This window comes from Callithrix jacchus, chromosome 13 (assembly GCF_049354715.1).
Source record: "Callithrix jacchus isolate 240 chromosome 13, calJac240_pri, whole genome shotgun sequence".
Lineage (NCBI taxonomy): Eukaryota > Metazoa > Chordata > Mammalia > Primates > Cebidae > Callithrix > Callithrix jacchus.
Window position 1 is genome coordinate 3,164,251 of NC_133514.1, and position 72,089 is coordinate 3,236,339.

The window sequence follows — 72,089 nt, forward strand, 5'->3', positions numbered from 1 at the left end:
ATCTTTACATATTTACAAATTAGTATTTGGTATATGTTCTTTTGTGTGGAGAGGTATAAACAGTATATTTGAACTTAACATTTCCAGTTATCATGTGGCCTACTGTTAAATATATCCATACTGTTTCAACTACTTTAATGCTGTGAGACAAATGAGCTATTAAAACACGAGCGAAAGTGTTTGTGACCGCGCCGCACCTGTGGGTCCCCAGCCACCGCTCCCCCCACCCATCCTGATGGCACTGCTCAGTGTCACTCCTTTCTCAGCACCACGATCTCTCCCCAGAAACAAGCCTGGATCTGCAAGAGAAGCTATACTCAGCTGTCATGACACGCAGTCAACGTCAGGCAGAAGGGACACCATTTTACAACAGGCTGCATAGACCATGAGAGGGAATTAAGGCCCATGGTAGTGCTCCCACCTCAGCACTTGTGGCTGCTGACAGGAAGCATTTTCCTCCTTCCCTCACCTGGTGACTGACTGTCCTAAACCATGGCCTCTCCCAGGCGGCAGGTCCTGAGGAGAAGGAGGCTTCTTCCTCAGGGTTGAAGCCCCAGGGCATGAGTGAGGAATCCACTGTGGTTCCCACACACATTCTTGGTTTGGCAGGAGCTGGGCATCCCCTGGCGGAAGACCTGGGGAAATCTCGGAAAATCAGTGTTCAAATTATCTCAGGCTGTGATTTTAGAAATTTCAACTGAAATCGAGCCCACCATCCCATGCCTTGATGGAACAGATGGAGTTTGTTTTTTATTTTTTAAACACAGTCTTGCTTTGTTGCCCAGGCTGGAGTGCACTGGCATGATCTCAGCTCACTGCAACCTCCACCTACCAGGTTTAAGTGATCCTTCTGCCTCAGCCCCCTAGTAGCTGGGATTACAGGCACATGCAACCATTTCCTGCAAATTTTTGTATTTTTAGTAGAGCTGGGGTTTCGCCATGTTGGCCAGGCTGGTCTCAAAACTCCTGATCTCAGGTAAACCACCAACCTCAGCCTCCCAAAGTGCTGGGATTACAGGTGTGAACCACCATGCCTGGCCAGAACAGAGATTTTAAAAACTAAAAAAGTTGTCCAGTAGGCAAAAGTCAGTTGCATTTCTTCATATCAGCAATAACGAATGGAAATAATTAGAACTGGAAATACTAAAATGCCATTTACATAGCACCCCTAAAGTTGAATCCATTAAGTATGAATGTAACAAAATGTATGCAAATATGCATTCAGAAAACCATGAATCACAGTTGAGAGAAACCAAAAGAAATATAAATAAGTAAAGAGATGTTCTTTAACCCCTAACCCTAACCCCTAACCCCAACCCTAACCCTAACACTAACCCTACTCTGATTACCCTTATCTCTAAAGCTAACCTTATGGTAACCCTCAACCATAATTTCTAACTTTACTTCTACCCACTCTAATTCCAACCTTAATCTAAACCTGCTCAAACCTAATCCTAAACCTCACTACCCTTTCACCCTAAGTCTTCACTGTAATCCTGACCTCTCAATCTAACCCTGGTTACTCACCTGATCTCTCTCTCTCTCTAATGTCTTACTATGCAGCTCCCAACCACCAACCTGAATCTCCTACTTGAAGCCCTTATGCCATAATCTTCAACTGGTAAACTCTGAACCCTTCAACCCATATCTCTTGATTTTATAATATCCTGACACACTAACTCTGTAAATACTAACTGTAGTCTATACACAGTCTCGTCCTGATCTATCCTACTCAGTGCTATGCCACTTCAAAAACTGATCTATAACTTCAGAAATATAGATTTAATAATCTTCAACAAAATAATAGCACATTAAAACCAACAGCATTTTGAAAGGATCAGACACCATGAACACGATTTTTTTTTCCCAGTAAATCAATGGTGGTTCCACACACTAATACCATTCATGTAACACATGTTGTTAGAATGAATGGAAAACATCCCATAATTTTCTCAGCTGTTAAAGAAAGGGCTTTCAATAAAGCTGGAATTACAGCCATATGCTACCATGCCCAGCTAAATTTATATTTTTAGTAGAGACAGGTTTTCACCATGTTAACCAAGCTAGTCTCCAGTTCCTAACATCAGGTGATCTGTCTGCCTTGGCCTCTAAAAGTGCTGGGATTACAGGTGTGAGCCACTGTCTCTGGCCAAAAAATCCATTTTATACATATACACTTGCGATGAATAATCTGAAAACAAATTATAAAAATTTCACTTTAAATAATACCAATGGCAATAATATGCTTAGAAATAAATGTAATCAAAGGGTAAGACTTAAAAGGGGAAAATTATAAGACATTGCTTAAAAAAGTTAAACAAAGCCCAAATAAAAGTAAAAACATATCATGTTCATGGATTTGAAGCCCATACTTGTTAAGTTTGCCAAACTACACAAAGCAATCTACAGATTCAATGTTATTCCTATGAAAATCCCAAAGACCTTGGGACAGAAATGGGAAAGCTGATCCTAACGTTTATATGGAATTTCAAGGAATCCTGAAAAGCCAAACAAATTCTGAAAAATAACCCCAAATCTGGAGGTTAGCCAGGCACAGGTGTGGGCACCTGTAACCCCAGCTACTTGGGAGGTTGAAGCAAAAGAATTGCCTGAACACAGGAGGCAGAGGTTGCAGTGAGCTGAGATCACGCCATTGCACTCCAGCCTGAATGACAGAGCGAGACACTGTCTTAAAAAACAAAAAACAAAAAACGGAAAATATACAGATAGCAAATAATTACAAAAAGAATGTTCAACATCATGTCTCATTAGGAAACTGCAAATTAAAATAATGCTGAGATGGGGAGAAATGTCAGATATAGGTGAAGGGGAGGAAGGCAGCAAATCACACTGCCACATGTGTACCTATGCAACTATCTTGCGTGTTCTTCACATGTACCCCCAAACCTAAAATGCAATAAAAAAATTGAAAAAAAAAATAATGCTGAGATACCACTGCACACCTAGTAGAACTGTAAGACTCTAAGAAAAGCTCAACAATAACAATTGGAGGTTGAAGAACAATAGGTATTGTCATTCACTGTTAGTAGAATGCATTAATTGTACAGCCACTTTGGGAGATAGTTTGGCAGTTTTTCCCAAAGATAAACAAGGCTTACCTACAATCCAACAAATGCGCCCCTAAAATGTGTATGTTTAGACAGATACTTTGATCGCACCATTCCTCTGCCCTATTGTATATGTAAAAATGCAGATGCACTAAGCCAGACTAAATTGTGTATTCAGTGGAAGGGTGATCAAGGATTCAAAAGAATGCAACCTTTTGTCTCTTATCTACTTCTGATCTGGAAGCATCCACACTTCCTGCTTTTAGTTGTTCCGCCTTACTGGATCAAACAACTGTACATCTTACACATATTGATTGGTGTCTCATATCTGTAAAATGTAAAAAAGCTCTACCCTGACCACCTTGGGCACAGGTTGTCAGGACCTCCTGAGGCTGTGTCATGTGCACCATCATTAACTTTGGCAACATAAGTCTTCCAAATTGCGACCTGTCTCAGATATTTTGGGATCACAATCCACAATCATCTCGGTGTGAAAGTTAACTACAGCATTCAGTAGAGACGTACTATACAGGTTTGTAGCCTGGAAGCATTAGGCTACACCATATAACTTACATGTGGAGTGGGCTACACCATATAGGCTTTATAAGGCCATTCTGAGGTGTTTGCAGAAAAATGAAATCAATAACGACAAATTTCTCAGAAAATTTCCACCTCATTAGGAGATGCTTGAGTGTATTTTAAATGGTTGAAGCCAAGGAGGAAAAAAAAAAGAAACTCAACACCTGTTGTTGTTTAATAACAAGGCTTAACAGAGTTAACATATTTCATCTAATCTAAGACGCCAATGATTAAGACATCATTTTATGCACCACCACAAATAGGTTGCCAATGAAACCAACTTTCTGAATAACAACAAAAATGTGAATTTACTTCTAGTGATGCCAGGAAAGTAAAGTGAAAGTGAATTATGGTGTTGACATGTTAAAGCAAAAAAAGGAGAAGGCCATTAGACTGAGGTCTTCCCTAAGCAAATGGAGACCAAACTTGGAGGCATTTAGACTTAAAAAAAATTAAACCAACCACAGTCAATGACAAAATGCGCAGCCGCCAGTTGGCTGTATAACTAGGGACACTGAGGGAACCATCCGCTCAACAGGTGGTCCCCCAGATGGAGCCAATGAGAAACCTCACTTAGCTGCCACCGCTAAGAGCTCGAAGCCCCAAGCCCTGTTTTCTGTTCTGGTGCTTCAGCCGTGATTCATGGATCGTTTCTTTCCTCAAACAAACACCGTTTAAGTTTACTCTTCCTGAATTTCTTCTAACCCCTAAACCCTAACCCCTGACCCTCACCCTAAACCCTAATCCCGACTATAGGTTAGTTTCCGTGTTTGCACTGATAGGTCAGTGTTGGTTATTAACACGCTGTATTGGCGGCGTAGGTAGCGCAGACTTTATAGTAACATCTGGTACTGAGGCCTTGCAGTCGCATCCCACGAGTACTGTGGGTGTCGCCGTCACAGTTCGGATGTCACATCTGCCTTAGGAACGCTCTATCTGTGTTCTGAGGCTGTGGTGTGGACCTCATACTGCAGCCCCCTGGCCTAGGCTGGGAAGAAGCTGGGAGCGCAGAATTCAGAGGGGCTTTTGGTGTCCAGTTTTCCACACCGAGACCTTCTTACTTAAGTCTCTGACCCTCAGCAGCCAGGGCTGCAAAGAGGAAGGATTTTACTCACAGTGGACGCGGGGTCCCCGAGGTCTGTGCTAAGAACACTGCTCTGCCATTACATTGCCCTCGGGTCTGTGCTGGGAAGAACGCAGCTCCGCCCTCGCGATGGCCCCGCCACCCTGCCCCGGAGTCTGTGCTGAGGAAAATGCAGGTCCGCCCTTGCAGCGGCCCCCAAGGTCTGGATTGAGGAGACGCAACTCTGCAGACCGCCGCGACGCCACGCACGCCGGCGTGCTTGGGCGCCCCCTGCTGGCTGCCAGGCACTGCAGGTCCCTCTTGCTGACGGTGCTGTGCCCACGCTCCTGCTGGCAGGTAGGGCCACTACAGGGCCCTCTTACAGTGTGGTGACCGGCATCTCCTGCTGGCTACCAGGGCACTGCAGGGCCCTCTTGCTCAGTGTCACTTCCTCTAAGGACCCTCCCTGGAAATCTGTCCAGTAGAAGGGCCCCCACATTGCTCTTTACACCTCTGTCCCTCGAGGTGCTGCTGTCCTAACTGTTGGTCTTCACTGATGTTCCAAAGTCATGGCCTCTCCAAGGGTGGGTCCTCAGGAGGACAAAGCTCTGATTCTAACCCTAACCTTAACCTTGTCCTTAGACTTTGACCTGACCCTAAACCCTAATCTCTTCCTTGGTCCCTCATTCTGACCCTTACTTCGACCCTGACTTTGATCTTGATTGTTAACTTTATGATCTATCTCTAATCTTACCATCTAGAACTAAATAACTGTACCCAAAAGCACTTTTGAATTATATAACTTCTTTTCCTTGAATTTTCTAAGGACATCCTAAAGGAGATGTCATTATGTATTTTGCAGTCCTTCTGAGTGCTATGGTTTCAGATAAGAAGCTCTAATACTTTGCAAGCCATGAAAAGTTCGCAGAATAATAGTACTGAGTTGTTAGAAATGCATGCTGGCATTTACGATAGTCATTGGTGTGTTCTTCAAGTATTTTCAGTTCATTTTTTATGAATGCACTCTGACTGTTCCAGGCCACCTAATTAAATTTTTGCATGGCCACATGACTTCTTCTTTTTTTTTTTTTTTTTTTGCCAGTGAAGATGAGAAAAAAATAACGTGACTTTTTCAGGTGAAATCTCCAGGAAACAGAGTTCTATGGATCATGCTTTTTCTCTTTTCTATAGCAATGGAGATCTTACTGATGGAACCTCCCTCAGCCTGGATTCCTGTGTTAGGATGATATAGCACAGGCCTACCTCTCAACTGCCCCATGATGAGATGTAAATAAATGAGAAAGAAGATTTTTGAGTCACTGAAATTTGGAGGTTGTCTGTCACAGTGGTTTAACATAGCCCTCGATGACTGATGCAGGCCTGAATAATGAATCAGAACTGGATCTGGACACATGTGCGGAGCGCTCCAGGCTGAGTAAAATTCAAGCCTTGTCTCAAAGATAACAGTGAGCACGACATGTTATTGGGGTGGGTGTGGGATAAATAAGGTATAGCAGGTGAGAATGAGAAACTCAACTTTAAAAGACAGTGCTAATTTGGGCTGTGGAGAGATTCAAATGCCCTGCTTAGCATTTGAGAATATAATGGTTGAGCAAACTAACTAAGAACCCTAAATGAAGGCTTGGGATAAATATTTGATGGTATCTAATATATCAAATTTTTCATCCTAGAATGGGCAGTTTTTGACCCCATTCTAGGGAAACATCCAAAAGAAGAAAGACTTGCAATTCTCCAACAACCCACACTGAGAGACTTTCCTGCACTTCTGACGTGTGGCTAACACTCCTCACCTTTCATTCTGTCATCAGTGTTTTGGGGAAACACTTTTAACTATGACTTACAGGTTATTAAGTGCCCTTATAATTCTCTCCAGAAGTGGAAAAGACTAATGATGATGGTGTCTGAGCTCACAGTGGCAAGTGGGCCTTTGTGCTCAGCAGCCATGTGGCTCATCTGCTGGGTGCTTACTACATACGCTGTTCTACAACACTGCTTAACACGAGGGGAGAATCTCCTGATTCAGGGTTTAATTACTCACCTACTTCTTTTTCTGCCCTCTTGGGCTCCTAAAATGAAAAGAACCCTGGGGTAATAAAATAAGTCAAAGGGTTGCCAACAACATCACGGCAAAATAACGATTCCTGAAAAATCCCTGGCCTTCCATGACAGCCTTGACTGGGTTAAGTCTCAATGTGCTGATAGTGGACATGGGAGCGTGAAGGTGGTGAAAACGTTCTTATTAAAGGACTTCCACCCAGATTGCAAGAAAAGAGAGAGGAATGGAGATGGAAGCATGAGTCTCTACAATAAAAGCAGATGTTTTGAGATCAGTTATATTTATTCTGACAAAAATTAGAAACAGAAACCAAAGTTTAGCCAGAGGCACATGTGGCACAGACAGATCTAAACATTTCTCCCTTATATTAATACAGATACCAAAATTACAAATAAATATATTCCAAATAAAACAAGTATCTACAAAATTTAATGAATAAACCCTGGGGTCTATAGTAGTATTTAAAGGCGATCTCATAAACAGGTTTGGTTTTTGAAGGTTAGAACTGATGGTGTAAAGAATTCATTTTGTTCTAGAGAGAGAAAGAAAGGAATTTCTTGGGTTCCTTCAGGAATGCATCTGACTTTGCTTCATCTTTGTATGTTTGAACTATGCATGTGGCAGAAGAAAACATGAGGATTTAACAGAGTTAAGGTGTGAAAAATCACTGGTTTCTCGAAGATGCCTGGGATTCTTCTGCTGGAAAAATAAGTTTGTTGAGAAAAAAATCAGTTGGAGGAGGTTGTTATTGAAGTGAAGCAGAATTGTTTTTACTGCTAGTACCCCACAACTTACCCACTCTGTAGTGTGGAAACAAATTATTCATGCACAAGGTCCTCTTACTGTTCCTGGAATCCAGTGCAAATAGAACAGATTAGCTTTTCTCCCTCAGAACACAACCACTAAAAACGTCCTACCTCAGGTGAGATAGTGCATAGTTATTTTCAAAAGACACTGAAAAATGATGGATATAAATGTTTGCTACAAAATTAATACATGCTAGAAACAGAAGCATCTGGGTCGCAGCTTTATTACAGCTACCTGTGTTCCCCTGTCACTGAGATTTTTTTAAAAGGCCAATAAAATCATTCATAGCGTGGGACAGGGGAAGTTGAAGGATGAAAAAGCCAGGCACAAAAGGATTACAGAATTTCAGTCCCTAAGGAGGCAGCTTCATGCATTGCATGTTGCTGTGTGCAAGGTGAAGGCTTTCCTCCCTTCCTGACATTCTGATGCTCTATCTCTGCCTCTCAAGACATTCTGATGCTCTATCTCTGTCCCATCTCTCATGACAAATTTCTTCTTCATTCTTCATGATGCAGCTCCTTTACTCCTTCCTTAAGGATGTCTATCTGGCTCTATTTTGGGTGACATGTTCCTTCTGCATCTCCCAGAGCCATCCTGTGTATGTTAGCTACTGCATTTCTTTGCATCTCTGTTTTGTATATCACCCAATCTGCAGAAGCTTGCATGAGTCATTGCATGCAGGTGCGGCTGCACATGACAACTTCGGATTCCATCAGCATTGTCCCCACTAACCACGAGGCTTAGATATTTGTCCAGTATGCCCAGGGTTGTGGGGTGGTATCAGTAACCAGCTGGTGAGCATCCTCTCTTACATCAGACACCAAATCTGTAGATCTATGCCATTCATAAGTATTTGGAGTTTAAAATTAGCATAAAGATTTTCCTTAAAATAAGGAAAAATGGCTTGAGTAGGCTTTTGGAATATATGATGTTTCCACTGGTTTATTTCTGTGTTCAGTATCCACACATGAATCTAAACATGAGCCTGCTCTTAGTAGCTGTGTGACCCTGGGGAAGTCACTCAATCTCTCTCAGCTAAATTTTGTCGTAATGAGAAGAGAGTTGTGATTTGTATTTAGGGAATAATAACAAACAAAATGCACTTGGCTTGCTGGAACCTGGTATGTAGTAGATCCTCATGAAATACTAGTTCTGTTGATAAAACTAGAATGAAAGGAGCTTTCAAAGTCAGTAACAACCTCCTGCAGTGAAGGACGTAGATGAGAAGCTGCTGCTGCAGCCTGAGCTCCTGGAGGCCCGTTTTGTCCGTGAATTAGCAGGAATGCACTACCTTTCTATGAGGAGACACTGCCCACAGAAACCAAGGCCATTCTTCGAAGACAAACACGTTTTAATAGCCTTTACATTATGGAATATTGTAATTGATTATTAATAGTGTAAAATTATTTGCATTGCTATGTTGTGGATTCTGTAGACCTTTACACCGAGCTGTTCTGAAGGTGGTCTGGGAGTGGCATCCAGTGGTGACTGACACGCTCTGATCTGGGGCAGAACAGCACATGCCCCTGCGGTTCGCTGAATTTAAGTGCATCGCCACCTTTTTTCAGGAGTGTTTTCCTGTCTTCTAGACTTTTGCCCACTTAAGCAATGGTTTTGCAGTATTTATCAAAATATTACTTTGGAAGACACTGGTTTACATAGTTCATTTTCAAGTTTTCTTAAACTACCAGGTCCACAGCTAATGCCAGTGGCTCCAAAGATGAGAAGGTAAAAAGATATTTCTTTTACTTTCTCGGAAAACAAAAATAACGACCACATTTTAAACTTCACTGTCTCGTGCTATTCACTGGAAAATTAAAAGTGAACACTCTTCCCTTCCAGCCCAATCACAGCTAATAAATAACCAAGATCTCCTGCAGGTGTCTTTGTCTTGGATGTGTGAGCCTGGAGTTGCTGGCTGGCACTGGACAGCAGGAAGAAGAGCTGGTCCCATTTCTCGGTGCTCTCCCCATTCTGTGGAAGAGCACAGACACATGGAAAAGCCTGGGTCCTGGCCTGGCACTGGCTGAGAAGCTATTTGATGTGAGGCTCATAGTGGACTTCTGAGTTGAAAAGAGAGTATGGGTCATCCAGCCCCACTTACTCCTTTCACAAAGAATGAAAATGGGGCTCTCTGCCAGACATGAGAGTACACATTAAAAGGCTGTGCAAGCTCACCACACTTGTATCCACTCAGCACACACTGATTGAGTGCCGAATGTCTCCAGCATGAGAGGGGCTCTAGTTCCCAGTGTCCCACCCTCCACAGATGACAGCAGCACCTCAAGGGACAGAGGTGCAAAGAGCAATGTGGGGGCCCTTCTACTGGAGAGGTGTCTAGGGAGGGTCCTTAGAGGAAGTGACACCTGAGCTCTTCTCTGAAGAGTGAAGCTGAATTACTTGACGCTTAGAATGAAGAGGTGTCCAGAAAAGTGGAGCCTGTGAGCGAAAAGCCTGAGCATAACTTGTCCAGAGAAGGGTAACAAGTTCCATGTTGTTTTTATGACAAATCTGAACAGAAGTCACCAAATGAAAGAGCAGGATCCTGGAGCCAGGGCCTTGGATTTCACCCACCGGCGATGGGAATGTTCACTGGGAATTTTGCGGGCAAAACACGAAAGTGTTTCCTCTTAGCTCCAATTCGTTCTGTCTCTTTCTGTCCCTCTCTCTCCCTTATCTTTAATTTTTCTATTATCATAAGAAAACACGGATGTCTCAGATGTGGGGATTAGCCGACTGCCTCTTTCTGGATGACTTCAGGGGAGCACTTTGGCCTCTGTGAGCTTATTTACAATAATTCACGAATCTCACAAAAATAAAAATTTAAAAAGTCATGGTAGCAGGGGTTAGAAAATCTCCTAGAATTTCTTCTGATACTTTGAATTTTGATTTATATGTTTAATCTTCATCTTCTGAAAAGCCACCAGTTGCACACTGAGGATGATAAAGGGCCTCTGCTTCTGTGGTTGTGGTTTCAAGTGTCAGTAGTTTTGCAGCAATAGCATGTGGGTTTTAGGCTGATGATGCTGAACAGTGGACAGTTCTCTCACCTGCCTGGCCCCACTGCCCGCCCGTCCATACACTGGGTCACAGCTGAGCTCTCCAGACACCTCGCAGGATCTCAGCTTCTGAACTGTCAGGTGTCACCTAGGTGAAGGCTTGGTCTCATAGCCTTTGTGGCTTTCTCCAAGAAGGTTGGGTTTTTGACGTAACCCCGTATTTGTGTGACATGCGTGTGAATGTGCTCCCTGTGGCAGCACTGAAGAAGGACTGGGTCATTGCAGATGCCGAAAGGCAAATGCAGTGCGCATTTTTCCATCTCTAGTCTTGCATTATTCTTACCCATCAGCCCGTTTGAAAAAGGGGAAAAAAAAAGCCTCCTGTTAGAATTAAACCACCTCTGGAGATAATGGGTACTTTTTAAATCTTTCATTATTTTCAGTCACATTTGGTCCCAGTGCCGCCAGGATCCACTAGGGGGAAGAGACGTCGCGTGTTTGTGCGGCGCTCGCTGAGCGGGAAGGAAAACAGGCGGCCCCGCCTCCAGCGGCGGCCCAAGGCCAGGAAACCTCGGCTCCGCGTCCGCGCCGTCTACGCTGTGCTCGCACACAGGAGGCATCTGCCAGTTTCTCAGTTAAAGAGACAGAAACAAAACGTGTCTTCACTACTTTTTGAATTTACCGTGTTATCTAGTTTTTTAACTTAATCGAATGAATAAACTCCTTATGTATCTTGACACAAATATTTCAAACAAAAATAGTGTTTCGCCAAAAGCTAATTTTTTCGATACGCGAATTTCACTTTTTTCTATCTTTTAGCGATTTTAACGTAATGAAATTGACTTTTCATGCCTCTAAAAGACTTTTTAAAGTATTTCTCCATTTTGAAAAAAAAATGGCAAAATATCTTCTACTGTACATAGAAGTTAATTGGCTGAGGGTAAAAGAAGATTTAAGAACGACCTTTAACCCCTGACACTCTGCCAAAGGCTGCAGTAAGTTACGTGCCCTGTCGTGGGTTCCCACCCGTGATGGGAGCCGCAGTCTGCAGGCCACGCACTCCCGCTCCTAGAAAAAAGGCCCGTGAGAAAGAGCTCCGTCAGGCTCAGAAAACGTGGGAAACGCTCAGCCCCACGAAGCACCGGCATCCAAATCCTCGCAGCGCGCAGCTCTGGCATCAGGTTCCTGTGAGTACAGACCCGAGATGGATTTCCGGACGGAGGCCGCTGCTGGAGGGACGACGTGACCGCGGACGCTCGTGCTGCTCCCACCCGCCATCCCGCTGGGAGCTGCAGCGATTCACCCCAGCTGGGTGCGCTCTGCGTGTCCCCTGTCAAGGGGCTCCTCAGCTTCCCTTGGTTTTTCCTTTTTAACTCTGTTTTCCTCTCCAGTGGGGGCTGCATCTCACCTTAGAAGAAAACATTTTCCAACTGGGGGCTGTCTGGGTAGCGGGTCCAGGGAAGGTCTCCGCTCTCTGGAGTGAGGGCCAGCCAAGTAACTCCAGCCAGGTCTCCCTGAGTGGGGCTGGATCTGCCCCGTTCTCCTCCCATCCTCGTGCTGACCGTGGAAATCCATCTATGCCCTATGCAGAGTCCTGCGTCTCAGACTGTGAAATGGCAAAAGCAGAATTTAAAACAGATGATTACACTCACTCTAGGAGGCAAAGAAACTTCTGAGGTAGACACTTGGTAACCAAGCGATTGTGTGTAACTTCTCAGAACACCAGGGTGTTTTTAATTGTCTTACTGATTATTTTCTGTTTAACAGGCTGGCTGAGAGCCAGAGAGAAAGCTGCTGGGAATTGAGGGGCATCAGGCAACCTCAGTTCCAACATTTCCATATAAACGATGACGCAAGATGAGCTGGTGGCAGGAGTCCCTGGAAATTCTCACAATCTCAGCTTCTAACTTCTATAAAGTATTATGTCATTTATGATCTCTTTAACAAATCATTTTTTTTCTAACTACAAAACTATATATTCTCCTTGGAGGGTCTTTGGTAAATATGAATTAAAGAAAGAAAAATTATTCATAATTTGGTACTCAAATTTTGATAATTATATTCCTGCATTTTTAACTAAACATGGAAATTTTAGATTATACTGTACATAAAATGTAGTATATATTTTTTCATCCAGTACTACATTATAAATATTTTACATGGAACAAACTATATATACAAATCAGCTATTTCCACACCTGGATGCTGATTTAACCCTCCTTATACTGTTAGCCATTTGACTGATTTCTACTTTATCCTATGAATGACACTTCAACCAGTTATTATTCTTATATATAGCTCATTCACTCACTCATCATTTTGAGCATTTATTTATAATTTAATTGCATATTACCTGAATGATTTCTGGTTATGTGTTTATATGCTTATTCCAAATATAGTGCTAAGATTAGCGTTAGAGACAGGAAAATACTCACGGGTTTTGAAACTAGGAGCCAAACCCAAGTCCGCCGTCCAGCTCTGCACACACTCTCCCAGCCTTAGTTTTCTACACAGAAAGAGAAGGCTATGCTGTGTGATTGCGCATCGCTGTGAAGTCAAAGGAGACACCGATTGCACACGCAGCGGTGAACAGACAGCGGGAGGCTGGGCCCTACCAGCTCTAAGGACAATCACCATCAGACGCCCTACAATCCTACTCTCGGGGTGCTCATGTGCCATATGTCATGTGTCACTTGGTGAACACATACGTGTTGATTATAAATTACTCCCATGCTGTTTTCTTTGTTTTTACTTGTTCAGAAATCTGTTAAAAAAAAAAAAAAAAGGAAAAAAAGATATAATTATGAAATTTAAAGTTAATTAAAGGGGGGATGTTTTCATTATTTCTGAAATTTAACCCCCCAAATCCAGATTTTAAAGCGAGGAAATGTCTTATGGCCCAACACTTGACATCAATACTTTTTGGATGTTAGGGGGCAGAGGAGGGTAGTGAAAGTGATGGAATCAGAGCTCTGATGGCTGCACACTGTCACCCTGCAAATCCAATTCTGGTCCAGCCTTCCTTCCTCACTGGGGCTGCTCTATCCTTCTCGGCACATTTGAACTGCTCCCCTGTGGGCCATTCCCATTGGCTTTACTTCCTAGTCTGAATTCCATGGGACCTGCAGTTAAGAGGAGAGGGGAGCCACTTCGGGACTGGAGAAAGTTCACCTCATGGATATGCCTGCCTCCTTCCTCTGCAGTGAGCAGTCTCTGGGGTCCCTGGATGTTCGGTTTCTTTCCAGCCATGTGTTACTGACTGTTCAGGTGGCAAATGGCCCATGACCTTTATGGTATTTAAGGGAAAAAAATTAAAAGTTTTTTTTAAAAACTTTTATTTTAGGTTTGGGGGTACATGGGAGGGTTTGCTATATAGGTAAACACGTGTCACATGGGTTTGTTGTACATATTATTTCATCATCCAGATATTGATTCCAATACCCAATAGTTATCTTTTCTGCTCCTCTCCCTCCTCCCACCCTCCCATCTCAAGTAGACCCCAGTGTCTGCTATTCCCTTCTTTCTGTTCACAGGTTCTTATCATTTAGCTCCCACTTATACGTGAGAACATGTGGTATTTGGTTTTCTGTTCCTGCACTAGTTTGCTAAATATAATACCCTTCAGCTTCATCCACATTAATGCAAAAGACATAATCTCGTTCTTTTTTATGGATGCATAACATTCTATAGCATGTATGTACCACATTTTCATTGTGATTAATGGGCATCTGGGTTGTTTCTATGTCTCTGCTATTGTGAATAGTGCTGCAGTAAATATTTACATGCACGTATCTTCATGGTAGAATGATTTACATTCATCTGGGTATACACCCAATAATGAAATTGCTAGGTCAAACGGTAGTTCTGCTTTTAGGTCTTTGAGGAATCACTATACTGCTTTCCACCATGGTTGAACTAACTTACACTCCCACCAATAGTGTATAATTGTTCACTTTTCTCCATAACATTGCCAGCATCGTTTTTTGTTTTTTTTTTTTTACTTTTTAGTAATAGCCATTCTGATTGGTGTGAGATAGTATCTCACTGTGGTTTTGATGAGCATTTCTCTAGTGATCAATGAGATAGAGCTTTTTTCATATGCTTGTTTGCGATATGTTTGTCTTCTTTTGAGAAGTGTCTCTTCATGACCTGGAGCCATTTTTTGATGGGGTTATTTTTCTCTTGTAAATTTAAGTTCCTTATAGATGCTGGATATTAGACCTTTGTCAGATGCAAAGTTTGTACATATTTTCTCCCATTCTGTAAGCCGCCTGTTTACTCTGTTGATAGTTTCTTTTGCTGTGCAGAAGCTCGTTAATTAGATACCACTTGTCAATTTTTGATTGCATTATAATTGCTTTTGTTGTCTTTGTCACAAAATCTTTGCCTGCCCATAGCCAGGATGGTATTGCCTGGGCTGTCTTCCAGGGTTATTATATTTTGGGATTTTACACTTAAGTCTTTAATCAATCCTGAGTTGATTTTTGTGTATGTAAGAAAGGGGTCCAGCCTCAATCTTCAGCACATGGCTAGCCAGTTATCTCAGCACCATTTATTCAATAGGGAGTCTTTTCCCCATTGCTTGTTATTGTCAGAAGAGCTGTGTTTTTAAGTCTTTGCCCAACATACCTTTAACTATTGACTACATCTCTTCCCCAATCAACAGGCTCCAGGAAATGGGACAGGATTCTGGGAAATAAATAGCTGACCCTGAGACAACACAGGTGAACACAGGCAAGCTGCTGCATAATAAGTAACCAAAATGGGAGTCTTTCATTAAATATTAAACAATGACAGGCTGAGGATGTGAGCATGTTACCATCGCAGGTTGGAAGAGCTAACTATGGCTAAATAGTAGAGCCTCAGATTTTAGCTCTGGAAGACCCATGGGTTTTAATCCATGCTGGGAGAAGCTCAAGGTTACTCTGGAGAAACACATAGTTTGGGGCAGCTGGAGACTGAGGGGTGGGCTCTCATTCCCTGGCTTCTTCAATAATTCTGATCTAATTTATAAATCAATTACAGGAAAAGGATTCAAACAACTCAACCATATTCCCTATTATTTGGTCAAAGCCATCCGCCCTCAGGTTTCTTGCCGCTGCAGCTGTGGCTTCCACTCTCCGCCTGCTCTCCTGCTTAGGCTGGGGTGGCCAAAGTCCTCTTGCTGGGGAGAGAGGTTAGGGAGGGAACCGTTTTTTGACTTTTTTAGGGTGTGGTTCAGTTGTAAACAGTGTAAGTTTTAGAATTTGTGTTACTGTGATGGTGATGACCTACTCAAAATATTTCCCATTTACCTTGCAATAACAAGAGGATATATTTTACAAAATTGAAGGTTTTGGATCCTACTTATTTACTTTATTAAGAATAGTGAAATCTGAACAGAGAAGGGTTCTAACTTTGCATCAGAGTCAAAAGTGAAAATGAAAGGAACTGACCCATGAAGGAACCGGTGTGAGCTGTTTGCTTCATTCCTGCCGGTCCTGGTTGATGTTCAGCTCTGGCCCTGAATCCCACTTTCAAATGTAGTGGCTCCCTCACCTAGGAAGGCCCTCCCCACACTGGCTCCCTCTGCTCACCCAACTGTACTTGCTTTTCTTAATCCCCTGCGAACACCGTTTTCTAGATTGGGTGTGTTTTCTGTAATAAACAGGTATTGTTGCACACTTACTGAGGACTTTTTGGATGCCATGCTAAGCATTTCAGAGTCATGAGCTCATTGTACACTTTATAACACTCCTGTGAATTTATATTCCCATATGAATTGGCCTGAGGAAGTGGCGTGCTGGAGTGATTAAGTAATTAAATGACAGCGCAGTTAATTACTGAGGGGATTTGGGTTTGGACCTGGATCTGACTCAAACACTTAAGTCTATAACCACAAGTGTTGCCATATCATTTACATCAGGATTTAGAATCCCTGCTGGCAGGCTGGGAAGATGCATTGTAACCAGATGAGAGGTAATCACCACATTTACTGAGTTGTGAGAACCACCATACTGCCTTTCATAGAGTGCCAGGCCCTCCTGTGTTTGCCTCGGTGTCTCCAGCTTGAATTGCCTCACCCCTGGCTCTCAGCAGTGCTGCACCTCTCTCCTGCATGGATCACCTGTTCCTGGAGTTCATTTCTCCCATTCCTCAGGTTGCCACTTCACTGTAGCTTCCTGAGAAAAGGTAAAGCTTTGATGCTGTGTCCCAAAGTGCCTGTGCTCTATTCTCACACTGGGTTGATGGTTTAGTTGGGTTTAATATATATACATATATATATATACAATACATATACATATATATAAAATCTCAGAATGTGAAGGCTAAATTTCATTTTCCTACCATTTTGGTTCTTGATTCTTTGTAGGTGATTTTTTAAATTATTATCATTATAAGTTCGGGGGTATAAGTGCAGAATGTGCAGGTTTGTTACATAGGTATATCCGTTCCATGGTGGTTTGCTGCACCCATCAACCTGTGATCTACATTAGGTATTTCTCCTTATGCTATCCCTCCCCTATCCCCCATCACCAACAGGCCCTGGTGTGTGATGTTCCCCTCCTTGTATCCATGTGTTCTCATTGTCTCACTCCCACTAATGAGAACATGTGGTGTTTGGTTTTCTATTCTTGTGTTAGTTTGCTAAGAATGATGGTTTCCAGCTTTATCCATGTCCTTGCAAAGGACATGAACTGATCCTTTTTTATGGTTGCATATTATTCCATGGTGTATAAGTGCTACATTTTCTTTATCCAGTCTATCATTCATGGCCATTTGGGTTGGCTCCAAGTATTTGTTATTGTGAACAATGCTGCAATATACATACTTGTGCATGTGTCTTTATAGTAGAATGATTTATAATCCTTTGGGTATATACCCAGTAATGAGATTCGTGGGTCAAATGGTATTTCTATTTCTAGATCCTTGAGGACTCATCACAGTGTCTTCCACATGGTTGGACTAATTCACTCAATTTTGTATCCTGAGACTTCGCTAAAGTTGTTTATCAGATTAAGGAGATTTGGGGCTGAACAACGAAGTTTTCTAAATATACAGTCATAAAATCTGCAAACAATTTGACTTCTTCCCTTCCTAATTGAATACCCTTTCTTTCTCTTGCCTGATTGCTCTGGCTAGAACTTTCAATACTATGTTGAATAGGAGTGGGGAGAGAGGGCATCCTTGTCTTGTGCCAGCTTTCAAAGGGAATGCTTCCAGCTTTTGCCATTCAGTATGATATTGGCTGTGGGTTTGTCATAAATAGCTCTTATTATGTTAAGATACGTTCCATCAATACTAGTTTATTGACAGTTTTTAACATGAACGTCTGTTGAATTTTGTCAAAGGCCTTTTCTGCATCTATTGAGATAATCATGTGAATTTTGTCATTGGTTCTGTTTATGTGATGGATTACATTTACTGATGTTGCGCCAGCCTTGCATCCTGGGATGAAGCAGACTTGATCGTGGTGGAAGAGCTTTTTGATGTGCTGCTGGATTCGGTTTGACAGTATTTTATCAAGGACTTTTGCATTGATATTCATCAGGGATATTGGCCTGAATTTTTCTTTTTTTATTGTGTCTCTGCCAGGTTTTGGTATTAGGATGATGCTGGCCTCATAAAATGAGTTAGGAAAAATTCTCTTTATCCGTTGTTGGAATCATTTCAGGAGAAATGGTACCAGCTCCTCTTTGCACCTCTGGTAGAATTCGGTTGCGAATCCATCTGGTCCTGGACTTTTGTTTTGTTGTTTGTAGGGTATTAATTGCTGCCTCAATTTCAGAACTCGTTATTGGTCTATTCAGGGATTTGACTTCTTCCTGGTTCGGTCTTGGGAGGGTGTATGTGTCCAAGAATTTGTCCATTTCTTCTAGATCATCTAGTTTATTTGCATAGAGGTGTTTATAGTATTCTCTGATGGTAGTTTGTATTTCTGTGGGATTGGTGGTGATATCCCCTTACCATTTTTTATTGTATCTATTTGATTCTTCTCTCTTATTAGGCTGGCTAGTGGTCCATCTATTTGTTGATCTTTTCAAAAAACCAGCTCCTGAATTCATTAATTTTTTTCAAAAGCTTTTCATGTCTCTACCTCCATCACTTCTCTCTGATCTTCGTTATTCCTTGTCTTCTGCTACCTTTTGAATTTGTTTGCCCTTCCTTCTCTAGTTCTTTTAATTGTAATGTTAGCATGTTACTTTCAGATCTTTCTTGCTTTCTCTTGTGGGCATTTAGTACTATAATTTCCCTCTACACACTGCTTTAAAATCCCAGAGATTCTGGTACGTTGTGTCTTTGTTCTCATTGGTTTTAAGTAACTTCTTTATTTTTGCCTCATTTTGTTATTTACCCAGTAGTCATTCAGGAGCAGGTTGCTCAGTTTCCATGTAGTTGTGCAGTTTTCAGTGAGGTTCTTAATCCTGAGTTCTAATTTCATTACACTGTGCTCTGACAGACTGTTTGTAATGATTTCCATTATTTTGCATTTGCTGAAGAGTGTTTTACTTCCAATTATATGGTCAGTTTTAGAATGAGTGTGATGTGGTGCTGAGAATAACACATATTCTGTCGATTTGGGTGGAGAGTTCTGTAGATATCTATCAGAACTGCTTGGTCCAGAGCTGAGTTCAAGTCCTGGATATCCTTGTTAATTTTCTATCTCATGGATCTGTCTAATATTGACAGTGGGGTGTAAAGTCGCCCACTACTATTGTGTGGGAGTCTGAGTCTCTTTTTAGATCTCTAAAACTTCTTTTATTAACATGGGTGCTCCTGTATTGGGTGCATATATATTTAGTATAGTTAGCTCTTCTTGTTGCATTGATCCCTTTACCATTATGTAATGCCCTTGTCTCTTTTGATCTTTGTTGGTTTAAAGTCTGTTTTATCATAGATTAGGATTGCAGTCCTTGCTTTTTTTCTGCTTTCCATTTGCTTGGTAAATCTTCTTCCATCCCTTTATTTTGAACCTATGTGTCTTTGCACATGAGATGGGTCTCCCGAATACAGTACACCCATGGGTCTTAATTCTTTATCCAATTTGCTAGTCTATGTCTTTTAATTGGGGAATTTAGCTTGTGTACATTTAAGGTTAATATTATTATTTGTAAATTTGATCCTGTCATTATGATGCTAGCTGGTTATTTTGCCCATTCATTGCAGTTGCTTCATAGTAGCGAATGTCTTTACAATTTGCTATTGTTATTGCAGTGGCTGGTGCTGGTTGTTTCCTTCCATGTTTAGTGCTTTGTCGGGGTCTGGCACGTCTGCCAGGGGGGCTATCGACCCGCGGGAGTCCCCGAGACCACGTAGATGTCTCGTTCAACCTGAGGGAGAGAACGCGTGGAAAAGAAAGAATACAGGAAAGTAGAGTCTGGAGGTCTGCGTGCAGTCAAGCAGCACAGCACTTTATTTTTGTAGGTTACAGCTTTTATACCTTTTTTCTTGTTACATTTACTTTAGCTCAGCAGAAAAAGGGGGCAAACAGAAAAGGGAACAGAAACCACGTAAAAATAGTTATCAGGGGCCTCTGATAGCTCACAAAGCAGACTAAGGGGGCTTGTGATAACAGCTTACAAAGCAGTTTAAGAGTTAATATGTTTTTTAAAGATACACAGTGCAAGCAAACAATGGTGTCCTTAAGGTGGCTTGTTAACTATGTTTTCCATCAGGAGGTAGAACAAAGGCTCAGCTCCTGAGAAAATATGGGCAGGGGTCTTTTGCCCCTCTCAGGCACCTCAATTGCAGCAAGCCTATTGCTTACACAGAGACTAAAGGGGATATGAAGCAGTCAGCACAATGTCCTCATAAACCACAGGCCCTTACTCTGCATTCTGTTCTTGCCTTAGTAGCTTAGCCATTCTTTTCCCTCAACTCGACAGCCCTCGAGAGCAGGGGGGAGAGCAGCACAGGTCCAGCAGCCAAGATGGGCGAGTCACGTTAACTGTCTCGAGCCCTTGGCGTGAATGCTGCCAGTGCTTCCTTCATATATTTCATCAAATGTAAAATTTCAATGTTTATAAAACATTATTGCCAGACACAGTGGCTCACACCCATAATCCCAGCACTTTATGAGGACAAGGAGGGTAGCAGGAGTTCAAGACCAGCCTGAACATCATGGTGAAACCCCCATCTCTACTAAAAATATAAAAATTGGCTGGCATGGTGGCTCGTGCCTGTAATCCCAGCTACTCAGGAGGTAGAGGGAGGACAATCGCTTCAACCGGGGAAATATGGATTGCAGTGAGCCGAGATTGGCTACTGCACTCCAGCCAGTGCGACAGAGTAAGACTCCATATAAAAAAGAAAAAAAAAAAAACAACCCACAGAAGGGAAGAAAATATTTCCGCATTATATAACAGTCTGTTAACCAGAAAGTATACTTTGGATAACTCAACAACAGCAAAATTACAAAACAGAGAAATGGTTGACCACACACTTCACCAATAAGACATGCAAATGGAAAATAAACACATAAAAAGATGATCAATACTATTATTGTTATGGCCGTGTAAACTGAAACCACAATGACATACTCCTTCACATACACTAGAAAGGCTAAGATCCAAGAAATGTAAAACAACAAGAGTTGGCGAGGTTGGAGTGAAATTACAACCCTTAAATACTTTATGTGAAATATAAGATGGTACAGCCTATTTTTAACATAGTTTGGTAAATCCTCAAAAAGTTAAAAATAGGCCAGGCATAATAGCTAATGCCTGTAATCCAAGCACACTGGGAAGTTGAGACAGGTGGATCACTTGAGTCCAGGAGTTCAAGACCAGCCAGGACGACACAGCAAAACCTCATCTCTCCTAGAAATACAAGAATTAGCCAGGTATGGCGGCACACACCTATAGTTCCAGCTACTTGAGAGGCTGAGGCAGCAGGATTGCTTGAACCCAGATTGTGAAGGTCACACCACTACATTCCAGCCTGGGCGACAACACAACACCCTGTCTCAAAAAACAAAGGCCAGGCATGGTGGCTAACACCTGCAATTCCAGCACTTTGGGAGGCCAAGGCAGATAGATCACTTGACATCAGGAGTTCAAGACCAGCTTGGCCAACATGGCAAAATCCCGTCTCTATTAAAAATACGAAATTACCCGGGTGTGGTGGAATGTACCTGTAATCACAGCTACTTGGGAGGCTGAGACAGGAGAATTGCTTGAACCCAGCAGGCAGAGGTCACAGAGAGCCAGTATCAGACCACGGCACTCCAGCATGGCCAACAGAGTAAGATCCCATCTCAAAAAAAGAAAGAAAAACAAAATGCCTGGGAGTGGCAAGGTACAGTGGCTCACACCTGTAATCCCAGCATTTTGGGAGGCCGAGGTGGGTGGATCACCGGAGGTGAGGAGTTCGAGACCAGCCTGACCAACATGGAGAAACCCTGGCTATAGTAAAAATACAAAAAACCCGTGTGTGGTGGTGTGCGCCTGTACTCACAGCTACTCAGAAGGCTGAGACAGGAGAATCACTTCAACCTGGGAGGTAGAGGTTGCAGTGAGCCAAGATTGCGCTACTCCACTACAGCCAGAGTGACAGAGCAAGACTCCATCTTAAGAAAAGAAAAAGAAAGTAAAAAGACCCACAGAAGGGAAGAAAATACTTCTGCATTATATATCTAAAACCGGTCTGTTAACCACAACATATAATTTGTACAACTCAACAACAAAAACAACAAAATTTAAAAATGGAGAAACAGTTGAACATACATTTCACCAAAATGACATGCAAAGGGAAAATAAGCACATAAAAAGATGATCAATACCATTATCATTATGGCCGTGTAAACTGAAACCACAATGACATACTCCTCTTCACACACACTAGAAAGGCTAAGATCCAAGAAATGTAAAACAACAAGAGTTGGCAAGGTTGGAGGGAAGTAACAACCCTTAAATACTTTATGTGAAATATAAGATGATACAGCCTATTTTTAACATAGTTTGGTATCTCCTCAAAAGTTAAACATAGGCCAGGCACGGCAGCTAATGCCTATAATCCCAGCACACTGGGAAGTCGAAAGAGGTGGATCACCTGAGTCCAGGAGTTCAAGACCAGCCAGGACGACATAGTAAAACCACGTCTCTCCTAGAAATTCAAGATTTAGCCGGGTATGGTGGCACACACCTGTGGTCCCAGCTACTTGCGAGGCTGAGGCACGAGGACTGCTTCAGCCCACAATGTGGACATTGCAGTAAGGCAAGACTGCACCACTGCACTCCAGCCCAGGCGACAGCACAACAACCTCTCAAAAAACAAAGGCTGGGCATGGTGGCTAACACCTGCAATCCCAGCACTTTGGGAGGCCGAGGCGGATAGATCACTTGATGTCAGGAGTTCCAGACCAGCTTGGCCAATATGGTGAAATCCCATCTCTACAAAACATACAAAAATTACCCGGGCATGGTGGAATGCACCTGTAATCCCGGCTACTTGGGAGGCTGAGACAGGAGAATTGCTTGAACCCAGCAGGCAGAGGTTACAGTCAGCCAATATCAGGCCACTGCACTCCAGCCTGGCCAATAGAGCAAGATCCCATCTCAAAATAAAGAAGGAAAAACAAATGCCTGGGAGTGGCAGGGTGCAGTAGCTCACACCCGTAATCCCAGCATTTTGGGAGGCCAAAGCGGGTTGATCACCTGAAGTAAGGAGTTCAAGACCAGTCTGACCAACGTGGAGAAACCCCACCTCTACTGAAAACACAAAAATTAGCTGGGCATGGTAGCAGGAGTTTCTAATCTCGGCTACTTGGGAGGTTCATGCAGGAGACTCTTTTGAATCCAGGAGGCGGAGGTTGCAGTGAGCCAAGATCACCCCACTACACTCCAGCCTGGGCAACAGAACAAGACTATGTCTCAAAAAAAGAAAGAAAGAAACTGAAAAGACAACCCACAGAAGGGAAGAAAATATTTCCGCACTATGTATCTAAAAACAAGTCTGTTAACCACAATGTATAATTTGGATAACTCCACAACAAAAACCACAAAATTTCAAAATGGAGAAACAATGGAACACACACTTCGCCCATAAAACATGCAAATGGAAAACAAGCACATAAAAAGATGTTCAATACCACTATCATCATGGCCATCTAAACTGAAATCACAATGATATTACTCCTTCACACATACCAGAAAGGCTATGATTTAAGAAATGCAAAATAACAAGTGTTGGCAAGGTCAGAGAGAAATCACCACCCTTAAATACCGTATGTGGAACATAAAATGGTGCAGCCTACTTTTAACACAGTTTGATATTCCCTCAAAAAGTTGAATAGGCTGGGCATGCCAGCTAACACCCAGCACATTTCACAGGCTGGGACAGGTGGATCATGAGGTCAGGAGTTTGAGACCAACCCTGCCAACATAGTGAAACCCCATCTCTATTAAAAAGACAAAAATTACCTGGGTGTGGTGGCAGGTGCCTGTAGTCCCAGCTACTCAGGAGACTGAGGCATGAAAATCACTTGAACCCGGGAGGTGGAGGCTATGATGAGCAGAGATTGTGCACTGCACTCCAGCCTGAGCCAAACAGGGAGACTCCATCTCCAAAAGAAAGAAAAGAAAAATTGAGGGTCATCTCACAGATGATCTAATGAATAATGGATTATTTCCTTGACTTTAGAAAAATCACATTATTAACTTTTCTACTTTTAGATAACATAACTGCTATGGGACTGCAGGCAGGTGTAGCAGACTGGATGGGAGATGGCAGCAGGCAGGAGCACTCAGGGTCTGGAGGCCGTGGTTCTAAGGCCATTGGGAAACCACTGGCAAAGTTAAACCCACAGCCTGACAGGAGGAAATCTGTGACTGTCAATAAATATGCTGCCATTACCAAGTGAGATCGCCAGTGGTTGTGGGATGGACGGAAGCTCCTCCAGGTGGGCTGCATTGAGGAGAGCACGGCACCAGGCTAGGGTGGTCCTACCAGGAATGCAGGGTCTGCACCTGTACAGGAGGAAAGGCTGGGTAGACCCAGCGTGGAGTCATCTCTGCTCTTTACATCTGTCAAGGCTGTGAAAACTGAGAGTCAGCTGGGCATAGTGGCTGATGCCTGCAATCCCAGCACTCTGGGAGGCCGAGGTGGGTGGATCACCTGAGGTCACGAGTTTGAGACCAGCCTGGCCAACATCTTGAAATCCAGTCTCTACTAAAAATACAAAAAATTAGCTGGGTGTGATGGTGGATGCCTGTAATTTCAGCTACTTGGGAGGCTGAGGCAGGAGACTCTCTTGAACCTGGGAGGCTTAGGCTGCAGTAAGCAGACATCACACCATTGCACTCCAGCCTGCACAAAAACAGTGAAACTCCATCTTAGAAAAAAGGAAACTGAGGCTGGGCGCGGTGGCTCAAGCCTGTAATCCCAGCACTTTGGGAGGCCGGAGGTGGGTGGATCACGAGGTCAAGAGATCGAGACCATCCTGGTCAACAAAGTGAAACCCCGTCTCTACTAATACAAAAAAATTAGCTGGGCATGGTGGCGCATGCCTGTAGTCCCAGCTACTCAGGAGGCTGAGGCAGGAGAATTGCCTGAACCCAGGAGGCGGAGGTTGCGGTGAGCCGAGATCACGCCATTGCACTCCAGTCTGGGTAACGAGAGCGAAACTCCATCTCAAAAAAAGAAAAAAAAAGAAAACTGAAAGTGTCAGGAACAATTCCCAAAAAGGAAAACTGGGCCCACATGGAAAGAGACATTTTTAAGCCAACTGGGACAGGCTGTGAAGTAGGTCTGTGGACTGAACTTTCACATAGAAATCATGTATTTTCGGCTGGGCACAGTGGCTCATGCCTATAATCCCAGCACTTTCGGAGGCCGAGGCAGGAGGATCACAAGGTCAAGAGATCAAGTCCATCCTGGCCAACATGGTGAAACCCCGTTTTTACCAAAAATACTAAAAATTAGGTAGGCGTGGTGGCACATGCCTGTAATCCCACTACTGGGGAGGCTGAGGCTGGAGAATTGCTTGAGCCCAGGAGGTGGAGGCTGCAGTGAGCTGAGATCACATGACTACACTTCAGCCTGGCAACAGAGCAACACTCCATCTCCAAAAAATAAAAGAAAAACAAAGAAACCGTGTATTTCCTGATTTGGGGGTTATGTGGGGGTCACCTGGAGGAGTGTTTCTGCTTTTGGTGAAACACACAGGGGTATTTTGTGTGAAGCTGCAAATCTGGTACAGCAATAACGGCTAGGGAATCGGAGAGAAAAGAGAAGACATACTAACTGCAGCTGCTAGCTTCCCAGAAGTATGATTTACTGGGAAGTCAACTACTTTTTAACACAACCTTGTCAGTAGCACTCAGAAAGGCAGAAACAACAATATCACACTTCATAAGAGGCCAAACCAAGCCCAAACCCAGGCCAGCACAGGCTGTGAAACCAGTGCCCCCAGTGAGAGCCGGAGGGTCCCAACCTCAGTGCTGCAGACGCTCCAAAGGCCATGTTTGCCTCCCAAGTAATATGTGTGTTCTAAGGGACACGAGTGTTCTGGGGGTTATATGCATGTGATGATGTGATGGTTGTGTTAGTCTAACAGTGTTATGGGCATTCTGGGTGATATGTGTACCCTGAGGGACACATGCGTGTTCTGGGGGTTATATGAATGTGACGGGTGTTGGGATAGTCGGTGTCACTTCTGTGTTCCAGGTGATATATGAGCACTCTGAGTCTGATGTTGCCACGGGCTTTCTGGGTAATATGCATATGCTCTAAGGGACACACGCATGTTCTAGGTGTTATATGAGTGTGACGGGTGCTGTGTTAGTATGTGTCACGGGCGGGCGTTCTGGGTGATATGTGCACACTCACAGGCATTCCAGGCATTCTGTGCACTCTGAGAGATACATCCATGTTCCTGGGATCAGACCTGCCTGGCAGCTGCCGCCTTACCATACGGATGTGACGTCTGTATAATGGATGCTTACACTAGCACCACAGATGAAGCATTACTGGTATTATAGGGGGCTATTCTCAGTGTGGCGGGTGTTCTATTTGCTCTCCTGATGCTGCATTTCTGTTTAGAGCCTGCAGCAAGGCCCTGTGGCCGCCTCGTCTTGGGTGCAGGGAAAGCACCTCGGCTGCGCTGGATTCACTGGGGTTTTTGGTTTCTAATTTTCCACACAAAGGATCTCTGTCCCTCAGCAGTCAGGGAGGCAAAAAGAAAACATTTTTCTCACCATGGATGCGGGCTCTAGGTGTCCCAAAGTGAGGGGTGTCCCCAGGTCTGTGCTGAGGAGAACCCTACTCCTGCCCTCACAGGGGCCTACACTGAGGAAATGGGTGGGAAGCTGTGGCCTTGGGATGAGAAAAACTGGGCTCATGTGCCCTCTGCTGGCGGCCCTCGCTCTCAAGACGCTGGCAGTGGACACGCGCCCTCTGGTGGCCGTCCCACTGCACCACGGAAAGTCAGGATGAAGTGTTCATCGCCATCGTTCTGGAAATGCAAACTGACACAGAGCCTGCTAGCCCATGTGTTCCTGAAAATGAAGAAGGGACAATTAATTGGAAACCATAGGAAATGTAATGAACATGGATGCACATTTTACAACTTATGCAAAAATTCACTCAACATAGTCTTCAGACAACTTTAAACTTACTCTAACCTACCTCACTAACCCTTTCGCCCTAACCCTTCACCGCAGTCCTGTCCTCTCAACCTAACCCTGTTACTCACCTCATCTCTCCACTAATCTCCACTATAAACACCAAATGGAACCTCCTGTCTTGCAGCCCTTATATTATCATCTTCAACTGGTAAACTCGTAACCTTTAAAGCCCTATCTCCTGATTCTGTAATACCCTGACACACTAACTCTGGAAATACCGCAGTCTATTCACAATCCCATCCTGACCTATCCTACTCAGTGCCACGCCACTTCAAGGACTGATCTATAACCTCAGAAATGTAGACTTAAGAATCTTCAACATAATAGAAAATGTAAACCAACAGCATTTTGAAAGCATCAGACACCATGAACATGATTTTTTAACCAAGTAAATCAATGGCGGCCCACCTAATCTTGTATTTTCAGTAGAGATAGCTTTTTGCCATGTTGGCCAGACTGGTCTCGAACTCCTGACCTCAGGTAATCTACCTGCCTCAGCCTCCCAAAATGCTGGAATTACAGGCGTGAGCCACTGCACCTGGCCAAAGAATCCATTTTATATGTATATACTAGCAATAAATAATCTGAAAACAAAATCATAAAAATTCCACTTTAAATAACACCAACAGCAATAACAAGCTTAAGGAAAATGCTTAAGGATAAAAGCAGGACAATATTCAACCCCAGGTAATACAGAGAACACCCCAAAGATATTCCTCAAGAAGAGCAACCCCAAGGCACATAATCGTTAGATTCACCAGGGTTGAAACGAAAGAGAAAATACTAAGGGCAGCCAGAGAGAAGGGTCAGTTTACCCACAATGGGAAGCCTGTTAGACTTACAGCAGATCTCTCAGCGGAAACTCTACAAGCCAGAAGAGAGTGGGGACCGATATTCAACATTCTTAAAGAACAGAACTTTCAGCCCAGAATTTCATATCCTGCCAAACTAAGCTTCACAATTGAAGGAAAAATAAAATCTTTTATGAACAAGCAAGTACTCAGAGATGTTATTACCACCAGGCCGGCTTTACAAGAGCTTCTGAAAGAAGCATTATACAAAGAAAGGAAAAATCAGTATTACCCTTTCTAAAAATATACCAAAAAGTAAAGAGCATCAACATAAAGAAGAATTTACATCAACGAATGGATAAAATGGCCAGTTAACATCAAATGGCAGTAACCCTAAATTTAAGTTGACTAAATCCCCCAATCAAAAGATACAGCCAAAACCTAACGGTATGCTACATCCAGACCTATTTCACATCCAAAGATACACAAAGACTTAAAACAAAGGGATGGAGATTTACCAACCAAATGGAGAGCAAAAATAAATAAATAAATAAAAAGCAGGAGTTGCAATTCTCGCATCTGATAAAATAGATTTCAAAGCAACAAAGATATAGTGGTAAAAGGATCAATGCAACAATAAGAGCTAACGATCCTAACACCCAGATACATAAGATTCATAAAGAGATTTAGACTCAATGAGACAGAAAATTAATAAGGATATCCAGGACTTGAACTCAGATCCAGAACAAGTAAACTCAATAAATATTTATAGAGCTCTCCACTTTAAATACACAAAACATACATTCTCCACCTTAAATACACAAAATATTAATCGGCCATTATTAATACGAATTTTTAGACTAAAGCTACATTCCCGTTCTCTCTCCCTCTTTTTCTTCCTCTCCAAAAAAAAAAAAAAAAAAAAGGATAAATGCAATCAAAGAGCAAGACTGAGATGGGGGAAATTAGAAAATATTGCTTAGAAAATTAAACATAGCCCAAACAAATGTAGCAAACATGTCATGTTCATGGATTTGAAGACCATGTTTGTTAAGTTTGCCGAACTACACAAAGCAATCTACAGATTCAATATTATTCCTACAAAAATCCCAAAAGCCTTGGGACAGAAATGGGAAAGCTGATCCTAATGTTCATATGGAATTTCAAGGAACCCTGAAAAGCCAAACCCATCCTGAAAAATAACTCCAAATCTGGAGGTTTGCACATTCCAGTTTCAAATCTTATTACAAGCAATTGTAATCAAAACAGCGTGATACTGGCACAAGAATAAACAGAAAAATCAACTGAACTGAATTGGGAGTCCAGACATAAAACAATACCTCCACACTCAACTGATTTGAGACAAGGTCCATAACCATTAAATTGGGGAAAAAATGCTGTCCTCAGTAAGTGATGCAAGGCAACTTGCAATCCACATAAAGGGACATGAAATTGTATCCTTACCCTCGTATCACATAAGAAAGTTAAAATAGATCAAAGATCTAAATATGGCAAAACTAAAATCTCTACAAGAAAACATACAGTTAAATCTTTATGACGTTGGATATAGCAATAGTTTCTTACTTTGACACCAAAAACTACAAATCACAAAAGGAAAAATAAATTGATTGATTTCCTCAAATTTCAAAATGTACATGCCTCAGAAGACATGAAGAAAAAAGTTCAAAGACAGAATTGTTATAAGAGGAAAAACAACTGTCTTCTAGTAGACTCTCAACACTCAACACAGAACACTTCGGTTAACAGATGCATGGGTTTTTTTCTCCAGACAGACCAAATCTTGAGCCAGCTGGGTGTCCCACAGTACAATCCAATTCTGACACTAATAGGAGAAAGCATCAGACCCCATAGGCTAAGGGCTCGGTCCTAGGAAGGCAGGTCATGCTCCTCGTTGCTTGCAAATTCAATTGACAAACACAATGATGGTAAAAAGAAAGTGACTTTATGCCACAGCTTAGCTGAAGGGACCATACAAACTCTTGCCTTAAGGAAATCGCTTCCACTTTCATGGTAGAAAGTGGGAGCTTTAAAAGGACTTGGCAGAATGGCATGTTGGGGATGGGGTGAGGACGTGCAGGGTCTGTGGGACTTGCTCTGATGTTTTATCCATTAGGTGGTCTTGCTAGTACCACCATGGGCAGAGCTAGGTTGTAAACTGACTGCTGTCTCCTGGCAATCTCCTTATAGCGGAGAGTTCCAGAGGTGCCTAGTTTGTAGAGTTTGGTCCCTGGAACTTCTAAGTCAACACATGGTTAGAAGAGTTTGCAGTGTAGGAAGTATCTCATGGAGAGACAGTAAGGCTTATAGATGTATTCATAAAGAGCTAAGTAGGAAGCGCAGGAAAAGGAAAACGGTAAAAGTAATCCATTCCTTCCTTAAGAAAATATGGGTACTCAGTTATAACAATCGCAAATAGTAGGTTCCCAGTTACCTTATGTCTGACCTGGCCACAGATTGGAGGCTCCCACAACACCCTTATTGGGTTCAGCAATTTACTACAGCACATTACAGAACCCATGAAAACAGTGTACTTACTAATGCTCACTTACTGTCAAGGATATTTTAAAGGCTACAAATGAACAGTCAGATAAAGAGAGGCACAATGTGAAGTATGTGGAAGGGGTGCAGGCCTCCCATGCCCTCTCCAGATATGATCCTCCCAGCATCTCCCCAAGTCCAGCAACACAGAAGCTCACACTCTCCCAGCCCGGTCCTTTATTACGTAGGCAGATTGCTTACATGAGTGGCCACAGGTGATCAACTCAACCATCAGCACCTCTCCTCTTCACAGAGATGGGAGGGGAGATGAAATTTCAAATCCTCCAACGACAAGGTTGGTGCCCTTGGCAGCCAGCCCCACAGAGGCTGTCCAGGTGCCCCCAGCCATCAGTCATCTCATGAGCACACGAAAGACACATCACTTCATACATCCCAAAGTCTTAGAGCTCTGTCTCAGGACCCCACAGCAGAGATCACACATGAACTCTTGTTATTTTCCAGTAACCCACAAAATGGAAGAAAAAATCTGCACATTAGATACTTTGTAAGTGTCTGTTATCCAGAATCCATAAATAATTTTTATAACTCAACAATGAAGACAACCCTACCTAAAAATTGACAAAGGACTTTCACACACACTGCACCAAGAAGCAAGATGCTTAACATCATTAGTAATAATTAAAACCATAAAGAGATATCCCTTAACTCACACTAGAATAGTTACACTAAAAGAAAACAAGTGTTGACAAAGATGTGCAGAAACTTGAACTATGAAACACTGCTTGTGACAATATGAAATGGTGCAGCCTATGTGTAAAATATTTTGGTGTTTCTTCAAACAGTTACAAATAGATTTACTGTATGACTCAGTGATTCCATTCCTAGGTATATACCCCAAAGACCTGAAAACAAAGGTGTTCAAACAAAAACCTGTATGCTCTTTAAATGTGTCAAGATCATAAATATGCAGGAAAGTCCTGGAAACAGTGCCAGGAAAACTGTATCAGAATGAAAAAACGCATTATATTCCAAGATCGGGCAGGAGGTTAAATCAAAATGAGTTTGTGAACTTAATTTTCATGTAGGAACCATGCTGATTTCCTGATCGAGGGGTTATGTGGTGGTAACCTGGGAAAGTGACCACGCTTTGGGTAAAATATACCAGAGTATTTTGTGGGACATTGCAAATCTGATACAGCAATAACTGCTGGGGAATCTAAGGAAAAAAACAGGTTATATTTCATACTGCCACTGGAAATTTCCTAGAAATATGACATTATTAAAAAGTAAATTACATTTTAAAACAAACATATCAATACCATGCCAGAAAAGCAGAGACATCAGCAAAATCTACTATAGAGGCTATGCTTCATCCAAAACTTTGAACCCTTATAAAAGCCTCAATGTCAACAGACTCCACTTAGATATCATATTGGTATTACAGGCTGTGTGGATATATTGGTATTATGGCACGGTGCGGATATTAGTGTTAGGTATAGTGTGCACATTATATTAGTGTTGTGGAACAGTGTAGATATCACATTAGCATTAGGGCACGGTATGGCTAGTATTACGTTAGTATCAGAAGCAATGGTGTGGACATCAGCCTAGCATTAGGGTAGGGTGTGGATATTATATTGGTGTTAGGACATGGTGTGGACATCATAGTAATGTTAGGGCATAGGGCATGGTGTACATATGATACTGGTGTTGGGGAACATTAGGGCACGGTGTGGCTAGTATTACGTTAGTATCAGAGGCAATGGTGTGGATATCAGATTAGCGTTACAGTAGGGTGTGGATATTACATTGGTGTTAGGGCACGAACGGGTATCACAGTAATGTTAGGGCACGGTGTGATTATTATATTGGAGGCCACTGTGAGAACACATCTCAGCAGCCACTGTGTCTGGGACATTGACAATGACATCAGGGTGCAGTCGTAAGGATAGGATTTAGGGATTTCATTTTTCTAGATGAATTTCTTCTTTTGCTGAGTACTCTAAAGACTCTCTGCTCTGCACTCAGGGCCATGGAAAGGAAGCTTTTTACTCACCAATGAACAAGATTTACTTGACACGACCCTCGTGCTGCCCTGAGAAAGTCGAAGCTCCTTGCTGCTTCTGGCACTTCAGAGGGAAGTTGGTCAGGGGTGGGTTCGTGCGCCCTCTGGTGACGCCAGAGCTCAGCACAGATGCTTTTCCTCACAGTTTCTCAGCGTATGTGCACCCACCCCTGGCTGTCCTGAAATACCTATAAAATTCAATATTCAGTTTATTCAATGTAATAATTTTAGAGATTCAAACCAAAATGAAGCGCACTGTAGCCATATACTTCCCAAAATGGTGATGGAAGACTTGGGAAGCCATGTAGAATGAAATGAATATATACACAAATTAAAAAACAAAAACCTACTCAAAATAGTAGAGACCGTAATTTGAAATGCAAAACTATAAAAAAATCTAAAAGAAATCTATGTTACATTGCATTTCGTATTGAGTTTTAATACACATCATCAAACGCCAATTCATGAAAATATTGACAACATAGACTTTATAAAACTAAATATTCTACTATGAAAAACTGTATTCAGAGAACAAAAAGACAAGACAGACATGAGAAGATACTTACAAAATACATACGTGATTTTTAAAACTGGGTAAATATCTGAACAGATACCCAGCCAAAGCAAATATACAGCTAGCAGGCTGGGCATGGTGGCTCCTGCCTGTCATCTCAGAACTTTGGTAGGCTGAGACGGTTAAATCATGAGGTCAGGAATTTCAGATCAGCCTGGCAAACAAGGCGAAACCCCATCTCTACTAAAAATACAAAAAAATAGCCAAGCGTGGTGGTGGGTGCCTGTAATCCCAGCTACTTGGGAAGATGAAGCAGGAGAATCACTTAAACATGGGAGGTGGAGGTTGCATTGAGCCAAGATAGTGCCACTGCACTGCAACCTGGGTGACAAAGCAAGACTCCATCTCAAAACAAAAAGATGTTAATAACAGATCTATTACATGTTGATATGTTAATATGAGGGGAAACTAGGTTGGGTCTAGATAGGAAATCTGCATTTTCTTCTCATTTTAGATTTCATTGTGCATCTAAAACTAATTTAAAATAAACCCTTTACTAAAAAGTTGTATTTTTATTTCAAATATCTGCTTAATTATGTGTACTAATAATTAGCAGTAATTGACACTACTCATTTTTTAAATAAAAGCAATCACACGATGCTGCAAAGTAAATTATACAGTCTAATATATAATTTCAAGGAAATGCCTCTTTTACATGTTTTATGTTAAAATAACAAATACATGTAAACATATTTATCATATATCTTTTCTTGTGGTGTGGTTCACTCTTTAGGCGACTATTTCAATTTACAGCTGGACATTTTCAAAAGTATAACTTTGTAAAAAAAAAAAAAATTCAAATAGCAACTGGATTCGCTGTGACTGGATCGCTTATTCTAATGAATGCTTGTCTTTGTTTCCTAGCAGAGGATTCCTTCTAATTACAATACAACAGAAGCAAGTATTTGTCACTTGAAAAAAATATTCAAAGACAGGAAGACTGTAAACAGATTTTGTGACCACATTCAATGTTTCACCATGATGCTTTTTAATACAGAGGTGTTTAAAGGGATAGTCAGAGTTACTCCCCCAATGATACTTTGCAGAAATTGATGAAACTAGAGAAACACTGGCAGGACATTCAATGTGACTTTAGATGTCACTGTGTCTTGCTGGGAAAAATAATTAACCTTTTAGAGGATCACAAAGACTTACTGGAAGCCCAGACTCTGGAGTGTTTCTAAATTTCGGTATCAGTATAGCTAGTAATAAGGATAAAAAAAAGGGATCTGTGCGTTAGTTGTGCAATAAAATACCAAAGCAGTATTTAATGCTCTGAGGAAAATATGTTATACCTGAAATACAGTTGACAATCAGAATCAAAATACGCTTCCTAGCCAAGCACAGTGGCTCATGCCTGTAATCTCAGCACTCTGGGAGGCCGAGGAGGGAAGATCAACTGAGGTCGGGAGTTCGAGACCAGTCTGACCAACATGGAGAAACCCCATCTCTACTGAAAAGTACAAAAATTGGCCTGGCATAGTGGTACACGCATGTAATCCCAGCTACTTGAGAGACTGAAGAAGGAGAGTTGCTTGAATCCGGAAGGCGGAGGTGGTTGTTGGCCGAGATCATGCCACTCCTCTGCACTATTGTTTATATAAAAATGCAGATTTGCTAAGCCAGACTAAATTGTGTATTCAGTGGAAGGCTGATCAAGGATTCAGAAAAATGCAAACTTTTGTCTCTTATCTACTTTTGACCTGGAAGCACCCTCACTTCCTGCTTCTAGTCACCCCACCTTACTGGACCAACTGATTACGCATCTTACACATATTGATTGCTGTCTCATGTCTCCCTCAAATATATAAAAGCAAGCTCTTTCCTGACCACCCTGGGCACAAGTCATCAGGACCTCCTAAGGATGTATCATGAGTTAAACCTTGGCAAAATAAGTTTTCTAAATTGACTGAGACCTGTCTCAGGTATTTTGGGATCACAATCAACAATCACCATGGTGTCACCGTTGACTCCAGCATTCAGTACAGAGACGTGACTAAATACAGGTTTGTAGCTTGGTAGCAACAGGCTATACCATATAACTTACGTGTGGAGTGGGCTACACAATCTACGTTTCACAAGGACACTACTGCATTCGCACAAAGATGAAACCACTAAGGACAAATGTCTCAGAAAGTATTCACATCGTTAGGAGATGCCTGAGTATATTTTAAATGCTTAAAGCCTAGGAGGAAAAAAAAGAAACTCAACTCCTGTTACGGTTTAATAACAAACCTTAATAGAGTTAATATGTTTCATCTAATGTAAGATGCCAATGATTAAAATACATTATTTTATGCACATTACAAATAGGTTGCCAATTAAGCCAACTTTCTGAATAACAACAAAAATGTGAATTTACTTCTATTAATGCCAGGAAAGTAAAATGAAAATGAATTATGGTTTTGACATGTTAAAGCAAATAAAGGGAGGCTGTTAGCCTGAGGTTTTCCCTGAGCAAATGGAAACCAAACTTGGAGGCATTTAAACTGACTTTAAAAAATGAACAAACCAACCACGGTCAATGACAAAAAGCCCAGCCTCCAGTTGGCTGTATGACTAGGGACGCTGAGGGAACCATCCCCACAACAGGCGGTCACCTAGCTGGAGCCAATGAGAAACCTCACTAGCTGCCACCACTAGGAGCTTGCAGCCCCAAGCCCTGATTTCCGTTCTGGTGTTTCGTGCATAATTCATGAATCGTTCCTTTGCTCAAATAAACTGTTTAAATTTATTTTGCCTAAAATTCTTCTTTTAACAGACAAGGTACACTATTTACGCTTAAAATAATGTAAAAACTCACATTTATAAAAATATCGATATTTTTCAAGTACTTTGACACTAAGAAAAACGAGCCACTGGAACACAAAAAAGCAAGTAGTAGATGCGTATCTCCCTGGGGCTCCCCATGCTGCTTTCAGGGTTTCTCCCTTCTTTTTCCTGGATCTACCCCAAACAAACCTAAATTGGTTGAGAAAAATAAAAATTAAAAAATGAAACAAGTCAGGTATGCTGTAATAATGAGTATCAAAGCCACTCAATGAGGCCATTTCTGTAAAATAAAATCAACAACACGGCCACCTCAGCACTCAGAGCCCTGAGAAAAAGCTTTTTCCTCATCTTTCCTCAGGCAGCCTCGGGGGTCCTGAAGCAACAGCTTCCCCAGTCAGTCCTGAGGAGGAGGAGGCTGGATCCTCCCTGATCATAGTCCCCAGGTATCCCTATAGGGACAGCAGCATCTCCCGTGCGGGTCCTGAGGAGGAGGAAGCTGGGTCCTTCCTGGCCACGGTCCCCAGGTGTCGCTGTAGGGACAGCGGCGTCTCCTGGGTGGGTCCTAAGGAGGAGGAGGAGGCTAGGACCTCTCCAGGTGTCCCTGTAGGGACTGCAGTGCCTGCTGGGTGGGTCCTGAGAAGGAGGCTGGGTACTACCAGGGGTCCCTCTAAAGACAGTGGGGTCTCCCAAGTAGGTCCTGAGGAGGAGGAGACTGGGTCCTCTCCAGTTGTCCCTGCAGGCACCTGAGGAGAAGACTTGGCTCTGCCCCCTGGAGGCCCAGGGCAACTGCACCAGAACGCACACGCCTCTAGAGGGTCCATAAGGCAGCATTCGCGCCCCCGTCAGTCGCCCCTGGAGGTGCAAGATGTTTAGGTGGCCTGCGCCCCTCCCATCAATTTCTGAAGTCCACTGCTCTGACAATTCCACACCATTAGGTTTGAAAAAACAGCTAAAAGGGAACCCACCATCCCCACCAGAGGGATGGAGATAAGAAGTAAAGTACATGGCAAACGGACAAAAGCCAAATGACATCCTATGCCTAAGCAGTTATGTATGAAGAAGTTGGAAAACTGGAGTGTGCCATTTTAAAAAAGCAATACCATTTACAATAGCACCCCTCAGAACTGAAGTTAACTATAAATATTTAAAGCAAACGTATAAATATGCATTCATCAAACTTAGAAAAACTGTTTAAAGAAATCAAATGATATGTAAATAAATGCAAAGATGTTCTTTATTCAGGATGGTAGAGTCAGTATTTTTAAGATAAAAATTCTTTCAACCTCAACATATTCAGCACAGTCCAAATTCTCAGAAAATTATTTTTCATTTATTTTTATTGTTTGCTTATTTTAGAGACAGGGTCTTGCCCTGTCACCCATACTGGATTGCAGTGCTGTAGTAACAGCTCACTACAGCTTGAAACTTCTGGGCTCACGCAATCCTCCCACCTCAGCCTCTCAAACAGCTAGGACTACAGGCACATGCTACTACTCCCAGCTAACTTTTAAAAAACATTTTCAGACGTGAGAATCTTATTTTCCCCAGACTGGTTTTGAACTCCTGGTCCCGAGTGATCCTCCTGCTTTGGCCTCCAAAAGCACTAAGATTACAGGCGAGAATCACTGCACCAAGCCTTGTTTCTAACCTAAAATAGGCAACATCGAAGATGTACGAACAAAGAACTCACACATCTGGATCCCAACACACGGGAAAGCTAAAGCGGTAAAGAAAATGTGATGCTGGTGAAGAAACAAACTAACAGATAAATGAAAATGAAACCCAAAGAGACCCAGGAAAATACAGTAAATTGATTTTGGCAAAGGGACAACAGACATTCAATGAAGAAAAGGATGTCTGTTTCACCATTGGTGATAGAACAATGGGAACCATACAGGAAAAAATGAACAAAACATAAACCCTGTAACTTATACAAAAATGTATTCAAAATAATTCATAGACTTACATTTAAAGTCCACACCTGTAAAAATTTTAGAAGAAAATGAACACGACCTTCTATATGAAGATGAGTTTTTAGTTACAACAGCAAAAGTAAAATGATAAAAGAAATAAATAGATAATGTCAACTTTATTAAAAATAAAGCAGGGCACAGTGGCTCATGCCTATAATCCCAGCACTGTGGGAGGCCCAGACAGTTGGATAACCTGAGTCGGGAGATCAATACCTGTATGACCAACAGAGAAAAGGCTGTCTCTACTAAAAATACACAATTACCCGGGCATGGTGGCACATGTCTGTAATTCTAGCTTCTTGGGAGGCTGAAGCAGGAGAATCACTTGAACCCGGGAGGCAGAAGTTGCCGTGAGCCGAGATAGCGCCATTGCACTCCAACTGGAAAACAATAAGAAAACTCCATCTCAAAAAATAAATTAAAAAAAAAAAGTAAAATATGTACTCTGACAACCTCCAGTATGCTGAGACCAGACCAGGGTGGGGCAGAGGAACTGCAGAATTTCCTTCCTAACCTTAACCCCAACCCCAATCCCAACCTAGCCCTACCCTACCCCTAACCTGTAACTGTAACCCTAACCCTAACACTAACCCTAATAACCTAAACATAAGCCCTAACCCTATCCCTTAACCCTAAGTCTAAACCCATAACCCTAACCCTTAAAGCAGTTTTCCTCAACACAAACTTAGTTGGAGACATTTGGCCTCCTAGTGCTGGTTCATCTTATCATTACACTAGCTGTCGGAAACTTTTATCAGACCTGAAATTCACTCAATCCACCATTCTAGCATATAACATAATGTATACATACTATAATGGTCATTTCAAATAAATCAGAAAGATAGTATCAAGTCCCTATGCTCTTCCTGGCTATATCCAAAGGATTCCCAATGTATTCTAGTCCTGTGTTGCATTTTCTATTCATCTTTGCTTTCTGATGGACTTCTAACTGCAAAAAGCAAGTCAAAAGTCCCCATAAAGAAATTCAACTAGATGACAGAGAAACAAATAGTATGCCTGGGTTCACGGAGGACAGAGTGACTCTAGGTTTTATTTTGGAGGGAGAGAGTGACTTAAAGTTCTAGTATTCTGGTATGTGTTTAGTTACCTATTCTCAGTGCCAATGGTGAGATAATGTCCACATGACAATTATCATTTAGATCAGAGAGTGGTTCGGAAATGATGACCATTAAAATAAACACTACTTACATAGGGCTGAATTTTCTCCTCCAACAGGCACTACAGTTCTTTACTGAAGTGGTTTTTCCAATGGAGTACCTAGAAACTATTTTCCTGTAACACAGAGAATGAACACATAAATTGAAGAAACTATAAGTCAATGTACTGTCACTTCTTGTCAATTCTCAGCTTTCATCAAACCTAATTCCCAGCCATGGAAACAGAGACTCAAGCATACGGGTGGACAAAGTTGGTTTACAACCATCCTATGAGCTCTACTTCTCCTAAAAAGATTTGCATTCCAGGCTGGATGCAGTGGCTCACGCCTGTAATCCCAGCACTCTGGGAGGCTGAGGTGGGCGGATCACCTGCAAGACCAGCCTGGCCATCTCTTATTAAAAATACAAAAATAAGCTGGACATGGTGAGGGCATACCTGTAATCCCAGCCACCCAGGAGACAGAGGCAGAAGAACAACTTTGCATTCCATGATGTGGTCCCACCAAAGAGGAATCATCACTTCAGTTGATGTGGACACTCCCCAAGCCACACATTACATATAAGTCTACATGTACAAGAGTTAACCCAAGTGGTTACATAGGCAGATTTCTATCACTGGACTCCAACAGAGAGAGAGGGTGGTGAGGTAAAAATAAATGGGGAGCCCATATGTGAAGACCACTTGACTCCGAGTGATGTGGCGTTCTGGCTCATTATCATCTAGTTTGTAGCAGGTCTAAAAGGAATGAGTTGAGCTCAGAGTCAATTCCGCCCTAGTGAAATGGAGGAGCAGGGCACAGAGTGTGCCCTTCCTCTATATGAACTACAAGGCAGTTTATGTTCCACTGGCTAAGAGAAAGGTTTCTTCAAAAATTTCACATGATTATAGGTCAAACATTAATATCAAGTAAACTCAAAAGACAGAGAGACTAGCATTACTTCTGGGAAAACCAGAGTGTGCATTTTTTTGGAAATAATCATTGGCAGCACATACCTCAGAATATCCAAAGGAAATAAAAATGAGTTTCTAACTTACATATTTCACATTTAAATTAAGATATAAATGATGCTAATGAAATCCAGAAATCCAATTTTACTGTTTTTAATGTTCACTTTTTAAAAAAATAGACATCTGTATCAACGATCCCAGTAATAGTCACCAATTAAGTCTTTATTATTTAAAAGCAAAATCCACCTATCTCCTTAACAGTATCCACTTTACAAGTCCCCTTATGTGTACTGGAAACAAGATTCAGAAATAAATGTACATATATATGTATGTACATATATCTTTCAAATGAAAAAACTTTCAGATAGTGATATTACAATACATTTAGAAATTAATAACATAAGCAAATTATATTATTTGGAACTCTCCCAAAGGTACGGAATTTATAAACCATCTCAGATGCGGAGCCGGACAGGTTAAAAGTAGGAACGAAAGCCGGCGGAGCAGCCCACCCGCGAGGTGACCAGGGCAGGGCCCCGGCCGGTCCCGACCCCTTCCGCCCTGGGCTCGACCCGTCCTGCGCCTCAGCCTCTGGGCTAACGCGGAGCCCGAGCGCGCCTCACACCGTCGCGACCCAAAGGCGGAGTGCGGGCTCGCGAGGGTCCCCACCCTACTCCGGCTCCCGCCGGCACCTACGGACTCGTGTCCCCGCCGCCCGCCGACACTGGAGCAGCGCCGCCCCAGGCTCAACAGCCTTACGAGCCTCGCTCTTACCTAACAGGATGTTGGGTGGAAGCAGCGCGGCCCCACGGAGCACCGCAGGCAGTCAAAGGAAACCGGACGCAGACTCGCGCTTTCAGCCAGGCGGGGAGACAGGAAGTGCCGAAAACGCGGGGCGAGGCGGAAGCTTAGGATGCGCCCCGCCCCTTCCCGAGACCCCGCCCCTGCCCGGCCCCGCCTCTTTGCCGCCCCACTGCATGCACTGGCCCCGCCCCTCGCGCGAGGTGGTTTTTTTTTTTTTTTTTTGTCGACCCGGAAAGGGATTCTCCGGAGCCCAGGTCCGCTCGGGTGAGTGCGCTGCGGTATTTGCGGCCAAACCATGCTATGCAGCCCCTTCCCGCGCCGTCCTCCACACACGGGGTCCGCGGGTATCCGCGGACGTCACAAGCTCGGCAGCCGCCCTCCCGTTGGCGGGGAGCCCCGCGGCGCCCTGAAATGCTCCCAAGCCTGTCGCTCAGCTGCCAGATCTGAGGCCCCTGTCCGGCCCTTCCACTCTAGTTCTCTTCCCCGTCGGCCCGTCCTGTCCGCGCCGCGTCAGGGCCCCTTTCGGCACGCGGCTTGTCTCCCATCGTCCCCAGACTCGCTCCTCTCGGCCCCTCAGGGCAGGCCTGGGATTCGGCACACGTCGATCCTCCCCTCGGCCAGGCTCTCCGTTTCCGCAGAACCCCTGGCTTTGGGGTCACCGCCTCAGACAGGACTCTCAGTCCGGGACTGGGACAGGGGACCTGCCCAACCCTATAACACCCCGTGTCCTTCTGCACAGTCAGCTCCACTGGCAGTGACTGTCGGGTGTTTACCTTTCCCATGTCCCACTTGGAAGTGAGCTATTCCTTGGCATGGGCTTCTTTGCATCGCTGAGGATGTCGAGATGGGCAGGGGAGTGAGTAAAATACAGCGAAGAGAGAGGTAGGGCCAGCGAGGAAGAAAGGGGGAGGGAAACTTAGAAGATGGGAAGTGGATGGGTCTGAAGAATTTAGACAAACTGAGAATGAAGGAGAGTGACCTGAGCAGGAAGTAGTGACATAAATGGAAATAGACAAGACGGGAATCAGCAGAGATGGGAAGGAGGGCAGAATGCAATGAGAAGGCCTTGACCATCACTAGCAGAGGGGGCAGCAAAAGCCTAATTCCCAAATTCCTTAGATGGCTTTCTGATTTCCAAGTTACTTTCCCTTTTAAATTTGTTGTCAGGTTCAGATTAAGAGACCTCAATACTTTTCAGTCTTAATTATATATTGAAAATAGTTTTTGTTGTTTAACAAATACTTTTACACTAATTCAGTGTGCACTTCGTAAGGATATTGATGATTTGAGTTGGTTTAATATTCAACAGCTTCCTCTCTTCCTTTGTATGATCTTTGTATTTAATGGCTGTGGGATAAAGTTCCCAACTAAGTGTAAGTATCAAGTTTTCTTTGTGCCATTGTCTGCAAATATTGCAGGTTGGGCTAGATTGTCCTAGAACTTGTTCCAGCAGATTCCATCTGTTCATAATGAATACATTGCTCAAAGGTATTTCCAGAGCTGACGTTTTTATATTTTTCTGTTCCAACAATTAGATATTTTCAATTTTTATGTTTTTGGATGACTTAATGTGATGTTCTGGAAAAGACAAATACTTTTAATCAATATGATTAAAACCATGAAAGACAAATTGCTCTTACTTAAGAGTATGAAATATGATCTGAAATGTTTAGGGGGCAGGGATGATAAGGGAAAACTCCCACTATTGCATCTAAATCATGTCATTCCCGTGAGGCTGATGCTATTTACTCTCTACTGGCTTCTGTCCACCTTTCCACTTGCCCCATGACAAGACTTTTTAAAGTAAGCACAGAACGTAGGTATCTTTCTAATGAGGAGGAGGAGGTGTTGGTTCTGGGAAGGAAGCTTGAAGGAGGAAGGGCAGTGGGATTTGGGTATTCAAGATCCAGAAATGAGAGAAAGCCTGGGAAGCTCAGGAACCAGAAAAAGAAAAAGCCCTGTCTGTTCTCACCCATGACCCTGTGCTCATCAGGTACTAGCAAAGCCTTCAGGCTCTGTGACTAAAAGGGGTCGGAACCAGTTTGTGTACCCACAGCTGCCATGTAAGGGTGTTTTTGGACTTCACTAGGGAAGAAGGGTGTTATGAAGGAAGGGTCAGAAGAACTCACCTGTTCGTCTCAGTGTAGAAGTTTATTGTCCTGAATTCCTGGAGGTTCAGTGAAAAGCAGAAAATTGTCTTTTTAACATGTTGAGTTCTGCCCCCATATATGTGGTTGTGGGAAAAGAAGAGGGTATGTTGATTGGAAGTCCTGAAATGCATGTTACTAATACTCACCAGTGACTTCTCAAGATGGATCTTACCTAAGAAAGAAGCTCAGAGATGAAAAATGGAGAACGATTAGAAATGGCACTTTCACTGGAAAATGTCATGTTATTCATTGATTGTTCTGTCATCTCCCTCCTTAAATGCTGTTTTTAGGATGTGCTAACCTCTGACCCTGCCTAACACATTTCCTAACTCACCCATAGCCTTCCCTTAACCCCCTCCAATCTTCACACTATCTGTCACACTGTAACCCAGTGAATTCGAACTTGTGAAGTTATATTTGGGGGATCATATGGGAAGGGCTTCACACTCAGACATAGATTACAGATGGGAAGCGGGCCCATGGTGCCAGTGAGGCCAGTATGGATCGTTTAGGGATGATGCACTATCAGATCTTTGTGAACCATAATTAGAGAAACTGCATATTAGTGGTAAATCAATATCAGGAATATCTGACAAATCCTGGAAAAGAAGATTGATAAGAGGAAATTTGTTCTGCCTGATTGTATAATGCATTGGAAGCTTAAAACAATGAATCAGTCTGGATCTGGCCTGAAAATATTGATAATTTGGATTATAAGGGAGAGTTTGGAAAATGATAGCTATGACAAGTTCAGGTGGCATTTCATCCACACGACGGAGTGTGTTTTATTCAGTAATTATTTCTTAAAAATGGAATCAACCTAAGTGTCGAACAGTAGGGAGTTTTGGAAATTGTTAACAACGCATCTGTTCCAAGGAGACCTGGATGTTCACAGATTTGTAAAGAATGCTTTCTAGCACACTGACTTCTCTGCAAATGTCTGAGGGTTCCTCTGCCTTGGGTAAGTTGGTAGTTTGATCGCAGGGCATATAAATGGTGCATTTTGTATTGTAATATATTCTAGCAAGATGCAGCCCACAAACTGTATAGATAGTCTTTTCTACCACTAGCACATTAAGTTCATCTACTACTTTAACCAGAGCTTGATACTTTATGTATGTTTTTTGTGGATTTGGATAAAACAACTCATTTTTATTTCCAATTCACAAAGTAATTGTGAGGCTAAATAAATTTTATTGTAGACATATATGTAAAATGGATTTTTTAATGTGACTCATTTTTGATGTATAGTAAATGCTATTTTACATTCTGTGTATACACACACACACACACTCTCTCTCTCTCTCTCTCTCTCTCTCTCTCTCTCTCTTTCTCTCTCTCTCTCTCTCTCTCTTTTTCTCACTTTGGTGTCTTATAATGTTTCTGCAGTAAAACCAGAATCCTTCCTTCATGCCCTTTCATTTTATGTTTTCCTCAGGAAAACAGGAGCTATTTTATATGATAAAATATTATGTTTTATTCAGTCTGCTTATGATATTGTTTAATGTTGTATAAATATTTGTATGACTTATTTTAAATTTTCAAATAACATAGGTTTACTTTTTTTTTCTTTTCACAATTATTATGAAAGTATCCTCAACAAAAATCAAAATTTAGAAAAAATGACTTTTAGACTAATTGTAATTTTTTACATGTGGAAGACCACATGTGACTTTTAAGTCTGGGTTGCCCTGAGTCTGCATTCACTGGGGTTTTATGTCACTCTGTCCTCCAATCTAATAATAAGATTTTGGGCTTTATTCATGTCATTTTTATGTCCTCAGTAAATTTTAAAATTTCTTTACATGGGTCTACAAATTTATTTCAAATGGTACTCATAATATTTTGCAGTTGTAAATAGATAATGATTTTGTATGTTTGCTTCATTTAAGGATTAATGTTACTAAACAGGAAATACTGATTTCAATATATTCAGAATAGATTTGCCCACTTATTAAATGTTCTTATTAGTATTGATAATTAAAGTACAATCTACTTTTTCAAGTTTACAGTCACATTATCTGAGAACAACTACAATTTCAGCTCTTTGACTCCATTTTTATAGTCCCTCTCCTTTCCCTCTTGTTTTGGTCCCACCGCAGGCATCCTGTGCAGTAGCAAATGGCATCAGTGCCAGCCAGCCTTCCTTCCTTTTCCAACCTTACCTTTAGTGGAAACGATTCTTTTGTTAACTGCCAAATACATTTGTTGAAATTTTCTTGATTAAGAAGAATTATTGCCCCCGATTTGATATGATTTTTAAAGATTTTAAATTATTTTCAAAGATTTCGATTACTTAAAAATGTTTTTTCAAGGGTATATTGATGTGATTTTTTTTTAATCTTTAAAATTTCTATATGGAAATATTAGGTTTTCTAGTATGGAATCATCTTTTATTATTGCAATAAACTTCACTTTACAATGTTCTGTCATTATTTGACCAAACCAGTGATGGCCAGGTGACCAAAATAAATAGCTAAATGGCTAAAATTGTAATAATGATTTTTGCAAGTGTAATTAATGAAGAATGTTGGTTAAATTTCTAGTTATTTTTGCATTTATGTTCATTTTGATTAGCATAATAAACTTATGAGGACAGGCTTATTTTTTACCTTCAAAAGAATTTACGATACAAAGGAACTATAAGTGATTTGACATGTGAGTACTCTCACAAATCACTTTTATAGTTAAACTCTGATACATACTTTAAATAATAAAATTGGCTGATCAGATTTTTCTGCTTATTTGTGATTGAAAGATTTTACTGTTTTCTTGAAAATTAATTTATCTTATATATTTAAGTGAAAATATAATTCTTCTCATTTCTTACATTTTAAATGACTGCTTTTAAATAAATACAGTCTCTTTTATTTACCAGTGTTTTCTTCTTTCCCCCAGGGGTCTTTTCAGTTTCATGATTTTGCTCTCAAAACTTTTCAAATATTGATTTCTGTCAAATCTGTTCATTCATTACATTCTTTTAGAATTTAATTCCTTTATCTTTTTAACTTTTATTAATATCTACTAAATTTGTAACAATTTGGAAAGTCCAATAACTCCTGTTTTCTTTTTCTTTCTCTTGATTTATGAGTGTTTTTAAAGTTTCACATTTCTTGAAGATCACAACTATAGCCTTAATTCCATGGTTTTGCCTACTTTCATTTTTCATACTTATTAATATCATGAATGTAACTGAAATACTCCTTTGATTTTATTGGTGATATATGCCCACTACTGTACTGAGGCAGAAAAAAAAAAAGTCTTTAGAACTCAGATAAATTTACAGTGTATATTTACTATTTATGTATATGTGCTCTTTTTATTAAATTCCCCTATCGCGTTTGTGGAATTAGCAATTTCCCTTTGAATTTAGATGTTGTACTTATGTATTACACTTTAGTGAATGTCATATTTGGTATTTAATTTTTGCTAGGATTATAGGCTGGACTCTGGATCCAAGATCTACATGTAGTAGATCCACCAAAAACATACCTTAAGCCCCTAGCACTGTTTTAATACCCAGAGCCTGGCTGAGCTTCTGCCATCTGTCCTCCTAGGCTCCTTGAGGTCTAGACATCTCATTTGACATAACTCAGCTGTGGCCCTTGGTGGATCTCATCCTTAGTACTACTCCCTGCTGGCAGGGGTGACCCAGGCCCACATAAGCCATTTCTGGGCTCCTTGGAGGACTTAGAGAATCCTGAGATTGCCCATGAGGATGGGTCATGCTTTGCACCCCTTCCAATCTAGCACCCATGTCTCCTGATGCCTTTGGGTATTTAGAAGCTCACAGGGTCCTTGGATGTTCTTATACCTCCGTTTTCTACAGTGTGACTCCTATACTCCTGAGCCAAAGTAGAGAATTTTGAGGAGGCTTACGTGAAGATTTATGGTGGCCCCCATCGTTCTGTGAGACTGGTAAAGGGAACAGACCACTTAGACTTCTCCCCCAGGAGAATATGTAAGCTAGTGGAGGAAAGGTCAGTAACGAAGTATGCATTTAGTATACCAGGCTGTCAGAGCAAACATCTAAGGAAAAACAGAGGGCATCTTATTGCAACTGGCCCAGCTGTGTTAGACTAGGAGATGTTATACAACCTTGAAAAATCAAGGAGATGTGACCTTACTAAGGAACAAAATTAATCTACAATAATTGACCAAAAAGAAATGGAAGTATCTGGCCAGGTGTGATGGCTCACACTTGGAATCCCAGCACTTTGGGAGGCCAAGTTGGGTGGAACACTTGAGGCCAGAAGTTCAAGACCAACCTGGCCAACATGGCGAAACCCCATCTCTACAAAAATACAAAAAAAACAAAAAAAAATTAGCCAGGCTTGGTGGTGGGCACCTATAATCCCAGCTACTCAGGAGCTGAGGCAGGAGAATTGCTTGAACCAAGGAGGCAGAGGTTGCGGTGAGTCAATATTGCATCATTGCAATATAGATTCTAGGGCTGAAGAATACAGTAACTGAACTGAATCAATACAGGGCCTCAAGAGCAGACTTTATAAAGCAAAAGAAAGAACCAGTAAATTCAAAGACAGATCATTTGAAATTATGCAATCGGAAGAGTCAAAAAATAAAAATAATGTTTTAAAAAGTGAAGAACCTCTGTCTGACTTTGCTAAAAATTAGAAGTTCCTAAGAACTTCTGTTTGTGTGTGTGTGTGTTTCTTTTTTTTTTTTTCCCGGAGACTTGCTCTTGCAGAGTCTTGCTCTGTCACCCAGGCTGGACTGCAGTGGTGTGATCTTGGCTCACTGCAACCTCCACCTCCCTGGTTTGAGCAATTCTTACACCACAGCCTCCCGATTAGCTGGGATTACAGGCGCCTGCCACCACACCCAGCTAATTTCTGTAGTTGTATTACAGACAGGGGTTCACCATGTTGGCCAGGCTGGTTTTGAACTCCTTATTACCACAGGTGATCCTTCTGCCTCAGCCTCCCAAAGTGTTAGGATTACAGGCTTGAACCACCACACCTGGCAAGAACTCCTTCTTATGTTAGATTTGCTAGAGTTTAGCAGCTCACAGAACCCAGGGAAAAAGTTTACGTAGTATTGCTGATTTATTGCAAAGGACATTTTAAAGTTACAATGAACAGACAGTGGAAGAGTTACATACAGCAAGATTTGGAAGGGTCCTAGGTTTAGAAATTCTGTCTCCATGGAGTTGGGATATGCCATTCTTTCCGCATGTGAATGTGTTCTTCACCTACCAGGAAGCTCTTTGAATCCCATCATTCAGGGATTTTTATGAACTGTTCATCTAGTATGCATAATTGTTATCAACTCAATCTCCAGCCTCTGACCCTTTCCAAGAGGATAGGGGATGGGACTGTATGTTCTAGGCTTCTAGTCATGTCTTGGGCTTTCAGGTGATTGCCCCACATGTTAGAGCCCAATAATAATTGTCTCATTAGAACAAAAGACACTCCTATTACCCATGAAATTCCAAGGCATTACAATTTCTGTTGGGAACCAAAGTCAAAGACCAACTAGAACAAAAACTTATAGCAACTCTATTGCTTAGGACATTGCAAGGGTTTTGAGGGAGCTCTATCCCAGAAACTGGGGATGAAAACCAAACTATGTATTTCTTATGAATAACAATGTCACTTATATGTTCATGTGTTCATGTTGTTAGTGTCCTTTCATGCAACTTGAGGAACTCCCTTTAGCATTTCTTGTATGTCACTTGTAAAGTGGGTCTTTTAAGATATCCACCATCGTAAATGAGATTTAAAGCTGCTTGGTAGATAAATTCAGCATGGATTCATCTAAGGTCAGACTTGAGGGAGTGGTATTTCTAGAAGCCTCACATGGAAGAGAGAATCATTCAGAACAAGTGTATCCAGAGGACCAGTGGAAGGGAGAAGGAATGGAGGGAGGCATCTGAGGGCTGAGATGCCTGTGGAGAAAGCCTACAAGCACACAAACCAAGAATAACTAAATCTGAGAAATTCCAGGATTTCTCTGTAGGTGGTGACCACGTCTACATCATTCAGGGATTCTTAGGATTTGGAATCAGAGGGAATTGAACATTTCAGAATTCCATGGGCTAGGTAGCACATGAAACTTAATGATTTTCATATATCTAGCTCTAAAATCAAGATGTTTTTTATCTTTCTTGGTAAGAATAGTCATTATCTTTCTTCTGACCCTGGAAGAGGAGAGACACCAACCCAACCCACCCCCCACCCACTGCATGTCCTTGTTGGTTGGACTGGGGCTCCCGGCTTTGGGGCAGATGTTGTAAGCAAAACTGGAGTGTCATGGTTTCTTCTTGCTCAGATTTGTCTTCTTAGTGCTTGGATGGTGTGAGTGAAAACCCAGAGGAATACAGTTGGTGGCTGAACTAGTATGATGCCATCACAGGTGAGTGGGAAATTCCTCTTTCTACTGAAATATGTCCCCCTGTTACCAGCCTATGGACAGATTCATCTTATTAACATGAATGTTCTAAGTGTACTCAAGGAGCTCCGATTAAGAGTCCCCAGGGATTTGGAATGGTTACATTGGCCCAAAGAGTCATCAAGAAATAATCTCTTTTCAACAATTCGCTAAGGCATTCTGGCCTCTACTAAGGCTATAAATTCTTAGAAGAGACGTGAGAAGTTTTTGTTTCTCCTATCCAGTCTCAGGGAAATCATTCATTACCAGCCTCTCATGGCCTCATTGGGGAAATAAATTCACTCATACCCATGTTATTGGCAGGAATGGGCTTGAGAATATAGTGAGGGTAGGTGGTGAAAATGAGAGCAGAATGTGTTAGCTCATACAAGGCAGATGTTTTCCCAAGCGAGCCCAATTAGTCTAGTATTTCAGGTGCTAGGGGAGGCATGTTTAACTTAAAGTGAAAGCAGATAGGGTTAGGCCAGAGGAGACAGTGAGGAATTATGTATTTATTTTTCCTATCTAAAAATCTTAATGTGTTGATAGAATATATGTGTGCCTTTGAAAAACTTAAAAGACAAAACTAAAATTCTTATTACCCTTGTCCCCAAATTAACCTCAAATCAAATTTGATAACTGGAAGCAATGTATCAAATTTGATAAGTAGAAGCAGCTAGAGTGTTATTTCTTTAATTTTGTTTGTGCATTAAGTGATGGAATATAGGAAATAGTACATTTAAAACCCTGAGGAAATTTTTTAAGTGGAGAGGCCGGAACATCAAAGGATTTCTTTTACCCAGAAATATAGAGACAACACGAAGAAACATAAGAAAACGGTACCTAGTGCATTAGTCCGTGTTTACACTGCTATAGAGAACTACCTGAGATTGGATAATTTATGAAGAAAAGAGATTTACTTGACTGACACTTCTGCAGGCTTAACAGGAAGCATGACTGGGAGGCCTCAAGAAACTTACAATCATGGTAAAAGGGGAAGCAAGCACCATCTTCATAAGGCAGCAGGAGAGAGAGACCAAACTGGAAAATGCCACACACTTTTAAACCTTCAGATCTACTGAGAACTCACTATCATGAGAACAGCAAGGGGGAAGTTCACCCCCATGATTCAGTCACCTCCCAACAGGCCCTCCCCTGACATGTGGGGATTACAATGCAAGATGAGATTTGGGTGGGAACACAGAGCCGAACCATATCACCTGGTGTTTGGAGGTCCCAGAGGAAATTGAGACAGGAAGTCCTCAGACCATGGGAAGTGTCAGGATGAGACCGTCTTTCAGTACTCAAGTCTTAGAGGCCCTGGCTTGTGCTGCTGAGCCATTCATCCTTATCCATGTTTTGAGACTGGCTCAAAACAAAAAAGAAGCTGCATGTGCTGATGTCAAGTTCTGTATGAAAGTTGTTCAGTCAACTGAGTGTTCTCAGTCATTTCATGAGTAATATGTTTGTACCTTGTATCTAAAAATGTTTGATACATAGGAACCAGTTTACATATTACCTTATTGGATCTTTTGCAACTCATAAAAGGTCTTAATTTTATTCTTGAGGACACTGAGTTCTGGTAGGGGAATATCTAACTACAGTCATGATTAAAATGTGACAAAGTAGGCTAGGTATGCTGGCTCACACCTCTAATCCCAGCACTTTGGGAGGCTGAGGTGGGTGGATCATAAGGTCAGGAGTTCGAGACCAGCCTGGCCAACATGACAAAAACCCTAAAACCCCATCTCTACTAAAAATACAAAAATTAGCTGAGTGTGATGGCAGGTGCCTATAATCCCAGCTACTCAGGAGGCGGATGCAGGAGAATCGCTCGAACCTGGGAGGCAGAGGCTGCAGTGAGCCAAGATCATGCCACTGAACTCCAGCCCGGGCGACAAGAGCAAGACTCCATCTCAATAAACAAAAATGACAAATTATGAATACTGCCTCCTTTGTGATGAGTCTGTGGATTTTCATGAAGGTGGTGGAGAGGAGAATTTTAGTTCTAAATTTCTAAGTGCAGATTTTATAATTAGTATCTAGAAGTTATACTTAGAAATCTATTGGGAAATCTTCAGGTTATATGCCACACTTCATGTGATTTTTCTCTATGTGAAGTTTTCTCTCTGTGGATATCTGAAAGCCAGACTCCCAATTCATATTTAAAGCAATGGGTGGGACAGGAACCCCAAACACTGTTTGAGTTTTCTGTTCATACCACCCACCCTTCCTTAATACAGTCACTTTGATCATGCTCCACTGAACATTGGCAAAGATAGCACTGCTTTAAGTAGAATGTCCATAATGTTTTAGGATTTCATGACCTTTGAGGATATAATTATAGACTTCACTCGAGAAGAGTGGGCCCTGTTGGACACTTCCCAGAGAAAGCTGTTTCGAGATGTGATGTTGGAGAACATCAGTCATCTGGTCTCTATTGGTGAGTCTCTTTATGTTTATTATGTATGTATAGATGTATTCATTCACTCACCCATGTTTTACCGATTGATTCGTTCATTCTACATGTGTCTAGAACAGCTTTCTCATCTATTACTTCACCCTCTGCCTTGATCCTTTTATAACTCACAACTACCTGACAGCCATTTGTTTCCTTTTCACTTATATTGTCATCTCTCTAGAATGTCATCTTTCGACCACAATTTCACATCCTTCTTACTCTTCACTCTCCCAAACTCAGAAAATGGGAATACCCTGCTTTTGAATGCATAATTAAAATAATTATTCTATCATAGGGACTGTTCTGCACAGAACCTAGATTGTTCTGGTGCAGCTAGTGTTTACTGAATTTTTTTTGAGATGGAGTCTCACTCTGTCACCAGGCTGGGGTGCAATGGCACAATCTTGGATCACTGCAACCTCCACCTCCCGGTTTGAAGCAATTCTCCTACCTCAGCCTCCCAAGTAACTGGGACTACATGGACGTGCCACCACGCCCAGCTAAGTTTTTTGGTTTTGGTAGCGATGGGGTTTTACCATGTTGGCCAGTTGGTCTCAATCTTTTGACCTCGTGATCTGCCCATCTCAGCCTCCCAGAGTGCTGGGATTACAGGCGTGAGCCTCCATGCCCAATTAGATTATTTTTTAATATAATATCAAACACTGTGAAAACCTGTAATTTCTCACTGATTGAAAATACTCCAGATTCTGCAATACATCTTTCAAGTTAGGCATGGACATCAGCAATTATAGATCTTTTATGTCTGGGAACGAGTTCAAGAGTTTTCCCTTTGCTCATGAAGGACTGTCAATGTTGTCTTCAAGGTACTCTTCCCAGGCTGATCTCCAATGGCTATCTTACCCTTTCCAGTAGCCTGCCCTGTACTTGATAACCATGTAAAGTTGTCAGCATAGAACTCAAAATCCATGTGTCTTTTTCCCAAAAACAGGCAATCAATTCTGCAAATCAGTTGTGTTTTCCCAAGGAATAAGCTTACTGCAAGGTGAGCTATAAGAAACAGTGCTTCAATAGGAGGAGGAGGAATTTGGCCAGTGAGTGAGTAGGTCCCAACAGTTGCCAAAGGAAGATTTCTTGTGTTTTTTTTTTTTGTGATAAAAAAATCTTGCTCTGTCACCCAAACTGGAGTGCAGTGGCACAGTCTCAGCTCACTGCAACCTCTTTCTCTAAGGTTCAAGTGATTCACTTGCCTCAGCCTTCTAAGTAGCTAGGACTACAGGTGTGTACCACCACACCCAGTTAATTTTTTTTCTATTTTTAGTAGAGGGGTTTCAGCATGTTGGCCAAGCTGGTCTCAAACTCCTGACCTCAAGAAATCCACTCACCTCAGCCTCCCAAAGTGCTAGAATTACAGGCATGAACCATCTTGCCCAGCTGGAAGTTTTCTTAAATTTGCAGTGTTTTTGAAGTGTAAGCAAAAGCTTAAGGGAAACATTCCTCAGATATTGTCATTATACTCTGTAGGTATCCATTTTTATTCAAGTGTCTCTCTGTCATTGTCTGGGTTTTGTAAAGGGGATATTTCTGAACTCAAGTTTAACTTGAGTTAAACTATCACAAAATGGCATTTTGAAATGGTCCTCTTCTTTGAAAATTTTTCTTCCTTCTTCAACTTGCCTTCTTAATTTTTTATATGCTAAAAATGTCAGTAATCAATGTTCTATAATACTCTTCTCCTTAAAGTATTGTTAATTTGACATGCTTTCCTTGTCTTTATGTATTTAAGACACTCAAATGGACTTCAGAGCTATTTGACATTGTTATTCCCCTAATGCCGATATAGCATCTTTTTTTTTTTTTTTCATTTATTTCAGGTAAAGAAGGTGACATTAAACATCAAGAAATACCATTCATTCAGCATATTTATCAGAAGGACACATCAACCATCAGCACAATGGTAAGCTTTATGCATGTAAACCCTGTTCCTCCAAATATAAACCTGGAAATTGAACAAGTTTGGAATTTGGTACAGGTAGCCAACTGTACTCAAAGCTGTCCCAGCAGAAAGTTTTAGTTTGGATTTAATGAAAAAATTAACTTGAAATCTAAACCATAACATGAGGCCTTATAACAGGACAGTTATATAAACATGACTAGGTACTGAAGTTTTCAAACATCATAAAGTCTTAACAACAAGTCAGATAGCTCTTCATTGGGATACTACAACAGAAAAACTCTACATGCAGTTACATAATACAAGAACAATTGTAACTGGAGTCTACTACTGAATGATTATTTTAGAATGAATATGTACAGAAATGAAGTAATGAATGAATGAGTATGGATAAATACTTTAATAGTCTTTCATTTCCTTCCCAAAACCAGAGATCTCATACTCAAGACGATCCTTTTCTATGTAATGATTTAGGAGAAGATTTCACTCAACATATACCATTGACTCAAAATATGGTTACTTACATGAGTAAGAAACAATTTGTAAGCAAAATGTTTCGGAAAACCTTCAGTAACCAGTTATCCTTTAATCAACACAAGCAAATTTACACTAGGTATAAATCATATGTAAGTCATCTATTTGATTATGCCTTTATGCAAAGCTCTGACCTTAGACCACACAATGTGACTCAAACTAGAGAGATAACTTTGGAATGTCATGTGTGTGGGAAAACCTTCAGCAAAAATTCAAATCTTAAGCGACATGAGATGATTCACACTGGAGAGAAACCACACAGATGTGATCTGTGTGGGAAAGCCTTTACTCATTGCTCTGATCTTCGAAAACATGAGAGAACTCACACTGGAGAGAAACCATATGGATGTCATCTATGTGGGAAAGCCTTCAGTAAAAGTTCTAACCTTAGACGACATGAGATAATTCACACTAGAGAGAAAGCGCAGATATGCCATCTATGTGGGAAAGCCTTCACTCATTGCTCTGACCTTAGAAAGCATGAGAGAACTCACTTAGGAGATAAACCATATGGGTGTCATCTATGTGGAAAGGCCTTCAGTAAATGTTCTTACCTTAGACAACATGAGAGAATTCACAATGGAGAGAAACCATATGAATGTCATCTATGTGGAAAAGCCTTCTCTCATTGTTCTCACCTTAGACAACATGAGCGAAGTCACAATGGAGAGAAACCACATGGATGTCATCTATGCGGGAAAGCCTTCACTGAATCATCTGTGCTTAAACGACATGAGAGAACTCACACTGGAGAGAAACCATATGAGTGTCATATATGTGGGAAAGCCTTCACTGAATCTTCTGACCTTAGACGACATGAGAGAACTCACACTGGAGAAAAACCATATCAATGCCATCTCTGCGGAAAAGCCTTCAATCACTCTTCTGTCCTTAGACGACATGACAGAACTCACACTGGAGAGAAACCATATGAATGCAGTATATGTGGTAAAGCCTTCAATAGAAGTTATAACTTTAGACTTCATAAGAGAGTTCACACTGGAGAGAAACCATATGTTTGTCCTCTATGTGGAAAAGCCTTTAGTAAATTTTTTAACCTTAGACAGCATGAGAGAACTCACACTAAAAAGTAATGAATATTTAAGAGTCATCAGTCATAGCATTAACCCTAAATACACGAGAGTACTAACATATTACAGGAACATTTTGTCTGTAATCAGTGTGGAAAAAGACTTTATTTATAAATTACCACTTCATTCTACCTAAATTTAAGGTAGAAAGAATCCATATGTATTTCATCTATATGGCACAAACTTCAGACTCTGGGCTGACCATATACAACATGAGAGAATGAAACTATAGATCAAAGAAATATGGAGGAATCTTCATCCACAGCTGTAACTGTTAAACAAAGGGGAGAAATCATGTCAGAGAAATTCTATGCCTGTCATCAATGCAAAAATGCCTTCATTGATAACTTACCCTTTAAACAAATGAGTAAAATCCACAGGAGAAAAACCATATGTCTGTAATTGCTGTGCACTGTCATTCAGCTAAGCACCAATTTTGGTGTGTGCCAGAAAATTCATTATCAGGTAACTGATAAAACAGTAAACATATGGAAATATTTTTTATTAGGTGGATGAAGGTTCTTGAACAATTCCAGAAACTCGTAGTGGAGAAGTTATTCCATGAAAACTTGTGAGAAATCCTTTTCTTAATAGCGCAGCACTTGTATGATAGACCACAATTCACATGTGGTAGAACTCTCAATGTCATGAATGGAGGGTAGTTCTCAGTAAATTACTCATTCCTCAATCAATAACAGCATTTTTCCATTGAGAAAACAATCTTGACATGATAGTGGGAAAAGCTTCAGGCAGCTTTTATGTCAAAAAGGTCAGACAGGAAAGAAAACTCTAAAAAGCCATTTATGAGATGTATAGCTGGGGGATAAGAAATCAAACCATTAAGCCTATGCTTGAGGGAAAAAAAAAGTATAGTTTTGAACAAAGACTTTCTACTGAAAATATGTAGGATGAAATGTACAATTCTGAAATAACCTGGGAATACTGAATGCAGAATTATGTAAGAAGTAATAAGACTAAATTAGTACTGTCAAAAGTGCAAGCATTAAGTGTTGTTGCTAAATAATAGGTTGATTAAACTCTAGGTTCTTAATTAAGTTTTAAACACATAGATCAGGGTCAATTAGAAAATAGGACCCTGCATGGTGGGTCACACCTGTAATCTCAGCACTTTGGGAGGCTGAAGTGGGTGGATCACTTGAGGTTAAGAGTTTGACACCAGCATGGCCAACATGGTGAAAACCCATCTCTACTAAAAAAACAAAATTAGTTGGGCATGGTGGTATATGCTTGTAGACGTAGTTAGGAGGCTGAGGCAGGAGAATCGCTTGAACTTGGGAGGTGGAGCTTGCAGTGAGCAAAGATCATGCCACTGCAAGCCACTCCAGCCTGGGCAACAGAGTGAGACTCTGGCTCAAAGCAAAAAAGACAGTGACATTCAATGGAACCAATACACATAGAACACAAAATTATGTGTCGTAACTATATTAGTGGTATATACGTACATGGTAATTAAATCAAACATGGATTATGAGGCCAGGTGCGGTGGCTCATGCCTGTAATCCCAGCACTTTGGGAGGCCGAGGCGGGCGGATCATGAGGTCAAGAGATCGAGACCATCCTGGCCAACATGGTGAAACCCCGTCTCTACTAAAAATACAAAAACATTAGCTGGGCATGGCGGCGCATGCCTGTAGTCCCAGCTACTCAGGAGGCTGAGGCAGGAGAATTGCTTGAACCTGGGAGGTGGAGGTTGCAGTGAGCCGAGGTCGCACCACTGCACTCCAGCCTGGCACCTGGTGACAGAGTGAGACTCTGTCTCAAAAAGAAAAACATGGATTATGAAAGACTCACTTTATAGGTATAGTCTTATGGTGCATAGATTCTCCTGTTTTGTTTTTAAGCCACTTTATCCATGTAACTGACAAAAGCTGTTGTAATTTAATGTCTATAACTTAATGTGTTTAGAGATAAGGATAAGCCCATGAAGCCATCAGTATCATCTTTGCCACAAACATTCATCCTCTCCAAAAGTTTCCTCCCTCATTTATCACTATTTTCTTTGTGATAAAACCACTTATATAACAACCTGTAGCAAATTTTTAAGTATATAATACAGTATTGATAACTATAGGCAATATAAAATTTAACATTGTAAAAATAAAACTAATTACAAATGAATCTACTTAAATAAAAATTGGCGGTGCTGGATAATTGTGGTTAAATTTGCATGAATCTCTCCCAGAATCAGGTTTGAGTCTGATAACAGAGATTTTTGTTGCCATGGGCTTTTCTTTAACAACCTTTCTGTTCTGTGTGTAAATGTTTAATATTCTCACTTCTCCTAACAAGGGCTCTTTTATTTATGGAACCTTATCTTGTGTATTCCTCTCTGGCATTTAAAGCTTACACTTTAAATGAATCTGTTTTTTTGTTTTTCTATTTTTGTTTCATCTTTATTCACTCCATCCTACCTGGAAGCACAAGCCTCACTATTTTGCACAAAACAAAAATTTTAGCTTATTTTTCCTCATGCTAGATAGGTTGTCTTATTCTGGGACTTTATCTTCCCATGATGTTACTTTTCAAATGCATTTTGTTAATTTTCAAACCAGTGTGAATGTGATACATCATTGACTCTCCCCTTTCTCATGAATTCTGCCTCAGAAAACCTTGTCTGAGCAGGCTGCCTTCATGCCTTAAAGCAGCTGTTTCATGTCTTTCATCTAAGTTTTGTTATTGTTAATAGTGGGTTGGTCCAATAAAAGCCACAGTCATGTGGGAACAAAAATGTTTTACTCAAATATTTTAAGCCAAATAATTGTTCATCTGTTTTTACGTGTGAAACATTTAAATCAGAATTTTCACAACAGTGACTATTTCTATAGGAAGAAGTTCTCCACAATTCACAGCTTCAAATCACATTAAATCCATTGGTGTCACCGGCCTCATTTACCACATACCACCATAAGGCCCTGCTCTTTTGGGTTGTAACAGAGGTCAGTACATTTCTCCTTGTGCCGTGTTTCCCCCTCCCAGCCCTGGGTTTCTGTGTTGCTGCCAAGGTATCAGATACCCATAGTGAGAGCATACACATGAAAGCCAGATTTCCTATGATATCAGATTGAGGGGTGGATCATGCAGAAAGTTTTAGGCAAGGCATAGTAAGTTGGGTTGTCAGGTCGTTGCCATGGAAAGGGGAGGTAACCCCCAGGTGTTGCAATGGCAACAGTAAATAGATATGGCACACTGATTGGGATGTCTGGAAAACTGCTTTTGCCCTGGCTTTGTTTTAGCTAGTCCTCAGTCGGGTCCAGTATGTGAGCCCCACCTCTGGAGTCAAGTCCCACCTCGTATCTCATTCTCTCCTCAGAGAGTAGATACTCCTTCTTAATCCTAAGGGTTCTGTAGAAGAGCAGAGGTCTGTATTCTGTAACTGCTTCCTGCTGAGCCCTCATAGCACTGGTGGAGTACAAGTCCCTGGGTACCTCATCTAAGGGGCCCAGATGCAGGTCACTTTTATTCTCTGGGTCAGGAGACAGGATGGATTGGAATCCTTCTGCCAGCATTGTCTCTACCTGGAAGAGTTGTAATCTAGAAGACACAACCTTACTAAGAGGTTAAACAAGCAAGTGACAAACAATAGTACCAAGATAGCTTTGTAAGGTAAAAAACAGATGAGACTTGGGAAGGTACTTTTGGTAGTTAACCGGATATACTTGGAGCCAGTGCCCTGATATCTACGGAACCACGTAACTTGCTCATAGATCTTTTGAATGCTGATCTCAACTTGTCCAGATTTGTTAATATATATGCAGCAGGATTTACTAATAACTTCATAGACTCCTTGTTCAGCTAGTAAATAATTCAACACTAGTCTCTTATGGAGAACTACATTGGCCAGCAAATCTAAGGACTTGAATTCTCCTTAATGCCTGATATGTGTTGGTGGCTAAGGTTTCTAAGGATTTGAGTCAAGTTCCTTAGGGTTGCTGCTAATCATATCACTGCCCTCATTTCTGCCAGAATTAATTCTATTGCTTGCTTACTTCTGGTATTCTTGGATCTATCACGGTTACAGACAGTAACCCCTGGTGGATCAAGGGTGCCCAGTGTACATTCACCTCTGTTCCAAGTTCTTGAGAGACAAAGGAAAGCTATTCCTAATAGAACAGGTGACTCCCTAGAGTTGGGAGTAGTTACAGTTGTGACTTATTCCCATTCATGGCCACAGACAGAAGCCCTACAGGGTGTGATGTTTATTCTTTGCTGCCAGGTTGGGTCTATAGAGATATTTTCCCCGTGTTCCAATGGGGGTGGTTGGATAATCTTTGTTTCCTAGAAGTGGGCAGTACTTCCACCTTCCTGGACTGGACAGTTGTTTCTCCTGTGTATGTTCTGATCCAGAAGGCACCATGTATGTTGTCTTCTCACTTACAAGTGGAATCTCACTGCTGCCTTGGGAACTTGGCAACTAAAGCTGGATCAGAGCATCACAGGGAAGCTTCCACTTTTGTGTCATGAACACAGATGTGAGTGAAAAATATAGAATCATTCATGCAGTGGAGGTATGGATATCTAATTTCCAAGGTCCAGGTAATAGTGCTAGAAGAGGGGTTCAGGTGGAATACATTAAGTGGGGGAGAATTGCGCTTAACTAGTAGGGTTTGATTATTTCAGGATTGCTATGGTTAGTTAGGAGGCCAGGGCAGGGTGTTCATAAGATTTTCCAGATAAGCCATAAGATAGAACTCTATCCTAGGGATGTTGATGACAAATCTAGCAACTGTGAAGATGATTCCTTGATGCTATAATTTTTGAAATCTTTACTGTAGAGTTATGCTCTCACCCACACTGGATCATGGTAATTGGGAGAGCAAACAGCATTAACAGTGACACCATGGTGTCCAGTTAGGAATTAGCACAGCCTCTATATCCAACAATGACAAAACAGGTGTTTCCCAGAAGTTGGCTAAAGCAACAGAAAAAAAAGTTCAATCAAGAAGAAGAGAAAAATACCTGATAGTGGCCCTTCTATTTGGGTTGTAATTAATCTTCAGAGGATTTTTCTGTCCAAGTTTTCAGAAAGACTACATCTGCTTGAATATGGGGGTTTGTTTCCATATGCTTCGAGGACCTTTTGAACCTGGCTTAGTTCTTCAGGCAATGGGGAAAGGGGCCAGGGCATGTTGGATAAGGGGGAGGGGTTCCTGGTGTCCTTGGAGTGGAATTCTGTGCTAGAGAACTAGTGAGTCCCCCTCAAAACTAAGAGGACTGGGGAGACTCTAAAGCGGGAGCACCGACCTGCAGCTTCTTGGTGCATGAGAGTATCATGAGCCAGACATTTTCTATAGCTAGCCCTTAGATTAGGATCCTGGTACCGGGAAATAAAAGCCTGCACATAGAAAACTTTTTCCCATTTTATTTCCTTTTTATACAACAAATCTAATTGTACAATATCATTATAATGTAAACAACCATGTCTAGAATAAATATGTTGGTTTATCAATTTTTACTGAATCCAAACATCATTGCAACAGTAAACAAGGTTTTCATTTTCAGCCTAACAATTTGAACCTACTCCAATGGCCTAAAAGACACCAGAGTGGCGAGCCTTTTGGAATGCTTACTGTTGTCCCTGCGTCTAGTAAGGCTCACCACAAAGGGTTTTAGTTAGCCTAACTTTAGCAAATGCCTGCTTACTTTTCCCTTTTTATTTCCCTCTTTCCATAGCTACCAGGTGGATTATGAGCTTCAAATGGGTGGTTGGATGTTGATCCTAAATGCCACAGAGAGCAAGGATTAAGTAGACAGGTAGGCCAAACAAATGGAAGGGAGAGACTGTGAAAATGAGAAAGGGAAGAGGTAAACAGTGTTGCCCAAGGGGAGACCTCAGAGGTGTTAACCTGCTGCAGAACCTATCCAGTAGCAGAGACACTGAAGAAAGTATTCACATGGCCAATTGTCTACCGCTGTAGATGGTTCTCTATCATGCCAGGGGCCTGGGAACTCTCAATTCCTTTGACCAAGAGTGTCTTGAGGAAACTAGTTGGAAAACAGCACACAGGAAAAGCTTAGCAACTTGCTCTTAGGCAAAAACTTACACGGCAGAAAAGGGCAAGACCCATACTCCCCCAGGGAGAGGGCTGTAACTCACATATCTCTCATAATCCTAAAAGGAATGTCAACACAAATTCCCCAGAGCATCTGGTGAAGTGACCCCAATGCTGAAAACTCAGAAGGCCCAAGTTTCAGGCAACAAGGGTCCCCTCACCAAATACTGAAAACCATGGGGCACGCAGGAGGTGGCCAACAGTGAATCCAAGATGAAGTTGGGGGTCACAAAACAACATGACTCGCATCCAAATGTAAAAACGGTGGGTACCTCTCACAACCAAGCATCCTGCCTTAATTGCCCCCACACAATGAAAAGAAAGTTAAAACCAAATGTAAGACTGTAAACATGTTAGGACTGAAAATAAAATAATTAATGGAACAATAAAATGGAGTCTGAAGAGGACTCAGGGAAGGGGTAACAAGGACGTGCTCTAGCCAAAGGCTTTTATTTCCTAGTTCTTCTGATACTATGGGGGTAGGGGCAGGAGGGACACTCACCCATCCACCAGAGCAGATATGGTACTGACTGATCTTCCACATGGGACCCAGGTGAAGATCCCCCCAGGATATCTCAGCTTGGGTGCGCTTGACTGCCACAATGGGTGTGGCTGGCACAGGAGCCAGTAACCCACTGGTCTGCCAGTCAGAGAGGTACGTGTCACATAAGGTGGTGACACTATGGCTTCCCTGCTGGTAGGCTCAGCTGCTGCAGTGGGAGGGGCCTGCACTGTGTCAGTAACCCACCAAGCTGCTGGTGGGAGTTGTAGGCCCCACGTCAGGGAAAATGATGATTTTTGAAAAGAGCCTTTGGTTTATGTTACAGCTCAGGTGTTACAGCTAGGCTTCACTGCCTCTCCACTCCTGGTCCCACCAACTGCCATCCTGCTGATCACTGTCCCACTGACCATCTCACTGATCACTGACTGCTGCTAGCCTATTGCCAATTGCTACCTCACAGACTACTGCTGGCCAATCACTGATTTGCAGACTGCTGCTGGCCAATCACTGATTTGCAGACTGCTGCTGGCCAATCACTGATTTGCAGACTGCTGCTGGCCAATCACTGATTTGCAGACTGCTGCTGGCCAATCACTGATTTGCAGACTGCTGCTGGCCAATCACTGATTTGCAGACTGCTGGCTGCTGCCTTGCAAACTGCCATCCCTTAATCGCTAACTGCCATCTCCCATGACCCTGTCTTCTTTCTTCGTGTCATGTTGGGTTCCAAGCTGATGCAAGGCAGGTGAGCCCCATAGTGGGGTTTAGCCCAGAAGGTGCTTGGCTTTGCCCAGGAAATAATTCAAGGGCAAACAGAGGTCAAAGCAAACAGCTGTATTGAAAAGGCAATGTTACAGCTCCCACAGGGTTACAGATCCGTGACTGCTCTTGAAGAGCAGGGTTACTTCATAGGCAGAGAGTAGCCGTTCAGGGCAGTTCTGCAGTCAAATTTATATCCACTTTAAATTGCATGCAGATTAAGGGTGTTTTACGCAGAAAAGTCTAGGGAAGGAATAGTGACTTTTGTGTCATCAAGTCATTCCCTTGGAAAGGTGTGGTAACCTAAATCAGCTAGAATAAAGATGGTGAGAACAGCAACCTTCACTACTCATTATGCACTAATTATACTGCATTAGCATGCCACAAAACACCCCCACTAGTGTTATGGCAGTTTACAAGTGCCATGGCAATGTCTGGAATTTATCTGGTCTGGATGGGGAAAATATCTAATTCCAGGAGGTCCCTGCCCCTTTCCCAGAAAACTCATGAACAATCCACCCCTTATTTAGCATATAATCCAGAAACAGCAATAAAATAGCCAGCTAGCAGCCTATGGGGTAGCTCTGCTCTGCCTATGGAGCAGCTGCACTTTTGTTCCTTTACTTTTTAATAAACTTGCCTTCACTCTACTCTGGTGGCTCATTCTTGAATTCTTTCCTGCTTAAAGCCAAGAATGCATTTGGCCTCCTGTGCTGGCCTCAATTTTGGGGTTAGAGATGGCCCTTTATATCACTATCATGAACGGAAGTAAATGTAATTATATCCTTGCCTTATGTGATATCTATGAGAAACATGGCATGCAAGTGCTAAGTATAAAACTGGAAAACAAAAAAAATTCTTCAGAAAATTTAGAATAAAATTCAATTATTTCAGTGTACTTGGAGGTTTAAAATCTTAATATGCTAACAACAAAGGAAAATATAAAAAGTTTTATGATGTGAAAACTCATAAGTAGTGCATGACAGTCTAAAAGACCAGCTACAGAATGGGATAGGTAATGTTATAACCTAGAAAGTAACAGAATCCATTATAGATAAAAAGTTCTAAAGTTCTACTATTCCAAAAACAGAGAAACAAACAACAAATAAAGGAAATATAATCAGGCAGTTCACAGGTTAGTAACATTATATGACCAAAAACATTGTAAATTGTAGGAATTCACGATGAGATTTGGGTGGGGACACAGCCAAAGCATATCATTCTGCCCCTGGACTGTTACAACCTCTGCTTGTTTCCCAATTCCAAAGTCGATTCCACAGTTTTGGGTATCTTTTCAGCAGCACCCCACTCTATTGGTACCAATTTACAACATTGGTCTGTTTTCACGCTACTGATAAAAACATACCTGAAGATGGGCAATTTACAGAAAAAAAGGAGGTTTAATGGACTTCTAGTTTCACATGGCTGGGGAGGCCTCACAATCATAGCAGAAGACAAGGAGGAGCAAGTCACATCTTATGTGGATGGCAGCAGGCAAAGAGAGAGCTTGTGCAGGGAAATTCCCCCTTATAATACCATCGGATCTCATGAGACTTATTTGCTATCATGAGAACAGCATGGAATAGACCTGCCCCATTATTCAGTTATCTCTCACCAGGTCCCTCCCGCAACACCAACCATGCTTGGCTAAGTTTTTATTTTTAGTTTCATAGAGATGGGATCTCACTATGTTGACCAGGCTGATCTCAAACTCCTGGGTAAAGAGAGTCTCCCTCCTCTGCCTCCTAAAGTGCTGGGATTACAGATGTGAGCCACCATGGCTGGCCTGCATGTCTTGATATATCAAAATTATTCCATATAATCAGACAACTTTTCATGCGGTTACTAAGAGCCATGGATTTCCCTGTCCAAGGTATCAGTTTTTTTTTTTTTTTTTTTTTTTTTTTTTTTGGTTACATTTATCTATAATACACTCAGCCCTGGACACACTCTATCTGTCTGATGAAATTCAAGTAACCTTTCATCACGTTTGACTTCCAAGTTATCTAAATGGGCTTTTAATAAACGAAAACAATCACACTACAGGAAATTTTTCTTTATCTTTTTCATAACTAGCCTAAAAGTCAAAAATAAAGATTGTAATGTTATCAAGGGAAGTCCTACATTGCCTTAATTAGGATTTTATTTACTTAGGAAAACAGAGCCAAACACTGGTTAATGTTTTTGCATCCATGTAACTTTCTGTATTGCTATTTCTTAACAATGACCTTGATTCCATTTGATTGTTTTGAGACTTCTGACATCTTTGGCAGGTTTCCTCAAGATTAAAAACCTATGTTAAGTGTTTTTAGCATAAAGTTAACTTTGGAAATTTGAAAATGGATCACTGGAAACCCTCAAAGATATTGCCTCTTACTTTAAAATTTAGACTTATTTGGTAAAATATATGGAAGATATTTTCAAGTACTAAGTGATGGAAGATCTTTCAGTTATGCTTATAGGCATATATTGAAATAAATATTCCAGAATTATATAAATTAATGAAAATCTCTTATCAGTCATAATTTTATTTTGTCCAATAACTTCTAAAGTTATATTTATATAAATATGTTATAAATGTAAGTATTCTAAGATTATATACAACTTATAAAGATATCTCAGGGACCTGATGGGAAGCTGTCAGTCATGATTCTTATTGTTATAAATGATACATGTAATAAATATAACCAAATTTTCTTGTTTGGGAACTTTTGTCAGATTTTAACCATATTAGGCCTGGCACAGTGGCTCATACCTGTAATCCCAGCATTTTGGGAGGTTGAGGTGGGAGTATCTCTTGAGCCCAGGAGTTCAAGGCCAGCCTGGGCAACATAGTGAGACCATGTCTCTACAACAGAAAACAAAATTAGCTGAATGTGGTGGCATGTGCCTGTAGTCCCAGCTACTCAGAAGCCTGAGATGGGAGGATGGCCTCAGACCAGGAGGTCAATGCTGCAACTGAGCCATGACCATGCCACTGTACTCCAGTCTGGGTCACATAGTGAGACTGTCTCAAAAAATTTAAAAAGCAAAATTTAACTGTGACATTCTAAGTTTTTGTCATTCAAAGCTATTATTTAAATTCTTCTCTCAAAGTATTTCTAATCAGCTGTACTTCAAAATTTCTGGTTATATTGGTAGGCACTTTCCAATGTGATAGACCCATTGAGGTAACTTTACACCTGTAACTAATCATATATTTAATGGGTTTTCTTTCATATTTGCTCTGTTAAAGCTTGTCTCTGCTGGATGGCTCACACCTGTTATCCCAGCACTTTGGGAGGCTGGAATGGGAGGATCACTTGAGCCCAGGCATTGAAGGCTTCAGTGAGCTATGATCACACCACTCTCTCAGTGATGAGAGAAGTCCTCATCTCAAAAAACAAAAACATCTCAAAAGACAAAAGCTTGTCTCTAATGTTATCTTTGGAGCACTAAAGTACTTTTGGTTTCTTGTTTCTCAGTTATTGAATTGGTGTTTGTTTAAATAAACTCTTTAAAATTGTATTGCACCTCAGCTTATCTCACTCCGTTTTGGCATCAAAAGTGAAATCCAAAGGTGACCCCTCCACCCCCAATGACCCCAGAGCAATAAGTGACCAGGAAAAAGGTACCTACTGGACTTATTGTTACTCTTGCTTTCTCGTTGCATTTGGAGATCATGGGTAAGTCCCTCAGATTGAAGCTCTACAACCTTGCATTCTGAGCAATTTATATTCTGAATTGAACCTGGAAGTTAGACTGAGTCTGAAAAGATCTTACAGTGGGTCCAGTATTTTTTTCACTTTCTTCTAGACTGGGTCCAGAATCTAGATTGGATCCAGAGGTTGAATCTGGGTTTGACAAGAGCTGTACTAGGTCTAACAGGAGAAATTGGTGAGTAGGGTTTTGAGAAGACAGAGAATTATGGGTTCGTCTGAGCCAAAGTAATCTAGGACTCCTCCATCTGGGAATCCAGCTAATTTTATATTTAGAAATTATGGACCGAGCACCTGTGCTTCTCTAGAGAAAGGAATGCACCTTATCAAAGATAACTTAGAATGAAGTGACCACAATGTGGACATTTAAATCCAGACAAAATTATTGATTTATGGGGCCCACTAGAAAAGAAGGAATCTCAAACATCACAGAAACAATGGGATGCATTTTTTATCGGTATGCGGAGACTTCTGAAAAACTAAATGAATCCAAAACTGCCACTCTAAAATACTCAATAGGCCAGGAATGGTGGCTAACGCCTCTAATGCCAGCACTTCGGGAGTACGAGGCGGATGGATCACTTGAGGTCAGCAGTTCAAGACCAGCCTGGGCAACATGGCGAAAGCCGGTCTCTACTACAAATACAAAAAACAGCTGGGAATGGTGGGAGGGGGGGCGCCTGTAATTGTAGCTACTAGGGAGGCTGAGGTAGGAGAACCGCTTGAACCTGGGAGGCAGAGGTTGCAGTGAGCCAAGATTGCGCCACGGCACTCCAGCCTGGGTGACAGAGTGAGACTGCATCTCAAAAAAAAATAAGTAAAACTAAAATAAAAAGACTCAATATAAAAGGGAAATAAAGCAAATAAAAAAATAACAAATTGATGGTGAAACTAAAAAGTTTAGCTGTTGGCTGATATAACTCCCACAGCTCCTTCCCTTAACCTTCTCTATCCAGTTAATCTGAAACTACTAACTCTTGAGCCCAAGTGACTTTCCACTTAGAGGACAATAAAAGATGGAATTTAGACTAAGGCCTTCTAAAGTCAGGCCTTCAGATTAGCCAACTCTGGATTCTGTAACTGCCTTAAGTCCTTGGTGAAAAACTGAGCTCTGACCCATAGCCAAAGCTTTTCCAAACATCAGAGAAAATTCACCATCATTTACTGAGGATTTCTAATCTTCATAGGAGCATATGACCCTGGGCTTCCTGATTTGTATCAGTTTATACACATGATACTAGGACTTGGAGAAGCAAATAAATGGATCACTATAGCAGTGGGATAAGCTTGAGGAAAGTATTACTGGTCCCTCAAAAGCTACTCCTAGATTCCCAAAGGATGTCGGGAAACAACAACAACGCCTCCGAAATGCTATTCCCATTGTCTTTCCACAAAAAATTGACTGGTCCATTATCCAGCCACGCAAACAAGCAAAGGGATAAACCAGTTTCTTATTACTAAGCTGGACTAAAAATCCTACATATGAAACCATTCTAGACTTAGAATATGTAATGGAACAATTCCTACCACAACTGTAATGCCATACAGCCTTTTAAATAAATAAACTGTTAACGGAGTTGATGACAGGTAAAAAAAAATAAGATTTGATAGAAAGTCACTGATATAACCCAATTGGTCACTATGAGTAAGCAGTTTGAAAGACGTTTAGAACAATAAAAAATGCTGAGAGAGAGAGTAAACATTAATGAACTAGTATCTTTACAAGCACAACAGCCAGACTTCCTTGTATGTATTATAACTGAAAACTGAGCTGTCCTAAACAAAGGAACCCTGGGTGAACTCTGTACCTCAAGGTGGCTGAATTCATTGTAAACAACGAGGCCCCTGGAAGACATGTCATTCACTCTTGGTGTAGCCCTCTAATAGGCTGCCTCCTTTTGAACCACACTGTTTTTCCAGGAGAGAAGTCCCCGAGGGTTTGACAACAATCAACCCTGCAGGGGTGAAGGACCTGAGGGATTCTCTGGTAAGGTACTTCCCATAAGACCTTTTCTTGAAATTAAAAAAATTGTGAGTGCATAGTAGGTGTATATATTTGTGGGGTACATATATATATGTGTGTGTGTGTGTATAAATGTGTATATATATGTGTGTATATATAGATATACATGAGATGCTATGATACAGGTATGCAATGTAAAATATGCACATCATGGAGAATGGGGTGATGCATCCCCTCAACCATTTATCCTTTGAGTTGCAAACAATCCAATTACACTTTTAGTTATTTAAAAATGTACAATTAAGTTATTATTGACTATAGTCACCGTATTATGCTATCAAGTGGTAGGTCTTATTCCTTCTATTTTTGTACCCATTAAGCATTCCCACCTCTCTGCTGCCAGCCCCCAACTACCCTTCCCAAACTCTGGTGGTAACCATTGTTCTACTCTCTATGTCCATGACTTCAATTGTTTTCCTTTCCTTCTTTCTTTCTTTTTTTTTTTTATTTTTAAGACAGAGTTTCACCCTGTCACTCAGGCTGGAGTTCAGTGGCACGATCTTGGCTCACTGCAACCTTCATCTCCAGTTTCAAACAATTCTCCTACCTCAGCCTCCTCAGTAGCTGGGATAACAGGTGCCCACCAGCATGCCCAGTTAATTTTTGTGTTTTTAGTACAGACAACGTTTCACCATGTTGCCCAGGCTGGTCTTGAACTCCTGACCTCATGATCTGCCCACCTTGGCCTCCCAAAATGTTGGGATTACAGGCATGAGCCACCGCACCTGGCCCAATTGTTTTCATTTTTAGATCCCACAAATACCTGAGAAGATGTGATGTTTGTTTTTCTGTGCCTGGCTTAATTCACTTAACATAATGATCTTCAGTTCCATCCATGTTGTTGCAAATGACTGGATCTTTTCATTTTTTGTGGATGAATGGTATGCCACTGTGTATATGTAACACATTTTCATTATCCATTCATCTGTTGATGGATACAGTTTGCTTCCAAATCTTAGCTATAAACAATTATTTAGATGATGAAGAGTTTTGTGCACTATTTGTGGTTACTGGAGTCATTGTATTCACTTTAATAACAACTCAAATAAATGAAATATCCTTCTGAGTAAAGAAATATTTCTGTGTTGGGTGTTTCAAATCACATCTATGGAATCCCCATGTCTCAACTGGTCCAAATAATGCTTGAACCATTTTAGAAAAACATGCTTTCCTAACATGTGGTTCTGCTCCAGGAAATGCGCTAAAATTAGATTTACCCTCTGCGTTGAGAGAACGCACAGCACTCTGCTTCAAATGAGAAATCATCTTGAAGTTTCCAGATTCCCAAGAACAGTAAATTCTCTGTTCTCTACAGGCTGGAACTTAGAACATTGACACTCAGATGTTGTGGAAAGTAAAAAGTTCCCCTTCAAAGTTTCTCTTCTTGTTAAAGAAGAAGAAGAAGAAATGTTAGAAATAATAGTTTCTTTTAAAGATGAACTTTCTTCAAAGTCTTCTTGTTTTTTGCTAATAACTCATTGTTTTTTTTTTTTTTGCCAATCAGTTTGAGCTTATGAAGTTGCTCAGGTTAGCCTTGAACTGATGACCTCGCCTTGGCGAGCGCCATGACCTCCGGCGGGAGCCACTTTGGACCCCATAACTCATTGTTAAGCCCTATCCTATGTAGCTGTCAGACATAAGAGAATAAGTACATTCTATGTCCTTGTACTTTAACCAAGATACTTGTGCTAGACATGCTCACAGGCACATAGTGCATTCTGTGTCCTTGTACTTTAACCAATATATGTGTGCTGGACATATTCACAGGCATGTCCCAGATCGCAGCCTATACCCCTTCCTTATCTGGGAATCTTATTTCTTTTCTAAGTCCTTCAGCAAGCAACTTCGTCTATTCCTTTGTTCTTATTGCCTTTACCTATTTAGAAAATTTTTACATTATTAGCCAATCCGCTTCAGTTTAGATTGTGAGGTTTGGCTCCAACCAATGGAGATTGACACAGCAATAAGGACCCAATGTGTAAGGAATAAATATGCTTGCCTTTCCTTTGTTTATTGTGCTTTTGTGGCTAGACGACTGACAGACTGCATCCTTTCTACAGAAAGAAAAATGGCCTTGCTGAGAAAACTTTTTGTCTGAATGTTAATTTTTCCTTGGGGTACTGAGAAACAAGCATTTTACTTATAATAAATGTACAAAAACTCCGACCTTTCTAAAGTACTCAAATCTTGTGGGTTTTCTCCCTAAGAAAAAAGGTATTAAACCTATAACAAACGAAGTAGACTACTCTAAGCCACTGCCTAAATTTTCCCCGTATCCAGTAAAATTGGAGACAATTCAGAGATCCCGTAAAATGGGAGGCAGTTCACCAATTATAGCAGACTTATTTAAATGAAGAGTTATAATTCCTCACCTAATCCCTACAACATTCCAATCCTACCAATAAAAAATCTAATGGACAAGTTGGGGATTTGGTCAAGGTTTATGTGCAGTAAACAAATTTGGAATCTCAAACTTACCTGTGGTCTTACATCCAAAAACCAAACGGAGAAAAATAGAATGGAGCCAGGTCTTTATGGAGGTCACTGTCACCACATCCCAGTGCTCAAAGCTTCTACCGCTCTCCCAGGAAAGTACCATTTGGGTGGTGAGCCCTCTTTTTATGCAGTCAATAACCTCACCAATCATATATGCTAATCAATCCTATCATCTCATCGACCATATAATCCAAAGGACCCACCCTGAATAACTTGGATATAGAATCAGGGAACATAATTGGCTTTCTGTAATTGGATCCACACAGTTTACCTGAGGAGAAATTGTTAAACAAAAAAGGCTAGCCATCATTAGATTTGGCTCGACAGGACCCAAGTTATTCAGGTGCGTCCCTTGGATTGTATGGTTGATGAGATGAAAGGACTGATTAGCATATATAGTTGATGGGGTTATCAACTGCATAAAAAGAGGGCTTGTTACCCAAAAGGTACTTTCCTGGGAGATGGAAGAAGCTCTGAGCACCAGAGTGTAGTGACAGCGACCTCCATAAAGACCTGGCTCCATTGGATTTTACTCTGTTTGGTTTGGTTTCTGGCTAGTACTGGAGAAATTTTCACCAGGGCAGACAGACCCTGTTTATTTTCTCAATGAATTTTAAAGTGAAAACAATCATTTAATTGGACTGTGGGTATTTCATGGCAAGCTCTCTGAGGGGAGTTTAGGTTACTGTGGACATGGAATTTATCTCAAATTCTAGTTTATATGTAATGACCAGAGGAAAATTTGCCTAACCTTGGCACACAGGAGTTGATTTCTCTGGGCTGGGAATGTTGGCTCATGCCTGTAATCCTAGCACTTTAGAAGCCTGTCAGGAGGATCACTTGAGGCCAGAAGTTGGATACCAGCACGGCAAACATAGTGAGGCCTCATCTCTATAAAAAAATTTAAAAGTTATCTGGGCATGGTGGTGGCTCATACCTACAGTCCTAGCTTCTCAGGAGGCTGAGGCAGGAAAATCCCCTTGAGCTCAGGAATTAGAGGTTATACTGAGCTGGCATGCCACTGCACTCCAGCCTGGAGGACACAGTGACCCTGTCTCAAAAATAAAACAAAAGAGTCAATTTTCTGCAATTAGATTAGTGGAGGAATACAGTAAATAAATAAGTATACTAGGTTGAGTTTCAGAGAATTGTTCTCTGAGGAGTGACATTTACATTTAG

The 72,089-nt window shown here is 41.4% G+C and overlaps 1 protein-coding gene and 1 long non-coding RNA gene across 36 annotated transcripts; one reads left to right on the top strand and one right to left on the bottom strand.

Annotated features, from left to right (window-relative positions):
- Positions 1 to 7,050: 7,050 nt before the first annotated feature.
- Positions 7,051 to 40,903, bottom strand: LOC103791220 (uncharacterized). Of its 29 annotated transcripts, none has more exons than XR_013525413.1 (12): positions 40,794 to 40,903; positions 39,102 to 39,185; positions 38,156 to 38,272; positions 32,565 to 32,761; positions 26,769 to 27,068; positions 24,427 to 24,539; positions 23,994 to 24,134; positions 13,765 to 13,879; positions 13,209 to 13,357; positions 13,029 to 13,099; positions 12,002 to 12,199; positions 7,051 to 11,213 (listed from the first exon to the last, which is right to left on the bottom strand). It is a non-coding gene; the product is annotated as an uncharacterized LOC103791220 (long non-coding RNA). The 29 variants fall into 29 exon arrangements; XR_013525411.1 differs by having other exon boundaries at positions 7,051 to 11,223; XR_013525401.1 differs by having other exon boundaries at positions 7,051 to 12,199; positions 13,228 to 13,357.
- Positions 40,904 to 41,045: 142 nt separating this feature from the next.
- ZNF596 (zinc finger protein 596) lies at positions 41,046 to 58,110 on the top strand. Of its 7 annotated transcripts, none has more exons than XM_054243650.2 (5): positions 41,046 to 41,087; positions 49,265 to 49,348; positions 51,680 to 51,806; positions 53,657 to 53,739; positions 54,168 to 58,110. In XM_054243650.2, the coding sequence occupies exons 2-5, from the start codon at positions 49,334 to 49,336 to the stop codon at positions 55,362 to 55,364; spliced, it is 1,422 nt and encodes a 473-aa protein (XP_054099625.1). In that variant the 5' UTR covers positions 41,046 to 41,087; positions 49,265 to 49,333; the 3' UTR covers positions 55,365 to 58,110. The 7 variants fall into 7 exon arrangements, with proteins under 7 accessions (XP_054099625.1, XP_054099626.1, XP_078203138.1 ...); XM_054243651.2 differs by having other exon boundaries at positions 51,711 to 51,806; XM_078347012.1 differs by having other exon boundaries at positions 41,046 to 49,348.
- Positions 58,111 to 72,089: the final 13,979 nt, after the last annotated feature.

What these genes read in the sequence shown, in the direction of transcription:
- ZNF596 (XM_078347012.1), top strand. An exon ending in CAGTCATCTGGTCTCTATTG is followed by an intron (nt 51,807 to 53,656) that starts GTGAGTCTCTTT and finishes CATTTATTTCAG; the next exon opens with GTAAAGAAGGTGACATTAAA. An exon ending in CATCAACCATCAGCACAATG is followed by an intron (nt 53,740 to 54,167) that starts GTAAGCTTTATG and finishes TCCCAAAACCAG; the next exon opens with AGATCTCATACTCAAGACGA.